The 66,076-nt window shown below is 50.3% G+C and overlaps 7 protein-coding genes across 12 annotated transcripts; 4 read left to right on the top strand and 3 right to left on the bottom strand.

Moving 5' to 3' along the window:
* The first annotated feature begins 6,522 nt into the window (after window positions 1-6,522).
* Mapk3 (mitogen-activated protein kinase 3) lies at window positions 6,523-12,820 on the top strand. Of its 2 annotated transcripts, XM_032892647.1 has the most exons (9): window positions 6,523-6,724; window positions 7,640-7,822; window positions 10,033-10,222; window positions 10,395-10,511; window positions 10,744-10,858; window positions 11,205-11,336; window positions 11,494-11,603; window positions 11,682-11,836; window positions 12,235-12,820. In XM_032892647.1, exons 1-8 carry the CDS (start codon window positions 6,552-6,554, stop codon window positions 11,802-11,804), a joined length of 1,143 nt encoding a protein of 380 aa, XP_032748538.1. In that variant the 5' UTR covers window positions 6,523-6,551; the 3' UTR covers window positions 11,805-11,836; window positions 12,235-12,820. The 2 variants fall into 2 exon arrangements, with proteins under 2 accessions (XP_032748538.1, XP_032748536.1); XM_032892645.1 differs by having other exon boundaries at window positions 11,494-11,836.
* Window positions 12,821-13,232: 412 nt separating this feature from the next.
* On the top strand, window positions 13,233-23,205 carry Gdpd3 (glycerophosphodiester phosphodiesterase domain containing 3). The gene is made up of 10 exons (XM_032895627.1): window positions 13,233-13,601; window positions 13,897-13,939; window positions 14,174-14,309; window positions 14,390-14,435; window positions 14,561-14,679; window positions 14,758-14,847; window positions 15,545-15,678; window positions 18,666-18,725; window positions 18,842-18,893; window positions 23,006-23,205. Exons 1-10 carry the CDS (start codon window positions 13,463-13,465, stop codon window positions 23,147-23,149), a joined length of 963 nt encoding a protein of 320 aa, XP_032751518.1. The 5' UTR covers window positions 13,233-13,462; the 3' UTR covers window positions 23,150-23,205.
* Window positions 23,206-24,613: 1,408 nt separating this feature from the next.
* On the top strand, window positions 24,614-27,855 carry Ypel3 (yippee like 3). 3 transcript variants are annotated; one of them, XM_032892642.1, is made up of 6 exons: window positions 24,614-24,684; window positions 25,094-25,193; window positions 25,347-25,529; window positions 25,630-25,673; window positions 25,887-25,995; window positions 27,373-27,855. In XM_032892642.1, exons 2-6 carry the CDS (start codon window positions 25,173-25,175, stop codon window positions 27,460-27,462), a joined length of 447 nt encoding a protein of 148 aa, XP_032748533.1. In that variant the 5' UTR covers window positions 24,614-24,684; window positions 25,094-25,172; the 3' UTR covers window positions 27,463-27,855. The 3 variants fall into 3 exon arrangements, 2 of the variants coding, with proteins under 2 accessions (XP_032748533.1, XP_032748534.1); XM_032892643.1 differs by lacking the exons at window positions 24,614-24,684; window positions 25,094-25,193 and adding an exon at window positions 24,721-24,784; XR_004386842.1 differs by lacking the exon at window positions 24,614-24,684 and having other exon boundaries at window positions 24,791-25,193; window positions 25,630-25,995; window positions 27,373-27,441.
* Window positions 27,856-28,578: 723 nt separating this feature from the next.
* Window positions 28,579-32,702, top strand: Tbx6 (T-box transcription factor 6). The gene is made up of 8 exons (XM_032892644.1): window positions 28,579-28,964; window positions 29,053-29,287; window positions 30,168-30,435; window positions 30,530-30,676; window positions 30,755-30,825; window positions 31,711-31,784; window positions 31,866-32,049; window positions 32,133-32,702. Exons 1-8 carry the CDS (start codon window positions 28,847-28,849, stop codon window positions 32,344-32,346), a joined length of 1,311 nt encoding a protein of 436 aa, XP_032748535.1. The 5' UTR covers window positions 28,579-28,846; the 3' UTR covers window positions 32,347-32,702.
* A 312-nt stretch (window positions 32,703-33,014) lies between these two features.
* Window positions 33,015-39,764, bottom strand: Ppp4c (protein phosphatase 4 catalytic subunit). 2 transcript variants are annotated; one of them, XM_032892640.1, is made up of 9 exons: window positions 39,652-39,764; window positions 39,291-39,452; window positions 36,156-36,207; window positions 35,569-35,619; window positions 35,301-35,402; window positions 34,607-34,780; window positions 34,390-34,516; window positions 33,516-33,705; window positions 33,015-33,433 (listed from the first exon to the last, which is right to left on the bottom strand). In XM_032892640.1, exons 2-9 carry the CDS (start codon window positions 39,386-39,388, stop codon window positions 33,304-33,306), a joined length of 924 nt encoding a protein of 307 aa, XP_032748531.1. In that variant the 5' UTR covers window positions 39,389-39,452; window positions 39,652-39,764; the 3' UTR covers window positions 33,015-33,303. The 2 variants fall into 2 exon arrangements, with proteins under 2 accessions (XP_032748531.1, XP_032748532.1); XM_032892641.1 differs by lacking the exon at window positions 39,652-39,764 and having other exon boundaries at window positions 36,156-36,266; window positions 39,291-39,390.
* A 2,717-nt stretch (window positions 39,765-42,481) lies between these two features.
* Aldoa (aldolase, fructose-bisphosphate A) lies at window positions 42,482-46,474 on the bottom strand. The gene is made up of 10 exons (XM_032892639.1): window positions 46,326-46,474; window positions 45,256-45,408; window positions 44,924-45,056; window positions 44,621-44,832; window positions 44,099-44,153; window positions 43,851-44,011; window positions 43,461-43,544; window positions 43,190-43,364; window positions 42,851-43,050; window positions 42,482-42,765 (listed from the first exon to the last, which is right to left on the bottom strand). The coding sequence occupies exons 2-10, from the start codon at window positions 45,394-45,396 to the stop codon at window positions 42,670-42,672; spliced, it is 1,257 nt and encodes a 418-aa protein (XP_032748530.1). The 5' UTR covers window positions 45,397-45,408; window positions 46,326-46,474; the 3' UTR covers window positions 42,482-42,669.
* A 1,313-nt stretch (window positions 46,475-47,787) lies between these two features.
* On the bottom strand, window positions 47,788-56,777 carry LOC116891505 (uncharaterized LOC112694756 homolog). Of its 2 annotated transcripts, none has more exons than XM_032892637.1 (4): window positions 56,468-56,777; window positions 55,720-55,863; window positions 55,311-55,466; window positions 47,788-48,308 (listed from the first exon to the last, which is right to left on the bottom strand). In XM_032892637.1, exons 1-4 carry the CDS (start codon window positions 56,471-56,473, stop codon window positions 48,195-48,197), a joined length of 420 nt encoding a protein of 139 aa, XP_032748528.1. In that variant the 5' UTR covers window positions 56,474-56,777; the 3' UTR covers window positions 47,788-48,194. The 2 variants fall into 2 exon arrangements, with proteins under 2 accessions (XP_032748528.1, XP_032748529.1); XM_032892638.1 differs by lacking the exon at window positions 56,468-56,777 and adding an exon at window positions 55,956-56,215.
* Window positions 56,778-66,076: the final 9,299 nt, after the last annotated feature.

Raw genomic sequence — 66,076 nt, 5'->3', positions numbered from 1 at the left:
AGGCTGGCCCTAGACACTCCATCCTCTTGCCTTAGCCCCCAGGAACCAGGTATATGGCTATGCACCACTGTCCTGGAGATGAATACATACTGAAACAGTAGCTGCTTGTGTCTGTAGCTCACAGGATGACATTTTGTAAGAGGTTCAGGAGCTTAAGGTTACCAATAGTTCTGTAACAAGTTTAAGGCCAACCTACATAAGACTCTGTCTCAAAAAACAAATGAAGGAACAAACAAACAAATAAATAAAACCAAAAGAGAGTTGGAGAAATGGCTCAATGGTTAAGAGCATTTGATTGCAGGTCCTAATTTCAATTCCCAGCAACTACATGGTAGCTCAAACCATCTGTAATGGGACCTGATGCCCTCTTCTGGTGTGTCTGAAGACAGTGTACTCATAATAAATACATCTAAAAACAAACAAACAGGGGTTGGGGATTTAGCTCAGTGGTAGAGCACTTGCCTAGGAAGCGCAAGGCCCTGGGTTCGGTCCCCAGCTCCGAAAAAAAAAACCAAAAAAAACAAAAAAAAAACAAAAACAAACAAACAAACAAACTTGCAGCCTCCACATACGTAATCATTACAGTGCATTAACCCTCCAACAAGCCTATAAAGACAGACTGTGATGAACTTCTCTGAAGAAAACACCATAAGCCAGGCACATAAGTAGCTCAGGTTGGAGATCTGGGAGAGGCCTTTATAGAAGTGAAGAAAGCATTGGGCCAGCCAGGCAGTGGTGGTGCAGGCCTTTAAACCCAGTACTGGGGAGGCAGAGGCAGGCGGGCCTCTGAGTTTGCAGCCAGCCTCATTTATAGTTCCAAGATGGCCAGAGCTACACAGAAACAAACCTTGTATTGAAAAGCCAAAAGGAAGATGGAGGAGGAGGGGAGGGGGAGGAGGAGAAAGAAAGAGGGTGATGGGGTGGGTTGGGGTGAGGTAGGGGAGCCAATGCCTCTACCTCCAGGGTACTGTACTTAGATGCGTATACCTACACAAAGACACATGTATACACAGTAAAAATAAAATAAGAAGGCGGGGAATGGTGGCGCAGGCCTTTAATCCCAGCACTCAGGAGGCAGAAGCAGGCAGATTGCTGTAAGTTTGAGGCCAGCCTGGTCTACAGAAAGAGTTCCAGGGCAGCCAGAGTTACACAGAGAAACTCTGTCTTGAAGTTTTCCCCAAGGGCTGGAGAGATGGCTCAGTGGTTAAGAGCACTGACTGCTCTTCCAGAGGTCCTGAGTTCGATTCCCAGCAACCACACTGTAGCTCACAACCATCTGTAATGGGGATCCGATGCCCTCTTCTGGTGTGTCTGAAGATAACAACAGTGTATTCACATACATACAATAAATAAATCTTAAAAAAAACCTGCCCCCAAAAATAAATAAAACAAGAGGACCTGAATTTGAATCCCACACTCATGTCAGGTGGCTCACAACTCCCTGGAACTTCAGCTTCAGAGGATCCAACGCCCTTGCCCTCTTCTGGCCTCTGCACACTGGGGCATTCACTCACAAAGACACACACTGCACATCCATGCATAAGATAACATAGGTGGGGTTGGGATTTAGCTCAGTGGTAGAGCTTGCCTAGGAAGCGCAAGGCCCTGGGTTCGGTCCCAGCTCTGAAAAAAAAAAAAAAAAAAGATAACATAGGTGGTGGGGAGATGGTTCAGTGACTAAGAGCACTGGCTGCCCTTGCAGAGGACCTGGGTTTTGTTCCCAGCACCACATGGTTCTGGGGGTCCAATGCTCTCTCCTGACTTTCGTGGGCACCAGGCAGGCACATGGAGCATATATATGGTTACTTTACTGTCACTGAGATAGAACTAAATGACCAAGGCAACTGATAAAAGCAAGCCTTTTTCTTTTTTCGGAGCTGGGGACCGAACTCAGGGCCTTGCGCTTGCTAGGCAAATGCTCTACCACTGAGCTAAATCCCCAACCCCAAAAGCAAGCCTTTTATAAGCCCTAATTTGGGGCTTACAGTTGCAAAGGGTTAGAGTCCATGGCTGTAATGACAGGGAGTATGGTAACAATCAGGAAGGCATGATTCTGGAACAGTATTGCAAGATTACACCTTAAGACACAACCAGGAGTTGGGGAGGAGAGAGGCAGAGGAGAGAGAGAGAGAGAGAGAGAGAGAGAGAGAGAGAGAGAGAGAGAGAGACTCAGAATGCAGTGAGTCTTTTGAAACCTACCCCCAGTGACCTTCAACAAGGACACACCTCCTCATCCTCTCAAACAGTCCTACCAACTGGGAACCAGTTATTAAAATCTATGCATCTATGGGGACCATTTCCCTTCAGAGCACCACTCTTACCCATGAGCTGCTAGAGAACACAATTCCCAAGTCCTTTCGTTCTCTATGGTCCAATGTCTGCTTTTCCTCAGCTAAACGTAAATGTCTCATTTCCTTCATTTGGCTGGTACGGGGACTGTAGGAGAGATACACATGAAGGTGACTGGTGGAGAATAGATGATCAGTCTACTGTAATTAATTCTGAGACAGGGTCATTTATGTAGTTCTGTCTTGGGACTCGCAGTGTAGACCAGGCTGTCCTGGAACTTACAGAGAACTGTTTGCCTCTACCTCTCAAGTGCTGAGATTAAAGGTGACCGCCACTACTTTAGTTAAATATTGAACTGAAAAGGAATCTAAGAAATTCCAAAATCCCAGCCCAATCCTTAAAGGAAATTCCAATCTCAGCCACTAGGGGGAGAACGCAGTCCCGCTCCCTTACCCAGAGGCCTGAGGGTGGTGGCATGTCCCGCCCACCTCTCCAGCCTTTCCCTTGTACCGGGAAACTCCGCTCAAGAAATCCCACTTAAAGAGGAACCACATGGTGCTCTCTGAGTCACTGTATTCTCCTGCAGTAGCAATATGATCTGGCAAAGGTCCCTCCAGAGCTTTCCCTGCTTCCCGAGGAGCATCCAAAGTCGGCCTGAAGCTAAGACCGTCATCAGTCTGGCTTGCCTCATTGTGGCTCTCCAGGACCTCCCGTGGTTCCTGAAAGGACAAGCTCCTGCCTCTATCCCTTTACCTATGCTGTTCCCTTTCCTCAATGTCCTTTCTCCATCTCTAGCTTCTGCAACCTCACTTATGTTTCAGTGACTAAAGGCCACCTCCACAGCCATGCGGTGGTGGCCCATGCCTTTAATCTCAGCATTTCGGAGGCAGAGGTAGGCAAGACAGATCTCCGTGAGTTGGAAGCCAGCCTGGTCTACAGGGTGAGTCCAGGACAGCCAGGGCTACATAGAGAAACCCTGCCTCTAAAAACCAAAATAAATTAAAAATAAAATAAAAGGCCACCTCCTCAAATCTCCTGAAGGTGACCTTGCCACCTCCTCCCCCAGCTTTTGAGGGTTTACTTTTGATGTATTTTCTCCTGATATGACCCAACCTGGTCTTCAACCTGCCTCAGCCTCTTAAGTGCTGTGTTTCAGGCGTTTGCCACCACAGCTGGTACGGTGAGGTTTTACTCCAGCCAGTTTGGCTGCGGCAAGTTCCAGGTCTTCGGTAAGAGCCTGTACCTTACAGCAATCTCCCATCAGCCTAGCCTAGAATGTTGCTCAAAGTGCCATATAATTAAGCCTATTGAAGCAATTACCAAAGAAGTCATCGACCTAATCGGTACCTCTTAGTGACTTGGGAGCTCAGGGGAACTGGTAGCTCAGCCTCATTGTCCTGAGCTTGGCCACAGGTCTGACTCTGAACACTCATGATTAGTTCTGTTGTCTCTTGATCCATAATTGGTACAAGTGCTTTCTCCCTTGTTTCTTCTGGGGGAGAAACAAGCCTAGGTCCTGCGTGTTTGTGAGGCTTCCGTGTCACATGGCTCTGGACATCGGAATGGGATGGCAGCATCTGAGGGTGCCTTCCATACGAGCCACCGATGGTTCCGGGACAATATGGCATCTGAGAGAGCCTCTGTGTGAAAAGACATTTTACAGTGGTGGCCCCTTCTTGACTCAAGTTAGCCAACTTAATTCTCAGACTCCCCGTATGTTAAATGATGGAGTCATTTAAAATCGAGAGGCTGGGAGAGATGGCTCAGCAGTTAAAAGCATGTAATGTTCGCCCAGAGGGTCTGAGTTGCCAGTGCCCATATTGGGTGGCTTACAGCCAACTGTATGTAACTCCAGCTTCAGGGATCCAATACCTTCCAGCAGCTATACTCGTGTGTACGTATACACAGAGAGATACAACTTTAAAACAATATTTTTTTTCCAAGACAGGGATTCTCTGCATAGCCATGGCTGTGCTGGAGCTGCTCTGTAGACCAGGCTAGCCTCAAACTGCCACCCAAGAGCTGGGATTAAAGGAATGCATCACTACTGCCCAGCAATCAATCAATCAATCAATCAATCATTTGAAAGTCACTGCAGCAGGCCTAGCATCAGAAGGTTCTTGAGCCACATTATCCAATGTCTGTCACTGCCTGTTGACTTTGTGACCATGGCCATTTCTACGTCCGTGAAGTTCACCACACTGACTATCGAGTGTTTGAAACTTGGCTACTGCAATCAGGAAATCCGGTGTCTGACTCTGTAGCTCAGTCAACCTCTGCAGCCTATGGCTCCAGCCTCCAGAGCTTTGGCATTACAGATGTCACCTGCACTTTTCTTTTTAGCAGAATCCGAGAAGGCCAAGGGTGAGTCTCCGGGGCAGAGGGGAGATGCAGGGAAGGGGCAGGCCGGAAGCTACCCCAATGTGACCTGCTCCAAAGCATCTCTGAAGCCAGCGGCTGTGAGGAACACTTCCAGGTGAAACACATCACTTGAACAGTTCCAGGCAGGGGCAGGGGCAGGGGCAAGAATCTTGGAAGTCAGATGACTTCTGGGGGATGCTTACTGAGTGTCCAAGTTAGGGATAAAACACCATGAACAAGTTGGGGAGGAAAGGGTTTATTTGGCTTACATTGTAGTCCATTACTGAAGGAAGTCAGGACAGCAACTCAAACAGGGCTAGAACCCGGAGGCAGGAGTTAAAGCAGGCCTTGGGGCTGGAGAGATGATTCAATGGTTAAGAGCACTGACTGCTCTTCCAGAAGTCCTGAGTTCAATTCCCAGCAACCACATGGTGGCTCACAACCATCTGTAATGAGATCTGATGCCCTCTTCTGGTGTGTCTGAAGACAGCTACAGTGTATTCATAAACAAAATAAATAAATCTTAAAAAAAAATTGTTTTAGCATTCTTGTGGTAACATCTTTGCTTACCTAACCATCTTACTAGCCTAGATCCAGGGTCTTGATTTTGCTGTTTGGCGCGCGCACACGTGTGTGTGTGTGTGTGTGTGTGTGTGTGTGTGTGTGTGTGTGTGTGTGTGTGTGTGTGTAAGAGAGAAAGAGAGCGAGAGAGAGCGAGAGAGAAACATTGTACATTTTAATTGATTTAGTTATCTTTGTTCACAGCTATCACCCTTTCCCTCCTTCTCATATGAAGTGGGCTGGGTTACACGTCCTCCGGGCAATAACACCGGGTCTCAGAACACACCTGAGCCCACTGCAGGCCTGCCTTCACAGGAGCAGACCTGACTTCACAGCTTTCTAGTGCTGCCTGCCATCCACCACCCTTCAGACTGCCTCCTCACTATAACACTTAGGATAAGCCCAACACCACAGGGGGGCCCAGCAAACGTGGGTACTTCCTACCAAGTCTGACAGCCCAAGTCGGATACCTAGGACCTGCACGGCAGAAGGAATCCGATATCCTCTGATCTCCACACAGGCTCTCTGACATACTCATGCCCCAACACACAAAATTAATAAATGTGGCAAATAAACGAATAAGAAATTATGGAATCTGGGCATTGTGATACAGTCTTTAATCCCAGCACAGGGGAGTTAGTATGCTGAGGCCAGCCTGGTCTACATAGTGGGTTCCAGGACAGCCAGTTCCATGTCAAGAGACCCTCTTAGAAAAAGAAAGGGGGTTGGGGATTTAGCTCAGTGGTAGAGCGTTTGCCTAGCAAGCACAAGGCCCTGGGTTCGGTCCTCAGCTCTGGAAAAAAAAAAAGAAAGAAAGGAAGGAAGGAAGAAAAAAAGGAAGGAAGAGAAAGAGAAAGAAAAAATAAAGAGAAGATGGAAATGTGGCTCAGTGATAGGATTCTTGCCTAACATCCAGAATCTGCATGATGTCTCAGACCAAAAGGTAGGAGGATGTGGCCAACCTCCACCACATAGAACCTTTGGGGCTGGCCTGGATTAATACTGTCTGCGTAAATGAAACAAAAAGTGAGAGGCAGGTCTCCAAAGTTTAGGGGTGGGTTCCCTCAGCATCACTCAGGGCCACTGGCCCCTGGGGCTGCAGACTAAAATACCCTAGTGGCCAAGGCAGGGAAAGAACAGCGTAACTAGGCGGGAAAGCCGGGCGCGCTCTCAGTAGACCACGTGACATCGCGGGCCCGCGCAGGCTCGCCGGGCAGGCGCAGGGGGCAGGGCACTGCCAGGGGCAGGGGCGGAGCCTGGCGCGCAGCCCCGCGGTGACAGGGCGGCAGGGAGGGGCGGGGCCGCGGGCGGGGCAGCGGGGGGAGGCGGGAGGAGTGGAGATGGCGGCGGCGGCGGCGGCTCCGGGGGGCGGGGGCGGGGAGCCCAGGGGAACTGCTGGGGTCGTCCCGGTGGTCCCCGGGGAGGTGGAGGTGGTGAAGGGGCAGCCATTCGACGTGGGCCCACGCTACACGCAGCTGCAGTACATCGGCGAGGGCGCGTACGGCATGGTCAGGTGAGGGGGTATCCCAGGAGGGGGCTTCAGAGCGGGGACAGCAGGTGCGTGCCTGGGACATGGGGTCCGGGGAGTGTCGCAGGGGAGGGATCGTGCAGTGACTTCTGGGGGACCAGGAGCTACTTTCTCCGGGAAGGGGGGTTGGAGGCTTGGAAGCCACCTTGTATTGTTAAGGGAGGGGCACCTGGGGGACCCTAGATACAGGTGGAGCTAAGAGGATGACTATTCTTGGTGAAGGGGGAGTGAGAGACCCATAAGCAGGTAGTGGGAGCCTTGGTTCCCCCCTGATGAGGTTGTGACAGAGTTTGAGAGAGCAGAGCAAAGCTCAGGGTGGGGCAAACCTTTGCACCCCTGCCCCTGGCCTTGCCAGAGGCCCAAAGTAGGGAGGGGTCTCTCGAATGTGCCTTATTTTGTGGGATACAGGTTTGTGAGTTCTCGCTGCCCCACTCTGTGCTCTGGGCCTTTGTTCCTATGGGAACAGCTCTGACCCAGGAACCTCACCGGGAGACAGACCTACCCCTCCTTATCTCTTCCCCTGTCCCATTACTGAATCCTCTGGGCTTCATCCACTCTCTCCATTTAACTCCCATCCCCTGGACCTGTCTTGGATTGAGAGAGTCCAGCTCGGGAAAGGGGAGGAGGGTGAGGGCAACTACAATGTAAGAGGGTCCAGGAGAAAGGAAGTCAGTGAGTGGCCACTCTCTTCCTCTGTTTGTGAAGTCACTGAAAGGCTGCCTGGCTGGTCCCCAGCTTTCCCCCTGGAGATTCCAGGCCTTCACAGCAGGAAGGAGCCAGCATTGTTTACACTTGGCCAGAACCCTCTCCTGCTCTCTCCGGTCCCTGCCAAGGCCTGGGTGGGGCCACCAGGCCTGGATTCCCCCTTTGTAAGGCCACACATCTCTCTGGCCCTCTCAGCTCAGCCTATGACCACGTGCGCAAGACCAGAGTGGCTATCAAGAAGATCAGCCCCTTCGAGCATCAAACCTACTGTCAGCGCACGCTGAGAGAAATCCAGATCTTGCTGCGATTCCGCCATGAGAATGTCATAGGCATCCGAGACATCCTCAGAGCACCCACCCTGGAAGCCATGAGGGATGTGTATCCTTTAGCCACAGCCCCAGAGAGAGGCTAAGGAGCTTGGCTTTGCTTTCTGTTGTCGTCTTTTGGGCCACCCCCAAAAAAAAAAAAAAAAAAAAAAAATTAAAAACCCAGCAAAGTAACTTTTTAGCAGAGAGTCTACAGAGCAGAAGAGCACCCTGGCAGGCCTTGGATCCTGGTCTGTTGCAGCCAAGTGGAGTGGCCTTGAACACATCCTTTTCTGCTCTGTGCCCCAGTATGGTGTGTGGGGAGGGGAGAATGCTGGGCAAACCATCTCTATGGGAGCTTTGTCTTCTGACATCTGCAGTTCTGTGACATGACCCAGTCTCTGCCCACAGCCCTTTCTTGCTCAACAGACTCACGATTCTTTCTTTAGAGACCTCACACTGGATGGAAAGCGAGGAAGAAAACCGGCATTGGCATGCCTAGCGCTTTGGTTCTAATTCAACCTTTTAGCTTCCCTGTGTGATGAGCTTTACCGCGTCCATTTCTAAGATGAGGAAACTGAGGCTCTGTTTTGCAGGGCCTTCTGTGGGGGAGGGGCGATACTTTCTCCAACTTGGAGAGGGTGGAGGCTTTCACACCACCTTGCATTGTTAAGAGGAGGAACCTGAAGACCCTGGACTCACAGGGCGGAGCCACGCCTTTGCACTCCTGGTCTAGCCAGGGGCTCAAGGAAGGACGAGGGGCCCTGAGAGTCTGCCTATAGAAGAAAGCCTAAATTCAGCTGTTCCTGTTTGTTGCTTCCTCTTCTTCCCCAGTTGGCTTTCTTGGAGCCTTCCCACTCTTCTGAGAGCCCCACCCTGATTACCTGCGGCCTTGTACCTTGACCAGGAAAGGTAGTCCAGCCCTTGTTGCCCTTGCTTGACACTGCTTGCCTAGTTCAGACATTTAGTTCATTGTCCACATGTACTTCCTGCTTGGCGCCATTGCTAGTAGACTGTAGCACCCATGGCCTCTTCCCTACCCACCCCTCCCGATCCCAGAATTTGTTCTGCAGCCTCTGCAGCTCTGACCACAGGAAATCGACTACTCCTGTCTTGTTGCATGACCTTCAGCAGGTCTCTGCACCTCCGGACTTCCACATTTGTAAAGCAGCAGGGTTGGTCCATGTGTGTGTATCTGCATATGCTTGTTCTCTCTTCTTTTTGAGAAAGGGTCTCCCTATGTAGACCAGGCTAGCCCTGAACTCATAGAGATCCTGGGTGCCACCAGCCCCAGCTCTCACATGTCTTCTGTAGAAGACAGTTCAGACTTCGTTTTTTGAGAAAGTGTCACTGTGTATCCCTGATTGGCCTCAGGCTAACTCTGTAAACCAGGCTGGCTTTAAACTTCTAGGCAAGCCTCTGACCTCTGCTTCAAGTGCTGAGATTGTAGGAGTGACTTACTCTGCCCAGCTCCTGATTACTCTTCCAAAGATAAGCCAGATGACATTTGTTTGTGTTTAGTCTTTGTTTTATCTTCAAGTATAAAAGGACTCTCAGTTCTCCACCTTCTGGTGTACGGTCAAGCGCTCTGTAGGAGCACACTGTGGTGGGGAGTGTCTCCTCACTTTCCTGGCACAAATCATCCCCACAAGGCAGGCATTTATTTTTAAGCAAACAGTCACTGCGTGCCAGATGGTATTCGTGCATTATCTCATTTAACCCACTCAGCGGCCACATGGCTCTGCCCATGGAGTAACAACACTGCTCCTTGTTTGCTGAGCGCTCTCCGTGTGCATCGTATGCTCACAGCCACCCTCTGAAGAGCAGTTACTCTCCCTGCTTATCAGGAGACCGAGGTGGTGTGGACAGGTTAAGAACATCGAGCTGTAGGGGTTGGGGATTTAGCTCAGCGGTAGAGCACTTGCCTAGCAAGCACAAGGCCCTGGGTTCGGTCCCCAGCTCCGAAAAAAAAAAAAAAAAAAAAAGAACATCGAGCTGTGGCAGCAACATGAGGAATTCAGGCATGAGTGGGTTAACTCAGAGCTCCCGTTCTTCCTACCTTCTCCCACTACTGTCCATCCAGCAGAGCCCTCATTTGCCCAGGGGAGAAACTGAGGGCCCAGAATAGATGTACCTTGCACACTGTCAGCTCCAAGTCTTGTGAAGCTCATGAGGCCAAGGGCCCCTAGCTGGAAGGGAATACACGACCAGGTCAGAGCCTGTTTTCCTTAACGAAGTGTCTCCTACTCCCCCCAACGTGGGGGTCTCTGGAGGCGTCCTCAGTTACATTGTTCAGGACCTCATGGAGACGGACCTGTACAAGCTGCTAAAGAGCCAGCAGCTGAGCAATGACCACATCTGCTACTTCCTCTACCAGATCCTCCGGGGCCTCAAGTACATTCACTCGGCCAATGTGCTGCACCGGGACCTGAAGCCCTCCAATCTGCTTATCAACACCACCTGCGACCTTAAGGTCAGAGGTTAAATGTCTGCTTCTCTTTCTTTCCCTCCTCCTGGGGCCTCTGGGTGGCCAGCAAAAGCAGCCTTGGAACATGGCAAGCAAGAACAGAATAGGCAGGGCAGGGGCACTAACTAGGCTGTGGAGGCCTTAGGCACCTAGCTCAGTAACCTGGGTTTGATTCCAGATCTGTGATTTTGGCCTTGCCCGGATTGCTGACCCTGAGCACGACCACACTGGCTTTCTGACCGAGTATGTGGCCACACGCTGGTACCGAGCCCCAGAGATCATGCTTAACTCCAAGGTAGGAGAGTTACCCACGTCTGCAAGGGAGTCCTAGAGCTATCCCTGGACCTTGGCACAATCCCTCGAGCCCTTGGGCTCTAGCAAGATGTAGAGATTAGACTTTTCCTAGTCTCTGTCCTTTGCTTTGCCTTTTGCTGGGTTAGACCTAAGTTGGTTATAGTGCTTATCCCAGATACCAGGAGTGGCCCCGATAAGGCTGGCCAGGAAGCTCAGCACATTCTCCTCTCCAGGGCTACACCAAATCCATTGACATCTGGTCTGTGGGCTGCATTCTGGCTGAGATGCTCTCCAACCGGCCTATCTTCCCCGGCAAGCACTACCTGGACCAGCTCAACCACATTCTAGGTGAAAGGGCCTGTCTGGCTGAGAGGGATGGGGGTTAGCGGATCAGAAGTGACATTTCTGGAGGTCGAGACTTGGGTACCACATGTGGAGCCTCTCCAGCATCTCACGGTATTTCTGTAAGGTGTTCTTCCCATTTGAAAGCTGGGAGAAGCAAGGCTAAGCCCTACACCTAAGGAAGACTGCAGCCAGAATCTGAGTCCAGGACTCCCTGGTTCTCAGCTCTTCGTCACTGACCCAGTGGGTAGATGGGGAGTGTGGTGGCTAGGCTTGGACTCCTGTTCTTGCTTCCTGACCTGTTCCCAGAAAGAGGACTTGACTTCTCACCAGACAACTGGTTTACCCACAGGTATACTGGGTTCCCCATCCCAAGAGGACCTAAATTGTATCATTAACATGAAGGCCCGAAACTACCTACAGTCTCTGCCCTCTAAAACCAAGGTGGCTTGGGCCAAGCTTTTTCCCAAATCTGACTCCAAAGGTGAGTGAGACAGAGGGCCAGGGGTAGGCTAAAACCCAGCGGCAAAGAAGGGTGTGTGACGCTAACGCCTGCCTCAGTAGATAGGCCCCTAGGCACTAGATGGGGCATGTCTGTGGAGCTGCCTTCCTCCTGACTGCTGCCCCCTGCCTTGCCTTAGCTCTTGACCTGCTGGACCGGATGTTAACCTTTAACCCAAACAAGCGCATCACAGTAGAGGAAGCACTGGCTCATCCTTACCTGGAACAGTACTATGATCCGACAGATGAAGTAAGCCGGCCACCAGCGGCTGGGAGGGGAATTAGTGTTCCCAGTGTCCGGCCTGTGCCTTACTGTCTTTGCCCCCAGCCAGTGGCTGAGGAGCCATTCACCTTTGACATGGAGCTGGATGATCTCCCCAAGGAGCGGCTGAAGGAGCTGATCTTCCAAGAGACAGCCCGCTTCCAGCCAGGGGCAACAGAGGCCCCCTAACAAGAACAGACACCCCTGTCCTTTTGGACCTGGTGAGTGGTTCCTGATGCCCCTGCATAGCCACATCCTGTTCAGAGGCTGGCCAGCCTGAGTGCTTCCTCATCTAATACATGTGTGGTAGCAACAAAGGGCCAGAGCCTGCTAGTCACATGTGACCACACACCCTCCAGCCCCATTCGATTCCCACTTGTCATCATCCACTGAAACCCAAAGGTGAGGGATCCTCCCCTTATGAGGAGCCACTCCAGGCCTTTCGGGCAGAGTATGCCATGATCACTTTGAGGGGAGCCTGTAATCACTGTAGCACTTGGTGGCTGCTCTTGTTAGCTGCAGATAAGGAATTCATGACCCACAAAACTTGACAGACCAGAGGCACTGGGGTCAAGGCTCACCCAAATGACAGTTCTTTTCTGTCTGTTTCTTTCTTCAGGTCCTGCTCCTACCTGCTCCTTCTCTGCAGATTGTTAGAAAATGAACTTTGCTCAACCCGGACCCCGGCAGCCCAGGCTGGACCAAGGGTGGGCCTGGCCACCCCCTCTCACTCTGCTGGGGTCTCCTGCTTCAAGCAGGCTTCTCCCACTCCAGTCCCCTGCCCCATCTCCCCTTGACCTGAGTGATGAGGTGGCCCCAGAGCTGATCTCTGCTGCTGTGTCTTTATCTATCCCTGCTAGCCCCAGCTCTGGTAGACGGTTCTGGAATGGAAGGGCTATGACTGCCCTAGGACCTGTGCTACGGAGGGGTGGAGGGCACTGAGTAGGCTAAGCTCTGCCCTACTCATCCTGTTGGAACCCCACCCCATTTTCCCTGACAGAACATTCCTAAGTCTCAAGGGCTAGTTTCCCTGAGGAGCCAGGCCTAGGCCTAACCCTCTCCCTCTCAAGCTGCCACATGTAACGCCCTTGCTGCTTCTGTGTGTGGGTGATTGGATGTGGAGGTGGGGCCCGTGGAGAGCCCGTGCCCCTCCCCACCTCCCTGTGCCTGTATCTAATATATAAATATAGAGATGTGTATATGGATGGCTCTGTCTCTGTCTGTGTATGCCGACGCGACCAACATGCTGCACCCATTACTGCCCCGCCTCCAGCCCGGCCTTCACGTGGTCCTGGTAGTCTTTGGCTCCAGCTTGCCAGGGATGAGGTTGGGTTCTAAGGAGTGCCAGTCTCCTGGGAAGGGGTCAGTCTCCCTTTAGTCACTGTCTTCCCTAACAGCTTCCTGTTTAACTGCCTGGAGTGATTTGGGGTGACTCAGGGGCACCTTACACATCCCCAAATTCCCGGGAACTGGCAAAGGTAGTAAATTAAAGTTCCTGTCCACGAATACCTATGGGAGGCAGAGAGATCCAAAAACTAGGGAGTAGGGGTTGGGCTGCTTAATCCCCCCCAACACGGTCAAGAACAGAAGGGGGTGTTGGGGTCTCTGAACGAGAGACCCAGGGCTGTCTACCTCAGTTCCTGTGCCTGGCCCCAGCTCTGGGCCATACTGCAGTCTGGCAACATTCCAGCAGCACCCAGCAGGCTCAGCAGGTCCATGGGCGTGGTGCTGCCCCGTGGTGGACCCAGCCTACACTGGCTCAGCAGGAAGGCTCGGCCCCAGGCATCAGAGCCCTTTGGGACTGGGAAGGCAGTGCTTTTGACAGAAGCCTGCTGTGGAGCGAGGCTATGATTCCCCTCCTGTACTTCGTTCTGCCCACCCTGGGCAGCTATGTGATTCTCTCCATCTTCTTCCTGCGCCGACCTCACCTGCTGCACACACCCTGTGCTCCGGGGTTCTCCATCCGCCTGGCTGCACACCGTGGAGGTGAGCTGAGTCAGGGATGTGGAAGGGATGGAATCCATTTAGGGTGGAGTGAGCCAAACCAGACAGGTGCCATGGTGGGCAGCAGCACATCGTCAAGGTGCAGGGCAGGGGTGAATGTTAAACCAAGAGCGAGGTAAGGAGAGTTTCGGCAACTGGAGGGCATGTGACGGAAGCAGAGGCCAGTTCAGCTGACTGGAAGAGAAGAAGCCTAAAGCAAGCAGATGACCATCAGGAAGAAAGGTAGGCAGGAAGGTCAAGCCAGGTCCCAGGAACCCACCCAAACTGCTTTCCACAGGGTCTGGGGAGCGGCTGGAGAACACCATGCAGGCAATAGAGAAGTGAGTCCAAGGCCCAGCAAGTCCCATGTAAGGTTGTGGGGTCCTAGGTTGTGCTCTGCGGGGCAACCAGGGTTGCTACTTACCGGCTTCGCCAGTCGGGTATCTAGAAGCCCTGGAATTGTGTAGGTGGGGGTCACATGTCCCACCGTAAATTCTGTGCCAGTATTTCCCCTCCACTACCAGCCCTGGTCTTTCCTTTGTCCCCTTTCCCCCCACCAACCTTTGCTCCCATAGTTCCATGGCCCAGAGAGCAGATCTCTTGGAATTTGACTGCCAGCTCACCCGAGATGGCGTGGTGGTAGTGTCACACGACAAAAACCTGTCCCGCCAGTCAGGCCTAAATAAGGATATAAACACCCTGGACTTTGCGGTGAGTTTTGCAGCCCCTCAGCCTGAGAGCTGCCACCCTTAGACACATGCACCCTGATGACGCTTCTCTGCTCTCCACAGCAACTGCCCCTCTACAAGGAAGAACTGGAGATTTACTTCTCGCCAGGTAGGATGTGTAGATCCTTGCACTGCCTAGCCGCCTTCTCATATACGCTCATTAAACCCCTCCCTCTAGCCCGTTTATCCTACTCTGACCCCAGTTTTTGTGGACATCCCCCCCCCCCCGCCCAGGCCATTTTGCTCACGGGACAGACCGGCACATGATTAGTTTGGAGGATGTATTCCAGAAATTTCCAAGGACTCCCATGTGCTTGGAGATCAAAGAAAAAAACGAAGAACTCATTCACAAGGTAGTACCTTGTGCCCAGCAAGTGAGGCCAGGCCCAAGAGAGGCCTGGCTTCCCTTCCTCCCTTTGTCTCTACTGTAGGTAGCCAACATGGCGAGGCGCTTTAACCGAAACGAGATTACTATTTGGACTTCAGAGAAGAACTCAATCATGAAGAGATGCAAGGCTGCTGTGAGTCCCTCTTTCTCTGTTGTGGGGTTAGAGGCCACCCCCAGCCCAAGGAAGGGCCCCAGGAACTAGCCTTCAGCATGGTCTCCAAGAGCAGGATTGGAAAAGTCAGACATAACTGTGTACTGGCATGGTGTTGCCAGGAGGCCTGCTCTGGGAAGCCTCCCATACTGGCTGTTGGTCAGGTGTTTGCTACTGTGACAGACTTCAGGCCATACCTCACGGGTCATTGTTCAGAGATTTTAACCCATATCACTTTGGCCCCAAAGCTAGAGGTCAAGAGAGCTCAACAACAGCTTAGGAGGAGCAGAGATAACGCCTGGGCTGACTTCTTCCTTCTTCCCCATTTTTTTGGGCCCGGGAGGTGGAAAGAGCAGGATATACCATTTTGGGAGAAGATGCCAGGCTGCTTCTTCCCCTACAAGCTCCTTCCGAGCCTACGGAAAAGCTACTGCCCACAGTAAGGGGGCGCCTTCTCCCATAGCTAATTTTGTGGAAACATCCTCAGGTGTACCCACAGGTGTAACCCACCAATCTCCTAGTACTACTTCTTAGGCCCATCGAGTGGACAGAGTAACCATTATACTGTTCAAGGTGTGACCGTGATGTCCAGCCCTGACCCTTTCAGCGAGGACCACCTCTCTGCTGTCTCTGGTGCAGACAGATGGGTCACCTTCTCACCTCTCCCCCTGCCTCCCAGAACCCTGAGATGCCCACGGCCTTCACGATATGGCGATCATTCTGGATACTGCTGCTCTACTACCTGGGGCTACTGCCTTTTGTCTCCATCCCTGAGAAGTTTTTCTTCTGTTTCCTGCCCACCATCATCAACAGGTACCAGTGGTGAGATGGGCTCGGCACCTCTCTGCTCAGGGCACATTGCCCAGAATTTGTGTGGCAATGACCCGAGATCCCCAGTTTCCTCATTTCCTCAGAGTCCTCCAGGTTCTTTAAATATTTTAGTGTGTGCATGTGTGTGTGTGTGCGTGTGTGTTTGTGCAGGTGTATGCCACACGTGTGCAGTTCCCTGGAGAGGCTAGAAAAGGGTGTCAGATCCCCTGGAACAAGAGTTACAGGAAGTTGTGAACCACCCAACATGAATATTTAGAACCAAATTCAGATCCTCTGGAAGAACAGTGAGTTCTTAACCACTCCACATCTCTCCAATCCCAAGACCCTTTAAAGAGGATAGTGACCTCTTTTTTATTTTGTTTTGTTTTATTGAGAGAATTTTATGTATCTTAAGCTGGCCTGAAACGAAGTAGCTGAGAAGAAAGACGTTGAATTTTTTTTTTTTTTTTTTTTCCGGAGCTGGGGACCCGAACCCAGGGCCTTGCGATTGCTAGGCAAGCGCTCTACCACTGAGCTAAATCCCCAACCCGATGTTGAATTTTTAATCCTCCTGCCTCTACCTGCTTTTATTCAGTGCTAGAGGCTGAACACTGGGTTTTATGTATGCTGGGGACACTACCAACTGAGTCACCACCTGTTTTATTTATTTATTTTTTTTTTTTTTTTTGAGCTGGGGACCAAACCCAGGGCCTTGCGCTTGCTAGGCAAGCGCTCTACCACTGAGCTAAATCCCCAACCCTTTTATTTTTTTTAATTTGTTACAGAGGGGTGTCTCTCTCTCTCTCTGTGTGTGTGTGTGTGTGTGTGTGTGTGTGTGTGTGTGTGTGTGTGTGTGTGTGTATGTGTGTATATATGCCAGAGACAAAATCCTTTCTGCCTTTAGGTAGTTCCTAGGGATTGGATTCAAGTTGCTGGGCTTTCGTGGCAAGGACTTTTGTCCCCTAAGCTACTGGTTCTCAACCTGTGGGTCAAGACCCCTTTGGAGGTGAACAACTCTTTCACAGGGGCTGCCTAAGACCACTGGAAGACACAATACTTAAAATTCATAACAGTAGGGTTGGGGATTTAGCTCAGTGGTAGAGCGCTTGCCTAGGGAAGCCCCCTGGGTTGCCCCCAGCTCCTCGAAAAAAAAAAAAAAAAAAAAAAAAAATTCATAACAGTAGCAAAATTATAATTGTGAAGTAGCAGTGACAATGATTTTATGGTCGGGGTCACCACAATGTAAGGAACTGTCTGAAAGAGTCCCAGCATTGGGATGCTTGAGAACCACTGCACTAAGCCATAGAGAAGGCCTAGTATATTTGCCTCAAACTCTCAATCCTCCTGCTTCAGCCTTCCCAATGCTGGAATCATGGGCCTGCACCACTACAGCTCCTGCTGGCATTCATGAACACAAAAGGGCTTGTGACACACACACACACACACACACACACACACACACACACACCAACTTGCAGACTAATTTCTCTATGCAGTATGCAGTTTTAGAAGAAATTCATCCAAACCTTGATGGAAACCTCTCTCTGGTCAGTGAAGTTGTAGTAGGGTTGGTCAGCCTAGTAAAGAGACCTGACATGCCTGGGTTAGGCCCTCCTACATTAGCCTTGTTAACAAAGTAACTGTAGGAGGCTATACTAGGAACTAGATATTTGCTCAGCTTGGGCCTGCCTCCTCCCTTTCTGACAACTTCTCCAGGACTGTTCCCAAAGCCCTGGCTCCACTATGTGGTTCTCAGGAAAGCGAGCCAGTCCTGCAGTTTCACAGTCCCACAGCCTCGCAGTCCCGCAGCCGCCCCCAGCCCCAGCCCCCCCCCTGATCCCACAGCCCCCCGCAGCCCCATGAGCCCCCCAGCCCGAGCCCCCGAAGCCCCGCAATCCCACAGCCCCAGCGTCGGACTCCAAAGCTGTGTGTCTGCAGTATTTTACACGGGGTGAACGTTTTTCACATATTGTGGGGTATGCAACCTTTACCTTACTTACAGTGCCTCTCCCAGAAGGTAGAGCCATAATCTCCCCCTGCCCCCGCCCCCGTTAGAACCAGAGATGCTGGGTTTCTGTGATTTGCCCGAGGTTACACAGCTGGAAATACAGAGCCTGGGCAAACTCCGGTGCCTGACCTAGGGCGCTGCTCCAAAATCATCCCTGGAGTAGATAGGATAAGTTGTGACATGTAAACAACCTAGTAAGCACTGTGTCATCGGAAGAAGCCGGCCAAATGTGGGCACCGTGGCACACACCTGCAATCCCGGCACTCGTGAGAGGATGAGGCCAGAGGGTTGCAAGTTCTGGACCAACTCCAGTATTCTTAAAAACCTACCCTTGGCAGGGGCAGTGGTAATACACGCCTTTAATCCTAGTACTCATGAGGCAGAGGCAGGGACATCTCTAAGCTTGAGAGTTCCAAGAGAGCTTGGGCTACACAAAGAAACTCTGACTTGAAAAGCCAAAAATTCGGGTTGGGGATTTAGCTCAGTGGTAGAGCGCTTGCCTAGAAAGCGCAAGGCCCTGGGTTCAGTCCCCAGCTCCGAAAAAAAGAAAAAAGAAAAAAAGAAAAAAGAAAAAAGAAAAGCCAAAAATTTTAAAAGCCTCACCCAGACTCAACCAGGAGAACCTCTGTGAAATCTAGCTCTGGAATCAGGCTGGTCCCAGGCTCCTCATGGATATGGTTTTGACCTCCAACGTGTTGGTGTCTAAGCCTCAGTTCCCTGTCCTTAAGATGGGAAGAAAGGCAAGCTCTGACACCAAGGACTCCAGGACACAGTCAGCTGTCACTAAGGGTTGTGTTATCTCACTAGGCAGAGCCTCTTCAGGCTCGGCCAAGGTGAAGGAACCATTGCCACCACAGCCCTGTGTGCAAAGCCCCGCCCCCCAACACAGAGAGAGAGAGAGACAGAGAGACAGAGACAGAGAGACAGGGACAGAGAGGGAGAGAGAATACCAAGGAGTTGACTCTGCCCCTTCTCTCCACAGGACTTACTTTCCATTTTCCTGTGGATGGATGAACAAACTGTCAGCTACAGTTACAAAATGGTGAGGTTGGCAGGGCTGCTGGGTGGATGGTCCACACAGGGACCTGCCACTGCCCTTCTCCTTTGTCCCTTCTCATCCCTGTATCATTGCCTTTGATGTCCCCATCTGTCCCCCAGGGCCATCATGAGGAAAAGTCTGATCCAATACTTGCAGGACCGAGGGGTACAGGTGAGGACTCAGCCACTATCCCAGCGAGGAGCTGGCTCAGTGCACACCTGGGAGCAGTTTCCATCTTCCTGGGACACCTCTGAGTGTCAGTTCCTTTGCCCATAAGATGCAGAGACTAAGTATCTCCAGACCTTTCTGATGTGTACACGGTACTTAATCAGAGATGGGTAAGCATTAGCCACTGATCAGGATGCTTGTGGCCTGCTGAGAAGCCAGACCCAGCCCACTCTCTTGCTCTGCCCTGACTGTGATTCATGGACGTAGGGAAGGCATTTAGGTTTGTTGTTTTTTTGTTTTGTTTTGTTTTGTTTTTTTTATGTGTAATAAAATGTTTTGCCTGAATGACATCTGGCCTGGTGCTGAAGCCAGGAGATGGTTTTAGATCCATAGTTCTGAGCTGCCATGTAGACACTGGGCTCTGCTGACAGCCCCCTTTGTGGTTGGTTTGCTGTGTATGTATACAGCCTTGACTGTCCTGGAACTCACTCTGTAGACCAGGCTGGCCTAGAACTCACATTCACCTGCCTCTGTCTCTCTAAAGGCTTGGACCACCATTGCCTGGCTGTCTTTTTTTTTTTTAATTTTCTGTTTTTGTTTGTTTTGTTTGAGGCAGTGTCTCACCATATAACTCTTGCTATGTAGATCAAGCTGTCCTCATTGAGACATGCTACCTGTCTGTCTCTTGAGTGCTGGGAATAAGGGGTTGTGCCACCATGCCTGACCATGGTTTGGCTTGGTTTTGGTTTTTTTTTTTTTTTTTTGGTTTTTTGTTTTTTTTTTGTCTTATTTTATTTGTAACGGGTTTTTTTCATACATATATGTCTGTGTACCACATGTGTGTGCCTGGTCTCCGAAGAGGTTAGGAGAGGGTGTCAGATGGTTGTGAGCCATTATGTAGGAGCTGGGGATTGAAGTAGCGTCCTCTAGAAGGACAACCAATGCTCTTAACCACTGAGCCATCTCTCCAGCCCCTGGTTTTTTATGTAGACTAGGCTGACCTCAAACTCATGGCAATCCTCCTACCCCCGCCTCCCTAATAGTGGAATTGCAAGCATGAACCACTGTGCCTGGCTGGACCTGGGTCATTTTTTAAAAATACTTTGTAATTTTATTTTACATGCATTGGTATTTTGCCTGCATGTTTATCCTGTGTGAGGGCATCAGATCCTAGAGTTATAGACAAGTGAGTTGTGAGCTGCCATAGGGGGGCCAGGATTTGAACCCAGGTCTTCTGGAAGAGCAGACAGTACTTTTAACCACTGAGCCATTGCTCCAGCGCCAGACATAAGACATTTAATTAACAAGCCTCACTGAGAGGGTTCCAGACGTTTACCTAGGAAGAGAGCTTCCTGTCAAATGTGGGGAAAGAAATGAAGCCTGTTAGCCCCACATGTGCTGTGATGTTGCAGCAAAGGAAGAACCCAGAACTGTTGGCCATGACGGTGGGAGATGGACCTTGGGGAGGGGGAGAACATCACAGGCAGGCATCTACAGGGCTAAAGCTTGGAGGAGCAAGAGGCTGGGCTCAGAGGAGCTGGGTGGATTCCCTAGGCTGAGTGCAGTGGAGGTCAGTTAGGCCCACTGGCCTCAGGTCTAATAGGATCATGACCTTTGAGCTTTGGGAAGGAAGCTTTTGAAAGTCTACAGGACACCTGATCCAGATAAATTCATCGAGTAAAGTCACTCGGTGTATAACATGGAGAGCATGTGGTGGTGGGTAGACAGAGAGTGTCTATAGGAGCCTGATACTGCCATGGACAGGAGTCTGACATGGAAGGGTTAACTCAGAGAGAGGCTTTGACTACTGCCTGTGTCTGGCATCACTGAGGCAAGGCAGGGAGGTTTTCCCTTCCCAGCCCTCTCACACCTCTGATCTCTTCACGTTTAAAGACTGGGCCCTCATTTGTTAAACTAAGACATCCAGAGATCCAGTGACTTTCCTGGTATAAAAATGCCAGGTGTGGTGGCTTGGATATGGTTGGCCCAGGGGAAGTGGCACTGTTAGGAGGTGTGGTCTTGTTGGAGTAGACCTGGCCTTGTCAGCTCTGTGGAGTTGGGCTTTGAGGGCCTGCCCATTGTATACTTGATGATAATGGACTGAACCTCTGAAACCATAAGCCAGCCCCAGTGAAATGTTTGCCTTTGTAAGAGTTGCCTTGGCCATGGTGTCTCTTCACAGACATGGAAACCCTAACAGCCACCATGTCAGCCAGGTGCAGCAGCCCATACACATGATACTTGGGAAACAGAGGCAGGAAGATGGCTGGTTTTAAACCAGCTTGGACTGAGTAACACTCCCTGCCTCAAAACAATATAGATAAAGCAAACAAGGAAGGCAGTAAAATGATTCAGTGGCTAAAGGCTTCTGCCATCAACCTGATGACCTAAGAGCTGTTCCCTGACCCACATACTGTGTATACTGTGATGTGTACCCGCCCCCTCATAAATAAATAAAATCAAATTGTTAAAAAAAAAAAAAGAAAATAGAAGCCAATGGCTGGGGTTGTGGCTCATTTGGTAGAATACTTGTCTAGCAGCCCCAAGCCCTGGGTTCAGTCACTAGCACTCCAAAAGCAAACAAAGGTAAGGGAACAGAGAGATGGCTCATCAGTTAAGAGCATTTGCTGCTCTTCTAGACGGCCCAAGCTTGGTTCCCAGCACCCATAATCACTGGCTTACAATCATCCAGGGGGTCAGATGCCATTGTCCTTCCTCTGTTGGCACTAGACCTGCATGTGGTATCACAGACATCCCTGTTTGCAAGTCACTCATACCTACCAAACAAAATTTTCCCCACCGCCCCTTCTTTAAATTTTTTGTAAATTTTGAAATAAATACAAATAAATTGTAAAAAGAACAACAACAAATGAGAAACAAACAAAAAAACAAAACCCACAAGGTCATCATCCACTAGATGGAGTTGGAGGCCAACTTGGTTACATGAGACCCTAATGGGGAGGAGAAGAGGGGAGGGGAGAGGAGAAGAGACCATAAGACATTATAGACTAATTAGTGATGGGCTCTTTAGTACTTAACGTAAAAAATATGTATGTGTGTGCATGTGTGTGTGTGCGCGTGCGTGCGTGTGCGTGTGTCTGTGCGTGCATCCGGCACTGTGCACGTAGAGGTCACAGGGTGCGTGCATTGCAGGAGTCAGTTCTCCTTCCACCGTGTGGATCGTGGGGCTCAATCTCAGGTCCTCAGGGGACGTCACCTGCTGAGTCATGCCACTGGCCCTTGAGTGTGTTTTTGGTCCATTTGTTTTGTAGTACTAGGAATCAAACCCAAGGCTTTGCACATAGGAGGCCAGGGTTAAACCACTGAACAACAACAGCCCCAGATCTTGGGTTGTTTGTAACAGGTCTCACATAGCCCAGGCTGGCCCTTGCACTCCCTGTGTAACACAAGGTCTCTTTGAATCCCTTTCCCTTCTATCTCTTGCCTCTCAGTGCTATAAAAACAAACAGGTACCACTACTTTACCTTTGTTTTTAATAGAATTTCTTGTTTGTTTTGAGACAAAGTTTCACTGTGCAACTCTGGCTGGCCTGAAACTTACTATATAGACTGGGCCTAGAACTCATAGAGATCCACCCGCCTCTGCGTCCTGAGTTCTGAGACCGTTCAGCGGCAAGTTCACATAATTATATGATCTATGTATTTTTTTTTTTTTTTTTTTTTTTTTTTTTTTTTTTTCAGAGCTGGGGACCCGAACCCAGGGCCTTGGGCTTGGTAGGCAAGCGCTCTACCACTGAGCTAAATCCCCAACCCCTATGTATTTATTTTTTTGAGGCAGACTCTTGCTATATAACCCCAGCTGGCCACTACTCTGTGTAGCCCAGATGGCCTCAAACTTTCCATCCCCTTGGCTCTGCCTCCCAAGTGCAGAGTTACAAACGTGCACAGCCACACTTGGCTCTAAGATCATATATTTAGGTTTTGATAGTAGCTGTGTTTAATAGCCAATTTTGAAACTTCTAAAAAGCTAACTATCAGCTCAAGGACACCAGTGCTGGGAGGTCTGTGCAGAAGGAGGGTTGCCACCTCCTGGATGTTAAAGGAAGCTTTGGGTTGATGTTCGGAAACTAACCTGTTCTTTTTCTCCCTGTTCAGGTGCTATTTTGGTGCCTTAATGAAGAATCAGATTTTGAAGTGGCCTTCAGCTTGGGAGCCAATGGCGTCATGACTGATTACCCCACAGCCCTGAGACACTACCTGGACAAGCAGGAACAAAGAGACTCAGCCTCCTCAGCCTGAGGCCCTGTCCTGTCTTTCTCTTAAGGAAAAATAAATAAATATTTTCTTGTCAGTAACATAGTTCACAGAGCAAGGGGATGGAGGGCCAATCCTGAAGGCTATAAGGATGGCACATTATGGGCTGGGGGTGTAACTCAGTGGTAGAATGCTTGCAAACCATGAACGCAGCTCTGGGTTAATACATACTGCAAGTGCACATAGCATCTTAGTGGGGATCAAGAAAGCCTGGCGGAAGCTGGGCCTACAGATGAACATCTTTAACCTCAGCCCTTGAAAGGCAGAGGCAGGTGGGTTTCTGTGAGTTATATTCCAGGGCTACAAAGTGAGACCCTGTTCACCGACACCCCTCCAGAAAAAAAGCCTGGGGCCTAAGTAGGCTGGCCCTCTTGTTCCACTGCATTCCAGACCCAGTAGAGTGGCACCACACCCTGTGCCAGCTTGGCCTCCACTCTGAAGCATGCTAACCCAAGTGCTCTGGCCCTGGTCTCTAGAGATCCGGAGATGAGTGGTTTTCCTGAAACCATTAAGAGACCCAGGCATACAAGGGACTTGACTTTCCTCACATTACTGATATTGGTCACCTTATGCACTGAACTGCAGCATGCAGGCATGGGTGAGTTCACAGGCTCCCCCAGGTACCTGCTGTCCACTTCCTGATCTCCAACATTGGGACCTAATTCATTTAATGAATATTCCCAGTGCAGTACTTTTCAAGCCAGCTGAGTACTGGGACTCAACAGTGAGCACAGGTCTAGGTATACCAGACATACGTTTAAACGGACATTTTCATTGGGGTCAGTCAGAACTACAGAAACCTGGAGGCCAGGCATACCAAAGAATGCCTGAAGCAGGTGATGCTCATAGAGCTTTCTAAAGCTTTGGTTCCTGGGAGTCTAAAAGCAAAAGGACACCTTTAGCTTTTCCCTGTTCCACGTGCTTGGGAAAAGTGTGAATTTCAACTTTAACTCTTACCATCTGGATAATCTCTGGAGGGGATCTCTTCTCCAAACCTCAGAACCTGGTCAAATGGAGAAACTACAGGATGGTGAGGATGGTCGGTGAATAAACGGAGGCAATTACGACTATTTCTCAGGGGTTTGCATACAGACAACACCCTCCTACTAACCCCATGCTAGGTTAGGATCCTTGTCTCTTCGAGCATCAGAGAGAGCAGAGCACCAGAGGTGCAATCAGGCCCGGGTTAGCCTCTGGGTTAGGCTGCGAGTTGCAGCCGCATTTCCGGGCGAGCTGGCTAGCGGGAGCCGGGAGCAGGGGGAAGGGCAGCTCAGCCTGCGCTGGCCGCCGTATGACGCGCCCCCTCATTTGCATGCGGTACTCCGATTGGCCACGACGGCCGCCGGGACAGGAGGCCGGCCCCCTCCCCCTCCCGCCGCAGCCGCGGCAGCAGCTGGTCTCGGTGTAAACAAGTCGAGGCGGCTGCGAACCGGGCCGGGGGGGACGGCGCCCATCAGGAGCGCCCCCCACTCCCAGGCCAGGCCACCCCGCGGACCGGGCCCTCCACGCGCCCAGGCGAGGTGAGGCCTGGATCGACGTCTCTGCGCGTCGCCCCGCGCCCCCGCCCCGCAAGCGAGGACTGCCCCTTCCCCCGCGCACGCCCCCATCCCCAGGTCCCAGGTGAGCCCCGGGGTCTCAGGTAAGGCTTGGCGATGCAGGTAAGATTTCCCTCAGCGGAGATGAGGCTCATCGCCTGCAGGTAAAAACCCCTCCTCTCCCTAGGGGACCCTCTTCCTTTGGGGAGGCCTTCAGCCTCCCAGGTGAGAGACCCTTTCCCGAAGCGAACTCCATGCACCCCACATTTGCCCTATCACTAGTCCAAATAGGATCCCAAGGACCAGTCGGTTTCTTATCTCCCCGCCACCAAGCTCCCTCAAAACTGGAAAACTGGCATCCCATCCACTCTGAAGCCCCTTCTTCCCGTTTCAGATGCCAGCTCAGCAGGGGTGAGGCCAGAAGCAGGTGGGTGACTCACCTAGAGCTCCTCCTAGCCTCAGTTTACCCGCTGATGCAACCTGAGGCCTCCTCAGTGAGTCAAAGCTGAGATGATTCTGGTCCCTGGTGAGACTGCTGGCTCTAGGGAAAGGAGAGAGCAGCCAAGTGTGACAGAGTCCCCATAGTTCTGGGCTTGTCTACATGTGTGTGGCCTTGGTCCTGACAGTCCACTTCTCCTTCCTGGCAGGCACTGGGCTCCCTCTGCTCCCCGTGGGCCGCTCCCCGCGTGGGGCCACTGCCCTTGGCCCCCGCCATGGTGCGGATTTCAAAGCCCAAGACGTTTCAGGCCTACTTGGATGATTGTCACCGGAGGTACAGCTGTGCCCACTGCCGTGCTCACCTGGCCAACCACGACGACCTCATCTCCAAGGTAAGGGGGCCACATTTTAGTCTAGAATGGTAATGGGCTGCCTGGCAACTCCCCACCAATAGCCCTAACCCCCTCCTCTCGTCTCCCCACTACCCTCCAGTCCTTCCAGGGCAGTCAGGGGCGTGCCTACCTCTTCAACTCTGTGTGAGTATCCATCTCCTTCCTTTCTTTTCCTGACCTCTGTTGTGACCTGTGACCCCTGACATCATGTCGATATTCCCAGAGTCCCCCTCGTTTCAGACAGGAAGCCATGATCAGGCTCCTCTTAGAGGCTAAGACCAGACACTGAACATGCTAGCTAGAGGAGGGGCTCTGGGCTGCTGAGACCCTCCCTGGGACTACCCTTTGTCCCCACAGGGTGAATGTGGGTTGTGGGCCAGCAGAAGAGCGGGTGCTGCTGACAGGTCTTCATGCTGTCGCTGACATCCACTGCGAGAACTGCAAGACCACTCTGGGCTGGAAATATGTGAGTTTGAGCTCTGACCCTAGGCTGGCCTTTGACCTAACCTCATCCCTTCTTCCTTGAAAGCATACGCCTTTGCCAATGGCCCAGCACAAACTGTATCCCCCCACCCCCACCCCCCAGTGACCAGTGTCCGTCCATTGCATTCTGCAGGGCTTTGAGACTGTTCCTCTTCCCTTAAAGGATTAGCACCCCTATCCTAGATGATTAGTCACAAGTAAAATCACCATTTATCAAATGCATATCTGCTGTGCACGTTGGCACAGCACGTAGCCTCTCCATCATTGCAACTAGTCTGGTGGCAGAATCTATTACAGAAGACAAGGAGGTCTGAAGATGCTAGGACATCTGCCCAAGATCACACAACTAAGACTCTGTAGCAGTGTGGAAATTAGGTCTGCAGGTCTTTGCACAGCTCTTGTAGTTTCTGATGCTGCTCAGCTTCTGATTTCACAACCTCCTCTCATCTCCTCACCTGGCATGGGAGCATCAAGCTACCTCCTGGCACAGAAGATCACTATGAGGATCAGATTACCTGTAGCAAAGTTATTCCCTATACATTTGGGGAGTGTGTAGGGAATTGGCCACTTGGTGTGTCTCTGGGAGTTGGATACCCCAGGGAGAAACAGCCCTAACCTGACTTTACCTCTGACCCTACCACAGATTTGCTGTGTGTCTCTGGACAGGTGGCTTGGCCCCTCTGAAACTTCTAAAATATAGCCTAGACCAGGTTCTAAACTCAGATATCAGCAGAGTGTGGAGCTGCGCGCCTTTAATCTCAGCACTGAGGAGGCAGAGGCAGGTGATCTCTGAGTTCTAGGCCAGCCTAGTGAGCTCCGGGACACCCAGTGCTGTGCAGACCCTGTCTCAAAATAACAACAAATTCTTTCAAATGTCTAGAAGGCCAAGCAGATACTGTGGATTTATAAATGGGCGTAGATTTAGGGTAGAGAAAGCAGGGTGGGGGCAAAACGGAGTGAGTCTGTGTACCATTTAGTTGTACGTTTTAATGTATTTTTTTTTAATGTGGTGCTTATAGTAAATCCATGCCCTCCTACATGCTAAACTTCCACAGCCCCTAAAGTTGTCTCTATTAAGCTTTCTGCTGTCTAAACAAAACTACCTATAGGTTGAAATGGCCCTTAGTTTTGTAATCCCTGGACTATGAAATCTTCTAGGTACTTCCATATGCTCCCCATTGGAGCTGCCATCAAATTTCAGAAATACCCATGGTCCAAAGTTCTCTCTTTTCCCGTACTGAGCTTCCCTGGGCCACAGTTTTTTCATACATAAAACAAGACCAATTATCTGCATTGCCAAACCCCATTGCCTCATGGTAGAAGTCTGGTCTGTGACTGGCAGCCCTCTCTCTCCTTTCAGGAGCAAGCCTTTGAGAGCAGCCAGAAATACAAGGAGGGGAAGTACATCATTGAACTCAACCACATGATCAAAGACAACGGCTGGGACTGACCTAGCTCCTGACGCATGTGGCTTCAGCCTGGCCTGGCCGCCAGGGGGAGCCACTGGTTTCGCTCCTCCTGAAGGGAGCTCTGGACCCTCAGGGCCCCCACAGGGGAAGGATCCAGCTCCTGTACATATATTTTATTGCATGCACTGTGACCTTGGGGGGAGACAAGGAGGGGGATTGTAACCCCCGGCACCTCCCTGCGATCTGGCTGGCTTGGATCTCATTTTTTTTAACCCCTTCCTGTCTTGCCTGTCCCATAGATATGGCCTGTGTGCTGCTCTCATGGCCCCGGTGCACCATCTTTCTGTGAATCCCTCCCTCTGGATCCCTCTTACCTGCAGCGTGTCTGTTCTCGTTCTGTAGCGTTTGTAAATAATAAAACAATGGAATGGAGACAGCCCCTGGTTCACATGGAATACAGAAAAGGGACCTGGAATCCAAGTTCCTTCCCTGTTGATTGGTTCCATTCAGAGCCTCAGCATGGGGAATAGAGTAGGAACAGTAGACCAAACTGGTCTAGCCCCTGATGTCTTGCCTGTGATTGTCTTGGTGTTAATGCCTAGGGGGGCAAGCTTCAGGGAAGACCACCTCTGGCTTTGCCGCCCGGGTCTGAACTACAATTCCCAGGGACCCCAACACAGCTTGTCTGTGGCTTTTTGCGTGCGACTGGCGCAGTGCCTACTGGGAAATGTAGTTGAAGTGGTCTCGGCGTGAGACTTTGCGTCTTTCCCGAGATACCATCGACTTGTAGCTCTGCACGCCCCTCAACTTTTGAGACTTGGTGGAGGCTTTCCAAGACTATAAACTAGGGAGGACTCTAGGCTTTAGTTCTCTGCTGCGGTCTCTTGAAGATGTCTAGTGTCTGGCGTATTAGCTCAGACACCATCACTGCACTTGTCCTCACGTTCACTTCACAAGGCTAGTACTCCAAGTGAAGAAAAGGGAGGGGTCACCTTCCAGAAAGTCTGGGGCTTTAGGGTCTTACCCGAGATCCCAGGTTCGGTGCCAGGATCCAGAAACCACCCCTGCCCCCTAGCCGGTCTGCCCCCACCGTGGGAACGGAGACCAGCTGGCCGGAAGCGCCAAACTGCGTCCCTGTCCTAGCCCTAGGGATCAATCAGGCCGAGGAGTTAATTATGTAATGAGGGGGTAGGGGGTCGGGACTAGTGAAGCCGCGAGGGAGAGGGGAGGGTACCTAGGTATCCGGCCTCCTCTTGGACCCCTTCGAGGCCCCAGGGGTCTCCATTCCAACCCACCTCCAGGGCCCCAAGGAGGGGAGGGGCTGTGATCTCTGGTTTGGAAAGGGCTGTGCTGTGAGCTATAAAAAGGGGGCATCTTAGACCCCGGGTTCTAGCAACGGGACACAAGGCCAGAAGAAACTACAACATGTACCATCCACGAGAGTTGTACCCCTCTCTGGGGACTGGCTACCGTCTGGGACACCCCCAGCCTGGGGCAGACTCTACCTTCCCACCTGCCCTGACAGAGGGCTACCGCTACCCTGGTGAGCGGTTGGATTGGCTCTGGGTAAGGGGCAGGAAACTGGGAATTTGTGGCCCTCCCCTGGATCCTCATTCTTCCCACATCTCCAGATTTGGATACTTCTAAACTGGATTGCTTCCTCTCTGGGATTGAGGCAGCTCCCCACACTCTGGCTGCACCCCCTCCTTTGCCCCTTCTCCCATCTGCTCTGGGCCCTGAGACAGCACCGCCACCCCCAGAGGCCCTTCACTCGCTTCCTGGGGTCAGCCTGAGCTTGGAGAACCAGGAACTGTGGAAGGAATTCAGCGCTGTGGGAACAGAGATGATCATCACCAAGGCTGGCAGGTGAGGGATGGCCAAGTCAGCTTCTAGAAAAGATAGAATTCCTGGGCACAGAGCTAGGCGTAGGGGCCTCTCTAGGGCTAGTACAACCCAGACTGCAGAATGTAACTATGGCCCGACACTGTGACCTGGAATGAATGAACAGGAGTTACACTGTTTCAAGTTTCAAGGATCAGTCTGGGGAGTTTGTGACTGGGTTAGGAGCAGTTCTATTGAGGGTCAGAGAGGTCAGTCTGGCTGGGTTGTAGGTTGGCATGTGGCCTAACTCAGAGACAGACAGCCTGTGAGAAGGGTCAAGGACCAGTCAGTGACCAGGGTAGGAAGAATCTGTCCAGAATCAGGGTCAGTATGTGGCTAAGTCCCAGCTCACCCTCAAGGAAGGTGTGAGCTCTGACACTCTAGGATAATCCTGTCCCCAGGGCCAGCACCTATTAGTCTGAAGAAAGTTAGTCTTTGAAGCCACAGGGGTCAGTGCTGAACCAAGGTGGGGAGCAAGGGGCTCCTAAGGCTTCAGGAAGAAAATAGTCACCATTGTCTCTGCAAATAGAGTTACAGGGGACAGGGGTCAGGAGCCTGGACAGGAAATGCTCTGAGACAGGATTTTACCATGTTGTAACTAGAATGGAGAGTAAAGGAGCAACTGAGGAGGAGATTAACCCACTGTGGTCTGTCAGATCCCCTAACCGGCCTGTTCCTTTTACCCATCTTAAAGTGGAATACGCCTTCCAGCTCTTAAGACTCTGTGCTTGAGAACCTAATTACACCTCTCCAGACTTACTGTGCCAAAGTTGAGGTGCCTCTTGGTAGTTCCTTTGCTGGTGCTGGGCTCACCCCTGGTAGCCGGTAGCTCCAGGCCGCTCCTCCCTCCCCTTTCCTTCTGCAGGCGTATGTTCCCTGCTTGCCGAGTATCAGTCACAGGCCTGGACCCGGAGGCCCGGTACTTGTTCCTTCTGGATGTGGTTCCAGTGGATGGGGCCCGATACCGCTGGCAGGGCCAGCACTGGGAGCCCAGTGGCAAGGCTGAGCCCCGCCTACCCGACCGTGTCTACATTCACCCTGATTCTCCTGCCACTGGTGCCCACTGGATGCGGCAGCCCGTATCCTTCCACCGTGTTAAGCTCACCAACAGCACGCTGGACCCCCATGGCCACGTGAGGCCCAGGCTGGGACTCCTTGATAGGGTTTTCGGGGTGGTACTGGGGGGGAAGATGAAGGCTGGAAGTCACCTCACTTCTTCCCTTCCAGCTGATCTTGCATTCCATGCACAAGTACCAGCCTCGAATCCACCTGGTGAGAGCCACCCAACTCTGCAGCCAACACTGGGGGGGTGTGGCCTCCTTCCGATTTCCTGAGACCACATTCATCTCAGTGACAGCCTACCAGAACCCTAGGGTGAGTGACCTTGCTTGAGGGAGGGGCAGTGCCTGTAGTTCAGGCTACAGGGCCTTTGACCTGGATGTGTGTTCTCAGATCACACAGCTGAAGATCGCAGCCAATCCCTTTGCCAAAGGTTTCCGAGAAAATGGCAGAAACTGTAAGAGGTGGGCATCATTCATTCAGTGAATGTTTACTAATTACTGTGTGCCAGGGTTACCAGGAACATGATGGTAAGTGAAAACACACATCCACTGGATTCAACAAATATTTAAGCTTGCTCAGCTCTCACACAATTGATAGATTAGCAGCAGAGCAGACAAAAACAGGAGAGACCTATAAAGTTCTGATGAACAATAAGGCATGGAAAAGGTGGGAAGACCTGGAGGGGAACAGTGGAGAAAAGGCTCCCGAGGACAATTGACAAATACCTTTAGGAAGGGGAGGGGAAGCTGGGTGTCTGGCAAAACACAAGTGCAAAGGCCCTGAGGTAGAAGTGTTCTACAGTGAGGCTGAAGAATGAAGAGGCAAGTCGAAGGGAAGGGAAGCCAGACACTGCTTACCATGGAAAAACTTGGGCTTCTGTTCTGGGCACAACCCCTGAGAGTTGACCTAGCCCTGGGAGAGCTTCTAGTCTATCCAAAAAGACAGTGACTGGTTCACTAGCTCAAATATAGAGAGAACTACGACATGCCATGAGGAAGGTGTGTGATGCCTCGAAGGTCAGGGAGGCCTTCTTGAAAGAAGTATAGGTTGTCAGGAGCAGAAATGCTGCGGGGCAGCTGTGAAATTGGGCAGATATTGGACCTTGCTGCTGGGAAGGTGTTTTCTCAGATTCTAAATACCCAAGGAGGAAAGAAAGCACTGAAGAGAAACCTCAGCTCTGCTGCTCATAAGTAGTTTCTCTGGTCTTCAGTTCCTTATCTGTAAAATGGGTATAATGTATATAGCACCTGCCCACAGGGTGCCTGAGGGTGAAATGGCTGGCACCTGGTAAGTACTATCAGTGCCATCATCATTACGTCATCATCATCACCATCATCATTCCCCAGGGAGCGGGATGCCCGTGTGAAGAGGAAACTCCGGGGCCCAGAGCCAGTGGCCACAGAGGCCTGTGGGAGTGGGGGTGAGTGCTGTCCTGGTGGCATGGGGCCAAACCTGAGACAAGGAGCCTCCCCTAGCCAACCTGTGCTTTTTGTCTCTTCAGATACACCAGGGGGTCCCTGTGACTCCACCCTGGGTGGGGACATTCGTGATTCAGATCCAGAGCCGGCTCCTACCCCCCAGGAAGCTGCTTCTGCCTCAGCTCCTCCATGTGGGGGCCCCAGTGCTGAGGCCTACCTCCTGCACCCTGCAGCTTTTCACGGAGCCCCCAGTCATCTACCAGCCAGGTAAGGTGGACAAGGGCAGAGGGCTGAGTGCTCCGGGACAGGGGTGGCCCTCTTCTATTCTTATACCTCTCTCCTGACTTTAGGACCCCCAGCTTCCCTGAGGCTCCAGACCCTGGGCGCCCAGCCCCCTACTCAGCTGCATTCCTGGAGCTACAGCCTGGACCAGGGAGCTCTGCTTATCAAACGGCCCCATCTGTAACACCCTTTGCCCCTCACTTTATTCAAGGGGCCCCCTTCCCTCTACCATACCCAGGACCTGGAGGATATCTGGACATGGGATCCAAGCAAATGTACTGAGCCATGGTGTAGTAAGCCAAGCCAAGGCCTATGCCAGCTTCCCTTGATCCTCCAGCTCCCTTCCCCCTGCCTGGTAGCATCCGCATTGAAGTGGTACCCCTCCCCCCCACCAAATGGCTGGCTTGGGCCTCTCTTCTACCCTTTAGTTCACACCTTGATTTCACTCCACCCCCTCTGGCTTCAAAGCTCAGGCAAGGCGGCTGAGTCCAGCTGGGGCCAGCTTCCCCTCAGCTCTCACCTCAGTGCAAATGGAGGGAGATCTGCCTGGCCAAATGGGGCCCCAGCCCAGTACCCCCACCTCCTGGGGGCCTCATCACTAGTGTAAGCCACGCCAATTTGTTCTCAGGATCAGAGTATTTTTGTTAATAAAACTCCAAAGACATTAGTGCTCAGGAAACTTGAGCTAATGGTGTTGGCCCTGGGTGGGGCTGGAGGAGCCACAGCTTTAAGGTCCAGGTGCTTCTTGGCCTTGTCCCCCTTCAAAATGGGTAAGTTTCCTCACAATGGTTGCTGCTTTAAGAATCAAGGCCGTCCAGGAACCCAGATTTTACCCAGCACTAAGGAAGCCTTTGGGAAAGATTAGTGAATGGAGCCAGAAGGCTCTGGGATCAGTGGACAAACAGAGAAGTCTCTATGTCCACCCCAATCAAACCTGACAGAAACCCTAAGACTATTTTTCTTCTTTTATTAGAATTTTTTTCTTTTTTTCTCAAAATGTTTTATCTAAAACAAAAAACAAAAAAAAAAAAAAAAGGAAAAAAAGAAAACAAAATGACTGGAAACTTCATGGATCAAGTGGGAGGAAGGAGAGGAAGCCAGGAGCTAAGGCTCCAACCTCTCCAGAGCAAGTCCGCACCCTGGGGGCAAGCAAAGCCAGGCAGCCCCTCATACCCAGCCTCCGACTGGGCAGAGGGCAGTCACAGTGGTCCAAGGGCCAGAGGGGCTGGGGCCAAGGAGTCACAGGAAATAGTCGGCCACTGGCTTTTTGGAGGGGATGCCACGTGTCTCTTGGGGTGCAGCCTCGAAGATGATGAAATCTTTCTGGAGGTGCTCATCCAGTTCTAAGATGGCTGCCACATTCCCACAGCTGGATTTAAGAAAAAGCACAGTTAGCAACTGGTTTGTCCAGATACCTACCCTCACCCTGGATCCTGGCCCTGCCAGCTTACCGGTAGCAGTAATTAGGCGCTGACCACACAGTAAGCACCGTCTCATTGAAGTGCCACTTGTAACCTTCCATCACCAATTGGTGGGCACGGCAGATCATATCAATGTCGTTGGCTGCATTGAACTGGGCGACCACATCACTGCCAAACAGGTAGCCTGCCCCACGGGGGCTCACTCCCCAGCCTGTTGTGTCTGAGACAAAACAAGGACAGTGTGTAGTAGTAGCCAGTCTGGTTGTCTACTATACCAAAGGAGTAAAAGCCTGGGCAGCTTTCCTCATCAAGCAGAGGCTTGTTCCAGGGGATCCTGGGAGACAGGATAGCAAATGCTGGAACAGAGAGCTCTAAGGGGAAAATGCCCACAGTACCACTATGATGAAGGTCTTTCCTGGCAGTAAGGTCATTTCTGCCACATGGGGCAGTCTGGAATAACACTGATGGGATTAGAGGGCATGCTTGGGACTGGTACTCAGAAAGCCTGGCTTTAAATCTCTGTTCTGCTCCAACTAGAGGGGAACAATACACCACACACAGGAGCCCTCAGGGGCCATCATTCTAGGGGACCAAGCTCACCTTCAACAAAGCTACTGCCAAGGTCTATGACCTTTCCCACCCTGGGAGTCAATGATTTCATCTTGAACAGACCCTCTGAGCTTTCCATGAAAACTCAGAAGCCAACCTACAGCGGCCTCAGCACACCACGATCCATGGTTTCTGCCTCTTATGGAGCACCCAGTCAGGCAGATGGAAGGCAAAAGCCAGGGACCAACCTTGCCTTCCTCTCCCCAAACTACCCTGGCCTGCCTCTTCCTTTACACACTTGCTTAGATCCAGTCTCCACAAGCTAAAGGTAAAGCCACTTGGGTACTGCCCTCACCTTCAGGGTCAGACCACAGGAGGTCACACATGGGTCCATCATGGGGTACCTCTTGCTTTCGGTCAATTGTCCGGATCTGGTCCAAGGTCTGGATAGAAGGGGAAAGACCTCCATGCACACAGAAGATCTACAAGGGAAAGTATTGTCAGATAAAGGGAGGTGGAAGCCCAGAGACCCACCACTGCCCCACCCCTGAGGAGATCCACAGCCAACCTACCTTGCCATCAATGATGGCAGACAGGCTGAGGTAGTCAAAGATCTCAGTACAGTAGCGCCATACAGTCACTGAACCATATTTCCGTAAGCACTCATCATAGAACCCATAGACTTGGGTAATCTGGCGACTCTCATGATTGCCCCGGATCAAAGTGATTCGGTCAGGATATCGAACCTAGGGGGAGCATCAAGCCAAGGCTGGTTCTAGTCTGTTTCCCACTTAATCCCTCCCAAGTGTCCACTCATCTACCAGCCTCATTCAGCCCTCACCAGGATCTGTGTGGCCCAGACTCCTGCAGTCTCTTACATAAATCGTGACATCCCTGCCTCACAGGCTCTTGGGGACTTTTTCTAGAGATGCATTAAAAGACTAATGATTCCTCTCATCTGCCGGACTCAGACTCCATCCTTAGCACCCCATCCCCACCCCACTGTGGCCCCTCACCAATGAATTCTCCCAGTTTACTCGGTTTCTGCTGCTTCCTGAACACACAGCCTGTCTACTTCCCAGAACTCACATCACCAGCCTCGTCCTCAAGGGCTCAGGAGACGGCCCCACTCATGACAGCAGTCTGACCAGCCCCGCTAAGCACACAGTCCACAGCCACAGCAAAGTTCCAAGGAGGTGACAGGAAAGGTGATGAGGGCAGCAAGTAGTGGCCAAGGCTCAGGTTCCAGGGGCCAAGGGTCCTCACCTTAAGAGCCAGCAGGAGGAGGAAGGTTTCAACACTGTAGAAACCACGGTCCACAAAGTCTCCCATGAAGAGGTAGTTGGTCTCAGGGACATCGCCACCTACCTGGGAGGAGGGATATGGCTCTGCTTGGCCCCAAACTATCTCCTCCCACTGCAAGGCCAAAGAGCTGAGCCCCTTCAGTCACCCAAAGCCCATGCAGCCTAAGGCCTCTCAATGATTATATCTTCTAGTCACCCCTAGTTTACAGCCCCAGTGTTCCCTAACTCACTCTGAACAGCTCCTTGAGGTCATAGAACTGTCCGTGGATGTCACCGCATACCTAGAAAAGACAAACGTGGGTTGTCAGAATAGACAAAGGCACAAACCCTTTGTTCCCAGAAACCATCCTTCAAAACACCTGTTACTTTCCATGCCAGCCAAGGTTCTATCACTCCATCTCAGGACCAAGTGAGGACCCTCCAGCCCCAGATGAGCCCATTCTGGTGTCATCCATCCATCACCCTCCCCTACTCCAGCGCAGAAGACGTGTTCCCTGGGAGACTCACAGCTTCAGAAGCCTGGCTTCATCTCTGTTTGCCCACGTGCCCAGAAGAGTTATAGCACACGCTCATTGAGCCACAGACTAAATTCTTCTGCCGTGGACATGAGCATCCTACAACATCTTTTCTTGTAGTCATGAGGCTAACCCAGGGTCTCATACACAATGGGAAAGCATCCCACCACTAAGCTGCAGGTTCTGCCTACCATCTAATTCCTCCTTTGAGGCTCACCTGAAGCCTGAGGAGTAGCAGAGACCTGGGGGGTGGGGGTGGGGGGTTACTAGCCTCTCATCAACTTAGGACACAGAATACTCACTGTGACTGGCGAGTCCACCCTCTGCACGTTGCTCTCTTCTACCAAGATCTCTCTGGAGACAGGAGAAGACCAGGGTCACCACAGCCAGGCCAGCCCAGCCCAATTCCTGACCTTTTTTGGAGGGAGGGAGGACATGAGGTAGTCCTTGAACCTCCATGGGACAGAAGGAAGTATGCAGTGTCCCCATGATTTTGGTCAAAAAGCACTAACCTCTACCCCTCAATGCCTCAATGCCTCAACGCCTCAACATCTGTTCATGGCTCCTTGCTGCCAACTGAACAGAGTCCAAGTTCTCAACCCCCTTCCCAAGTAAGTCCTTCCAAGCAGGCTTGGACATTTTCAGTAGAGACTCTCCCTGTGGCTCCTTCTCAAGAATACAGCACATATTCTTGAAAGGGAGGTCCCTGTCCCTCAGAACACTGAGCTCTGACCTCACTCCCTTCTCCCACACTATCCACAGTAAGGACGAGGCCTAAGGCATGATGGTCCCAGATGTACCTTCAAAGGGTTGTGCTGGTCCTTCCTTGTCAGCATTACATTTTATTTGTTTTGGAGACAGAGCCTCATTATGTATCTTTGTCTAGCCTGGATATGTAACCCAGGCTAGTCTCAAGCTCAGGAAATTTGCCTGTCTGTCTGTCTGTCTCATGTGTACTGGGATTAAAGGATGCAGCACTGTAACCAGCATCTACAACATAAGGAATGGGCTCTGGTACAGCTTTTCTTTTTGCTACTTTGTGGGTTCTTCAAACAGTATCTTCTCTGACTGAGCTCAGCACTGTCTTTTCTTTTCTTTTTTTTTTTTTTTTTTTCTCGGAGCTGGGGACCGAACCCAGGGCATTGCGCTCCCTAGGCAAGGGCTTTACCGCTGAGCTAAATTCCCAACACCAGCACTGTCTTTTCTAACCCTACTCCTATGATGATTTCCCCCAAAGACCTCCTTCAAGAATAGTGTCAAGATCAAGCTGGAAACTTGCTGAACCTGAGAATCCAATTTCCAGAGGAGCAATACCAGCCTCAAATCAATACCAGGAACACACACACCTGGAATGTCAGCACTTGGTATGTAAGGCAGAAAGATCAAGGTTATGCTTGGCTATATAGCAAGTTCAAGGCCAGCCTAAGATATGAGCATCCTGTCTAAGAAAATAAACACAACCTCAACCAGTCAGGCACGATGGCATGGTGGCAGAGACAAAAGATTCCATGCTCCAGATCAGCCTAAGAGACAGTAAGATCCTGTCTCCAAAACAAAGACCTCAAACCAAACAGGGCTAGGGATGCAGCTCAGCAAGAGAAAGTAAACTAGGACACCAGCTGTCACGGCCTCAATGGGTAGCCTACATCAAGACACTGGTATCTAGAAGTCATGGCTTCCTACTCTGTAAAAAGAAAGAATCATTTGAGAGACAGAGACAGATGGATCTCTGAGTTCAAAGCCAGCTGGGGCTACACGGGCAGACAGACAGACAGGCACACACACATAACTCTCCGAGCCTCACAGGACTAGTGGGCAAGAGTGAGGACCAGGCTACTGTCTATTAAGAGGGTGGAAGCCACACTGAAACAGTTTCCAGAGGAGCTGGAACACAAGCCTCAACTGTTGCCTACATATTTACTCCTACCCTGCTTGACTACTCCTCACGGTGTTCTGTCAGCTGGTCAAGAATATATCTTTCGGGCTGGAGAGATGGCTTAGTGGTTAAGAGCACTGACTGCTCTTCCAGAGGTCCTGAGTTCAAATCCCAGCAACCACATGGTGGCTCACAACCATCTGTAATGGGATTCAATGCCCTCTTCTGGTGTGTCTGAGGACAGTGTACTCACATACATAAAATAATAAATAAATAAATCTTTAAAAAAAAAAATATCTTTAAAGGTCTACCCTAAGAAGCACCTTGGTCACCCAGTGGTGGTAGCACATGTCTTTAATCCCAACACTTGGGAGGCAGAGGCAAGTGGGTCTCTTGAGTTCAAGGCCAGCCTGGTCTACAAAGTGAGTTCTAGGACAAGGCAAGGTTACAAAGAGAAACCCTGTCTCAGAAAAAACAAAAACGAAAAACGCCCCCCTCCCAAGCTTCAATCTTTGAATACACCGTTATTGTCCTTTCCAGCATAAAAACACCATCTCATAACTTATAGTACCCAAACACCATGCTAAGTTCACTTCCAGCTCAGATTCACTGAATGGTCACAACCATTTTACTGAACACAACTTGTTCCACTTTGTTGAGTCCTAGACATTTCAAAATCACCACCTAGAGTGTCAGCGCTCAGATTCAAACCCACAGTCACTGCACCCCCAAACTGGGATTCTGATTTACAACTTCCTCTGCTTCCCAGAAAACGCTGCCTCTCTCCATATCCTCATCAGTTTCTTGGCTTCACTTTCTGAGCCAGAGTCTCATGTGGTGGCCCTGACCTAGCTGAGGATAACCCTAAACTCCTCATTCTCTCTTTGCCTCCCAAGTGCTTAGGATTGATTACTAGTGTGTTGAGGCTGTGATCTGTATTTTTTTTTTAATCTTACTTTTTTAAAAAGGCCTCAACTCAGTAAACCAAGCTAGTCTAAGACTCATTATGTGCTATTCTAGCTTATTTATTGTTTTCCTTGGGATCTTAACTGAACACAAAATTGGCTCGACTTCATCTTCCAGAATCATAACTAAAAGGATCTGTAGTCAGAGAACTGGCTTCAGATTTCATTCCTTCCTTGCTGGTACTTTTGAACAATTGAACAATTGGAGTCCTTGTTTGTTAAACTGGACACGAAACTACTTTCTCTTTTAAGGATTGATGAGATTGAGAGACTTTCGCAAATCACGTTTTGTTTTCTTGCCTTGAACGAGCTCCTCATTCTTCAAGACATGTCCCAAAACTCAGCTCTTCCAAGAAACTTTCTCTTTCGCCCCAGCAGAGCAAGCCGTTTTCCCTGAGTTTCCTAGAACTTCCTGCCACTCGCTCTTACTCCACTAGAAACACACATACAGCCGACCCCATGGTTCCTGGTGGGAAGTGGCTCTTGGGACATCTCTCCGGGAACGCTTCCGGGATATGACAAACCCTAAGTTCTCAGCTGAGTTCGCCCAGACGAAACCCCTGGGCCACGGGTTGGCCTCCCTCCTGCGGGCTCACCTGGCTTTAGCGCACAGGGCCTTGACTTCGCTCTCTTTGATAAGTTCGCAGCGCCGCAGCTGCTCGATCTGCCGGTCCAGGTCGCTGATTTCCGCCATGGCCCACCCCCCGGCGCGGGTCAGAGTCGGGGCTGCCGCCCCCTCCGGACCGCACAGGGGTCTCCTGGGAAAAGCGAAGGCGAGCCCGCCAATCAGAGGGTCCGTGCGGGAGGGGGGACTCGATTCTGGGACCGCCCCCCCCTCCCCTCACGGCGGTCCAGGACCCTCCGCGTCCCGCTGCCCTGGCCGCACCCCGCCAACTCCCGTCGAACCCCGCGGGCCCGCGCTAAGGACGGTGGCCTAGAGGGGCCTCGGACAATTACCGCCGCTGAGACTCCAGCTGAGTCTCTCCGACTCCCCACTTCCCTCCGCTTTGGGCCTCCGCCACCGCCGCTTCTACTTCCGGCCTCGCTGCGGAAGCAAAGGGAAACCTGTTCTCGCGCGCGCCGGAAGTGACATATACAAGTCACGCCTCTTTCGAGGCATCGGGAAGGAGAAACGAGGGAGCCGGAAGTGGGCGGGCAAAGTGAGCTGAAGGCTAGTATAGCAGTACTTCAGTTATATACACGAGGTCATGTGAGCTCCGGTAGGCTTCTCGCCTCACGTTACAGTTTTCCCTTGGCTGCTTTCTATCTTGCTTCTATTACAGATCTAACGGATAAAACTGCCTTGTTCATCATTGCTTCTCCGGTGTTTAGAGTAAGGCCAAGCATTGCAGATAGGCGTAAATAGTTGTTCAATGAATGGGCCTATTCTAGTCCACATTTCTTGCCACAGTCCCAGAGAAACCTTGCCATGGAGGAACTCCGAACCTGAGCCAGACATGGTAGCATACCTATATGTAATCCCAGAATTTAGGAGGCTAAGGCTGGATCGTGGATTCTAGGCTGTCAAAGCTACAGAGCAAACGAGCAAACAGAAAAAAAAACAAAACAAAACAAAACAAAACAAAAACTCAGCAAGATTATATGTCTGATAAAAGAACTTGCCACCAAGCCCGACTGACCTGATTTGGATCCCCAGGACCCATATGGTGATGAGAGAAAACACAGAGGTTTAAATTTAATTGGGGGAAAGTGCCCACTCTCTGGACACCAAGCTTGTTTGACTCCCTTAATTCCAAAATAGTTGACATTTTTTTCTTGGCAGGGTTTCACTGTAGCTCAGAATAGCCCAGATTTCACAGCGAATCTCAGCCCAGATGTTAAGCAACCACACCCAGCATTACTTCCTATTCCCTGAACATATTCCTTGAAGGTGGCAATGAATGGGTTCAAAGGCTAGCTTGCTCACGTCAACCAAGGTTCAAACATGAATCCAGGAAAAGTGGTTTTCAAGTCTGGCTTTCACGTTTCATTTACTGTTGCTGAAACTCAAAACATAAGACCCTGATGCTCTCCAAATTCACAGTACATGTACTCCTCTTCCTTCTCTTTGCCTTTTGCTGTAGGCAGAGTAGGTTATTAATCTCTCTTCTGCTCACCATATTCCTCAATATTCTATTGTCCCTCTCAATTTTGAACAGTTTTATGTGCTTTAAGATCGTCTTTTAAGGGGTGGGAGAGATGGCTCAGTGGTTAACACTGGTTGCTCTTCTAGCCGACCACCCAGGTTCAATTCCCATCACCCACATGGCAGCTCACAATTTTAACTACTGGTCAGGAGATACAACACCCTCACATATTCATAGTTAAAATAACAATGTACATAAAATAAATTTTTGAAAAGATTGTCTCATAGAAGCTAGAGAGTAATTAGAACATGTTCATGCCAGTACTTGGGAAGCAGAGGAAGGTGGATCTCGAGAGTTCAAGGCCAGTGTGGCCTACAGAATTCTAGACAGCAAGGCTAACTAGGGACTTAATTTTTCCTTGCAGTGCTGGGAGGGAACCAGAGCCTTATATAGTGCTCAGCCACTGAGCTGTCTCCAGCCTGTGCTTAACTTTATTGGCAATACATGGAAATATTCCGAGAGTGGAGACTAGCTATGATACTCATAGTAGTTAATTCTATGCAGAAAATCACTCAAAACTGAAGTGTATAATAGATGTTTGGGAAGGAGAAGACCAAACGAGTCCGTGTTTATACCTGTATCTCCAGCACTAGAGTCCGTGTTTATGCCTCTATCTCCAGCACTAGAGGGTGTGGTGGAGCTGAAGTCCATTTAGGTACTTGCTGTTCTTCCGAAGAACCCACAGGGTAGCTCCCAATGAGGCAAGGACTATGCACCGAGTCCCCAGCCCTCATTTCTTAGGGTTTCTTATCTTAAGCGAGCATTTAATACCCTCCCCTTTTGTCCTCCAAAGGCATCAGATACACTGTATACAAACATACATTTAGGCAGAAAAATTTTAAAGGCACAATTACACTCAACATAAGGTGGCAGGAATACAAACAGCCCAGTTTGGTGTAGTGTCCTATTCTAGAGTCAAGGAACATCGGCAGCCCTGAAGCTCCATTCTCAACCCAGAACCCAGAGTTCTGCACTTGAGCTGTGAGCACACATATGTCCATGCAGAAGATTCTAGATTTCCTAAAAGGCTCCATATTCCCAAGAAAGCATGAAAGTTAATTGTATTTCCTGTTACCATGGGGAAACAGTTGTGTAATGTTAAAGCAATATTAAATGTTATTTCCACAAAGAAAGCTTCACCCTTGGCAAGGTAAGAAACCTTAGGGTTAGGAATTCGAGGGCTGGGAACTATAACTCAGCGGCAGAGTCCTTGCCTAGTATTCATGAAGCCCTTGGTTGGATCCTAGCATGGCTTAAATTGGGCATGGTATCCTATGCCCCTAATTCCAGCACTCAGGAAGTAGAGACAGAGTATTAGGTGTTCAAAGTTACCTTCAATTAGAAGTGGTCAGGGGGTTGGGGATTTAGCTTAGTGGTAGAGCGCTTGCCTAGGAAGTGCAGGGCCCTGGGTTCGGTCACCAGCCCCGAAAAAAAAAAAAAGAAAAAAAAAAAAAAAAAAAAAGTGGTCAGAAGAACATCTCAAAATACCCTACCCTTCTCAAAGCTCTGGTCAAAAAAAAAAAAAATATCCTGACCAATAAAATATTACTCCATCCTTTTACTGACCAGGAAGAGGAACCCAAAGTGAGGCTCTTTCCTCAGGCCCTCCCTTATACCCTACAAGACATGAACAACAGACGCCCCCTTAAATAGCTGTTTATTGGCAGTGGGCTGGAAGGGATGGCAGATTTAGCATTCACAGACAACACTGCACACACGAGGGCAGCAAGAGTGATGGGAAAGAGCCTGAAGGCCCCTCTTCAATAGCAAGTGGGTAGGCAGGGGCCTGGAGTGTTGATGGAGCAGCCTTAGATCAGATCAGCTCGGGTTAGTAGGCATGGTTAGAGATGAAGAGAGATTCACTGGCTGCGGCTCCAGACTGGCCACTTGGAGTGTACTTTCCTTGACAAGCGAGGCTGTTGGCCTGAAAAGGAAGAAGAGTCAGAGGAATTCTCTCGAGTGACCCCCACCTGCCCAGGCACCTGTTCACACTTCCATGCCCGCCTTACCAGGGCTCGCTTGATGTACTCCTCCTGGGCTGCCTTCAGGTTCTCCTTCTTCCCACCCCAGGCCTTTAGAGCAGAGGCCTGCAGGGCTCGGCCATAGGAGAAAGTCAAGGCCCATGGCTTCAGCAGGGGACACTTGTTGATAGCATTGAGGTTGATGGATGCCTCTTCCTCACTCTGCCCTCCCGACAGGAAAGTGACCCCTGGAGAGCAAGGGCAGAAGGAAAGGGCGTTTTCATTAGAGATGCAGAGCAGGGAGGAGCCTAGAGAAGTTATCGTGGACAAAGTCAAAGGTGATGGCACATCCACTTCACCGGGCCAAGATGAGGGGGTGGGCCTCACCAGGGACAGCAGGGGGCACTGTGCGACGAAGTGCTGTGACAGTTGCCATGGCAATCTCCTCATTGGAAAATTTCTGGGTGCAAGCATGGCCAGGGGTGACCATGTTGGGCTTCAGCAGTGTGCCTTCCAGATAGACATGGTGGTCACTCAGAGCCTTGTAGACAGCTGCCAGTACCTGGAACACAGCAGGATAAGGTGGAAAACAGGGATTACCTCAGTGGGGCCCAGTCTACCACATTACCCTGACCAAGTAAGTAAACAGGCAACCTACCTTCTCAGTTACATACTGGCAGCGCTTCAAGTCATGGTCCCCATCAGGGAGAATTTCAGGCTCCACAATGGGTACAATGCCATTCTGTGGGAGGGATAGGGTAGTGAGGCCTCATGACCAGGAACCTCACCTACAGCACTACACACCATCAGCCATGAACTTATCTTGATGATGATAGGGAATCAGGCTTCAAAGGCCTCAGCAGATTACAGGGGACAAGCAAGTCTATTAGATTTGCCTGTACACCTCTGCTTTGCAGTGTGGCCTCCACTTAAGAGCCTGACACATAGTGAGTATTGAGAACAGCTGCTCTGGGGGAGGTAGATCCTGGCAGATGGACAGAAAGCTAGCCCACACTAGCTACTGTGTTAGGAGGTGGCCCAGTCCCACCTGCTGGCAGATGCTGGCGTAACGGGCCAGAACATTGGCATTTTCCATGATGGCGAGGGACGAGGGAGTATGTTCCCCAATCTTTAGCACACAGCGCCACTTGGCAAAGTCGGCTCCATCCTTCTTATACTGGGCACAGCGCTCAGACAGCCCGTCCAGCCCTGAAGAGAGAAATATTATGATCAGACAGGCTCGCTCTAGAACCCTGGTAGGCTGGTGGAGCAGGGAAGGAGGCAGATCATGATCACCTTGAGTAGTGGTCTCGCCATTGGTTCCAGCCAGGGGCACTACACCCTTATCTACCTGCCAGGGAGGAGAATAGCAGTCAGCTCTATGGCCATTTTTACCTCACCCAGCCCCAACTTCATCCCTCACTACAGCCTCTCATGGCCTGCAACTATTTTTACGAGGAAAGATATGTGTATTATGTGAGAGGAATGTTAACTGGACTAGAGGGACCTGGTGCTACCCCTCACTGAGAAAACCATTTTACTTCTTGACTTTTTAAGTTTTTCATCCATAGATGTGGAATCACATTCTTAGAATCACAGGGGGACCATTAAGTTGGTAACAGAGCACTTGCCTAACATGCACAAGGATCTGAATTCTACCCCAAACACTGACCAAAAACTTACACAGAGTAAATGCATACCTAAGTCAACCACGCCTAAGTCTGTCTCTAGGCCTGCTAACCCAATAGTCACCCCTCCCAACCTGTTAATCCCTCTCCAGATCCAGCTCTCACCTCATACCCGAGAGCCCCACCTTACCTTAATGCCTACAACACCACCCTTGGACTTGATAACTTGGGGGAAGGGACGGCCATCATCTGCCTTCTGGTACAGTGTCTCATGGAAAAGGATCACCCCTCCAATGCAGGGATTCACACGGTCATCGGCAGTCAGCAGCAGTTGGCGGTAGAAGCGCCTGTTCTCCTCGGTGTTCTCGGTGCCAATGGACTGCAGGCGCTTGGCAATGCTTCCTGAAGGGAGGGTCATGTGGGAAGATAAGGGGATCAGCCTGTTACCCCCAGCCTTGGGCCCTCCTCCCCCTTTCTTCTGCCTGTACCGCACCAGTGGACTCGTCTGCAGCCAGGATGCCCTTGCCCGGAGCTACAATTCGGTGAGCGATGTCAGCCAGCTCCTTCTTCTGCTCCGGGGTCAGTGCTGGGTATGGGTGGGGCATGGTGCCGGTGGCAGCGCTTTCCTGGTGAGGGAGACAGACAGGGACAAGTGTTCAGTTGGGCCATCCTATGCTCTCCCCGGTAACAAAGCTCCTTCCCGGGAGGCCAGGGCAATAGCCCCCACCTCCCCTGCCCCACTCCCTGAGGGTCCTGGGATACTTCCTGTCCCAGAGCTCTCCCCTACACCCGACTTCCCTATACTAGACCTGCCTCTTCCTGTACCTTTCCTAACTCTGTCTGTTGCTGGGTGTTGCCCAGCTCAGAGTGGGGTTGCTCACTGGCACCTGGGGGAAAGGAAAAAGCCAGAGCCAGGGACAGGCGGGTCATGTTGAAGCTGGACCCATCTGGCCTGCGCGTTGCCATGGGTCACCTTGCCTAGAAACAAAATTGAACCGGGAATATTTTAGAATTTAAGGATTGAGAATAGGGCAGAAAGCCCAATACCCTCATCTGAGAGAGCCCAAGAAAGAAATGATCTGTGCTTAAAGCCACATAGCAACCCAAAGGCAAGAGCTAAGAGAGAACCCAGATTTCCCGACTGAGGTGGGGCGCCCCTTCTAAGCCACCCGGGGCCGGCCCAGGCTTCAAGGACACCCCAAGGTCAGGCTTCTCTCTTCTCGATGGTTGGGGGGAAAGAGCTCGAGGAAAAGAAATTAGGAAAAACACAGGCCATTAGAAACACAGAAAAGGGGCTATGGAGCCCAGGTAGAAGGAAACCTTTGCCTCCAGACTGTTAGAAGGGGAGGGGAAGGATGTAAGAGGCACGTGCTGTTCATACCGCTACAGCGGTTCCAGGCTCAGAATCAAGGTCACAGATAAGAAAAGATACTCAAGTGTTAACGGGCCACAGGGTGAGGCAGCTGAGGAGTTTAGCCTTTTCCCCAGGATCTCCCCCGGAAGGAAACCAAATTCGTCCACCCCATCGCGGAAACCCTGTGAATGTGTTAAGAGCCGACTCTCCCCTCCCCAGCCCCCATCGCTTCTTGAGATCTCTACAACAGGCAATGGGACCCTGATGCTTTGCATAGCGGGAAGTTTTTGCAAAAATAAAGAGGGGTCTGTTTTTCCACCTCATCTTGCTTCCTCCTCCGGCATGACTCAGCGCGCTGGGCTGCTGCGTGGCGCAGCGAACCGCCGAGGCGCAGGCCGGAGAATCCGGGCTGGGGGCAAGTGTGGGGGTAGAGAAGGGAGAAGTGAGGGACCGTGGGGAAGACAGCTCCGCACTGCCCGCCACCGGCCCAAGATCCTAACCCCATAGACCCTTCCCCGAGCACGTGTGAAAGGGCGCTCACCTGGCACAGGACGGGGTGGGTCTGTCGGGTACGGCGGTGGGTAGGCGAAAGGACTAAGGAGGGAACGCGGCTAGGGTCACCAGAACCTCGTTCTGCGGCGCGTTCCAAGAGAACGCAGCCTATTCAGCTGGGGTGGGGGGGACGGGAGGCGGGGCCCCGGACATTTAAAGGCGCCGCCCCGCCCTCTGCAGGTTTTTCCCTTGCAGGGACGTGAGCCGTCCAATTGCAAGCGGGCACTGTGCGCGGCACCGCCCCAAGATGCTACGATAGGAGGCGGCGCTGGGGAGGAGACAAGCGGCTAGAACTAGATCCCTCCTCCGCCCCACTAGGACGTGACTCGAGCCACATCCCTTAGGTCACCAGGCCCTAGCCCCCCTCCCCCAGTCCCTGTCTGGCGCGCGCGCGAGCATCGTGACTCAGCCGGAATGTGGATTGGCGAGGAGTTTGGGGGGGCCGGCGGGAGGGGTTCAGAGTGAAATGATGGCTGGCCTCTCCTCCTAGACCCCTAGCTTCCGGCCTGTGCAGTTGCAGCCTGACGTCACTACAAAGAACGCAGAAGTTCCGAGCTTGCCTGCCTCGGCGCTTGGCTAAAGGGCAGGGCGCGTTCGATCCCTTCCTAGCCAGAGCACGCATAGGGAACGGGAGAGGGCGGCGCAGCTGGCAAGGTACGCAGGCAAATCCTCCCCGGACTAGTGTGCGGACCACATCGCAACCGAGTGGCGTAGTCTGGCCTGGCCTGGCCTTGCCTAGCAGATTGGCGGGAGTCACCACCCGCGAGCTAAACACACCCTGTTTGAGGAAATGACCGACAGCCAGACCGGTCTTTCCCGAACCTGATTTCCTTCTCCAAAAAAAAAAAAAAAAAAAAAAAAAAAAAGAAAATCTGTCTCGGAGCTCTATCACCCTGTTACTTTTAGAGCATCCAGTTCCCCAGGCCCGAATCCGCAACCCCCATTCCCATCCTCCAATCCAGCTAGCGGCCCACCTGTGGTGCAGTGAAAGAAGCCGCAGAGCCTGGTCAGCAGCGAGTGAGCCCCGCGGCCCAGGGCTGGGTTATAAGGCAGCTCCTACTCTCCACCCCTCCCCTACGCACCCCCACACCAGTGTCCCCGGACTTCTCCATAACCTCTGCCCTTTCCCCACCACGAATCCCGCGGCAAGGACCTATATTTAGTGAAACCTGAGGCCCCTGACATTCATCCCTGCCTGGGGGGGGGGGGGTAAGAAGAGGAAGCTTAGGTTTGCTTGGAGAGGAGGAGGTGCCAATGTTCACTCACCGGTCTTTAGAAGAAACTCTTCCTTAGAAATACAGTGACCTTCGTCAAGAAATCAATCTCGGGTCTGGGATCTGTAAGGCAAAACAAGAAGGGAAAACATCTAGATGCTGCCTCCCACTGACTCCGCTGGGTCCCTCCTCCCTTGACTCATGTCTGCCGGTGGTTGTACTTTTTTTTTTTTTAAAGGAGAGCAGATGCAGACAGGATACTCACCTCTTAAAATAACCAGGAGTCTATAGGAAAGGTGTGGCTGGCCATCCCTTTATCCTGACAGTCCAGGTTGGCAGAGCCCTCCCACACTGTTGCCTGGGTGAGCAATGTCCTGCATCCTCACCCCCAATAGTTTATCCCGGGAGGGAGGAGAGGAGAGGCTGGGGCACTGGCCAGAACACCAGACCCTTTTCAGCTGTCCAAGGGCTCTCAGGATCCTGCCTTTCAGGGAACCAAGCCCTCCACTCAAGGTTCCCAGGTAGTTAGGCTGGGCCTGCCATCCATAGCTCCAGTGCCCTAGTAGTGGTGTCCTAAGGGTCATTATAGAGGAGCTCCTGGAGGCTGTCCACCCTCCAGAGATCAACACCCCGAGTTCCATCTTTCATCTGAGCTTGATCTCAAAACAGAGGCAGTTGAGGCTCTGGCAGTCTGGGAGCTGGCAGGCACAGGCACAGTCACACAATGGGCAGCATCGAGGGCATCGAGGGGCCCAACCCTAAGGAAAAAGAGAGGGGGGGGGATAAGCAGAGGGGCTGAGAAGGACCCACCAGCTCAGGGACAGAGAAACAAAGCACTGGAAATGAAGCAGTCCTCTGTGTTGAACACCAGCAGTGGTGTAGTACTCTATCACTGTGTTCCGAGATGCAAGCTCTAGGTCTCAGGGGAGACCTACAGGTGAGCACAGTGGACCAGTCAAAAACTGGCTTTAAGTCTGGCTAGAATTTGGATGTCAGTGTCTGGCTCAAAGGGAAGAAAAAGAATGATTTATATATATGGTATACCCTACTCTCAGAGCCCCTTGCAACTTGGAGTAAGTTAGGACCGGAAACATGTCAACATGTTTTGATCCTCATGAAGATAATTTCTGGGTTTTAGATTTCTTTGCTGGCATGAAACCAATCTATAAGATCTCTTTAGCCTTCCTTGTGAGACAGGCTCTCTCTCTACAGCTCAGGATAGTCTGGAACCATGAAACCCAGGCTGGTCTTAAAATCATGCCAATCCTCTTGCTTCAACCTACCAAGAACTGGGGTTTCTCTTGTCCTGTTTTGAGACAGGGTTTCACTGTGTGGCCTAGTTGTCATGGAGTTCACTCACTTCTACTGCTGAAGCAGGCAGATTTCTGTCAGTTTGGACCAGACTGATTGACATAGTGACTTCCAGGATAGCCAGGGCTACACAGAGCAGTGGTTCTCAACCTTCCCAATGCTACCACCTTTAATATAGTTCCTCATGTTGTGGTGACCCCCAACCAAAAAAAAAAAATGTTATTGCTACTTCATACCTGTAATTTTGCTACTGTTACGATTTGTAAATATCTGTTTTGTTTTTTTTTTTTTTTTTTTTTTGGAGCTGGGGACCGAACCCAGGGCCTTGCGCTTCCTAGGCAAGCGCTCTACCACTGAGCTAAATCCCCAACCCCTAAATATCTGTTTTTTGATAATCTTAGGTCAGCCCTGTAAAAATTGATACCCACTCCCCCCATGACCCTCAAAGGGTCATGACCAACAGGTTGAGAACCACTGACATAAAGGGACCCCATCTAAGCCAGGTGTCCTGACTTGAATTTATTTTAGTGCCAGCACCCCAAGCCCAAGCAACAGAAGACCTTGTCCTTAAAGAACAAAACAAACAAGCAAAAAACCTACAGATAGCTGAAGGGATGGCTCAGCAGTTAAGAGGAATGGCTGCTCTTCCAGAGGACCTGAATTCAGTTCCCAGCACTTATATCATGGCTCACAACCATCCTGACCCCAGATCCCAGGTTCCTGGGGATATGACACTTTCTTCTGACTTCCTCAGGCCCACACATGTCGTACAACCATGCAAAACATTCATATAGATAAAATAAATCTTTAAGGAGGGAGGAGGTTTCCCTCAGTGATGAGCTTGGGATGTCATGAAGACAAGGCAAGCACTCTGCTACTAAGCTACCCTGAACTGGGGTCACACTCGTGGGATGGGGGTGGAGGCTCATCACAAAATAACGAAATAGAAACTCATAGTGATTTGCCCAGAAGAATATGGCCAGCCAGAGGAACTGGTTTGGACTAGAGTTGCTTTCCCCAGGCCTTGGATTCTCCTGTGCCTGCTCTCCTAAGGCCAGGAATGTCAGCTCCATTCTAAGGCTTCAAAGGCAAGGACAGTTGATCTCATGTGTGAGGACTCATGCTTAGCAGATGCCTGAGACACAGATAAGTGCTGAACGGATGAATTAACGAGCTAAGCATATCACTTTACTCTCTTTAGGCAAAGGCAGAAGACAGCCTCTTCTGTCTTGTGGACATAATGTCCTGAGATATAGGGACATTCACCCCTATAACCCCCGGCTCCTCTAGCCTGAGACAGAAATGATCTGCAACTACCCCAGGCATGGATGGGAGGTAGGCCAAGACCCTGGAGTGGACACACCCAGGATGGCTCGGTGTCAGAGACTGGCTTCCTTGAGGCCACGAGAAAAGCTAGTGACAGCCACAGTTGCACAGTTCAATCAGAGACTAGGGCCAAGCCAGGAATAGGGAAATGACCTTTCCAACAGCTGAGATTTCGGGGTACGGTGTCAGATAGCCAGTGAGATCAGCTGTCAGCAAGGGGAGGAGACCAGTCAGGGAACGGGGTCTAACCTGGGCTGAGTTACTGCCAACAGGGGGAAGGCTGTAGGTGTAATGGTAGAAGGGAGGAAGAAATGTTTTTCTTGTGTGTGATAAAGAGTGGTTTGGGGGCATCTCTGGAGATCAAGTCTGGTCTGTGGGTTTCTAGAAGACCACACCATCATTCTGTGTACAGAGTCACTAGCCAGAACACTTTACAGCCCTTACCTCAGAAAGGAGGGCATTAAAAGCATTTCTTGGCTCCGTTCACAGAAGGGTTTAGTCCAGCCATTAATAACTGGCTAATGGATTTCTTGACTCTCACAAGCAAGGTTTCTGGAAGAACTCCACTGTTTAAGTACATTAAACAAGGACTCTGTAGCCGTTTAACCTTGTGTTTCTATAGGCTCTTGGGTGGGGTTTATCTTTGGCCTTGGGAGGACCAGACATTTTTACTGGCTAGTTAGTGCTTAAGCCCTAGAGTCAGAAATCCCTGTGTGTGAATTCTGCCTAAATCACGTTCTGAGCTTCGGTTTCCTCATCTCTGAAACAGACATAGGACTTACTTTCCAGTGTGTCTGTGGACTCCTTAGTCAGTGCTCAGTGATGGGAGCCACAGATCACCACAGTTCTGGTTTCCCGCTGCAGTCTGTTTTTCTCAACTCAGTATGTAGCCCTGACTGGCCTGGAGCTCACTATGTAAACCATGCTGCCCTTGAACTCACAGAGATCTATGTGCTTCTCCCTCCCAAGTGTTGGAATCAAAGGCATGAGCTACTATGCCCAGCTTTAGCAATAGTTCTTAATTCTAGTTACATCAGTATTACAAAGTACAAACTACAGTCTTAGCCCAGGCCGCCTGGCGAGAAGCCTTGGAGGCAGTGACATGCAAGGCTTCCTTCTGATCACCTAGCTGGATATCACCCCCTTTCCCAACTCCTATAATTGTCTACTTATTTATCTCTGTCCTTCACAATATAAATCCTAAGAGCAGAAGGAGAATGTCTAGGGTCAGCACACAGCCTCACACACTGGCTCCCTGTATACTTACTATACTCAGGAGGTAGGGAAGAAAGGAACCAATCCCATCCTCCTAACAATGCAGTTCGGCAAGCAGGTCTCTCCCGCAGAAAGGAAGAAAACCCTGGTTTGTGGACCAGTTGGCACATCTACCTGACCCCAGGCAAGTGAGTCACTCCAGCCTCTGTGGGCCTCAGTGGCTACACTAGCCAGACAGACAAGCTCTGTGACCTTTCTGTTGTCATTGTTACTATAAGGAACCCGGAGAACAGAGGCCCTTCAATGTACTTTAAGGAAAGACAGATCAAGGTCAGGACAAACTTGCCTATCCTTGGTCACTCTACATCTCTTCCTGGATCCAGTAGAAACTAGACAGGATCAGATGCACACGATTCTGAAGGCCTGGGCAATGGATGAGAGCCCGAATCTTGTTTCTCACAATCAACCTCCATCATCCTTTTCCCTAACAAGTTGGATCCCTGTCTTGTTACTCCATGTAGCCACATAGGAAAGGAGACAGGGGCTCAGCACCATAAATCATTCTGTAACTCCTTAAGATATAAGTTCTTACAACCAAAGGTCTCCTTTTTCCCTCACTTCAACCTGAAAGCCCACCTCCTGGCCAGTCTAGAGAACCAGAGGCAGATTACATGACAGAAGGCAGCTCCTTGTCCTCTCACTAGGAAGCTACAGCTGGCCTAGAACTTGCACTTGCCTCTGCCAAGAGGCTAGGATTAAAGCTATACAACACCAACCTGGCCCTACTTACATAAAAACTTTACAACACAGATTTAAATTTCTTTTAAATGTACCTTGCCTGTAAGGGTGTTCTGGCAGCCTGGACGCCAGAGCACTATTTGCATGACTGTAGAAGCCAGAAAAGGGCTTCAGATCCCCCTGGCCTGGAGTTACCAACAGTTCTGATTTAGACAATGGGTGCTGCTGGGGTTGGGGATTTAGCTCAGTGGTAGAGCGCTTGAGCGCTTGGGGCTCTGAGCGCTTGGGGCTCGGTTGCCAGCTCCGGAAAAAAAAGAAAAGAAAAGAAAAAAAAAAGAAAAGAAAATGGGTGCTGGGAATTAACCCGGTCCTCAGGAGGAGCAGCCAATGCCTTAACTACTGGGCCATCCCTCCAGTCCTCTGCTTTTTTTTTTTTTTCTTTTTTTTCCCCCCGGAGCTGAGGACCGAACCCAGGACCTTGCACTTGCTAGGCAAGCGCTCTACCACTGAGCTAAATCCCCAACCCCCTGCTTATTTTTGAGACAGGGAATCTAACCTAGACTAGCCCTGGACTTTCTATGTAGCCTCACTTTGAACCTATGATTTCTTTTTTAATTTTTAATGGCATGTGTATGAGTTTTTGCACTGTCTGTATGTTCATTATCCACATGTATGCCTACTGCCTGCAGACCAGAAGGCAGCCCCTATACGGCGTATTTATGTGGTGCTGGGAATCAACCCACTGCGTCCTGCATGCCAGGTAAACATTCTGCCAACTAAGCTACATTTCCAGCCCTTGTAGTTTATTTTGAAACTCAAAACATCCGTCAGGGATTTGTACCAAGTACAACCAATCTAAGTTATGAATTTGCTTCCTCTGTTCAGTCTGTTAACCCTCCCTGTTAAGGAAGGTCACCGCTCCAAGGACAGGAACTCTGCTGTCTAAATCTATGCACCCAAAATAATCACTGTCTAAGAAGGTAGTCAATCACATCAAACATTTTTAAACCCACAAATGTACAAATTGTTGTCTTCTGTGGCTCAGCTCCCTCCCCACCTCCACCCCTCGATTGATTCTGCTGCAGCTTAAACTGGGGAGCAATTTGTTAGCCAAGGCTTCACTGTGTGACACTGGCATTACACAGCAAAGCCACAACTATCCCTGACTAGAGGGGCAAAATAATACAATCTCCATGTCCAGACATGGATGTTGGCCAGTGTGCAATATGGTGAAGAAGCAGACTATGTGGTGGGGCCACCTTGGCCAGGGAGCTGGTAATGTGTGTAGAAACAGCAGAGCGTGAGTGTAACACACAGGACAACTTTACAGAGCTGATCTAAAACAACGGCACCTTCCTCACCTCTCTCTGCTCCTCCTCCTTTTCCTGGCTTCTTCTGATGATAGCCAAGTACTTTGCCCTGCTATATGATTATTTCAGAAACAATACTTTTTGTAATAAAAATGTAGGTTGCTATTGCAAAACCCACCTGTAATCCCAGTACCAAGGAGGCAGAGGCTGGAGGATCTCTGTGAGTTTGAGGCCAGTCTCATTTGCACAGAAAGTTCGAGGCCAGCCAGGGATACATAGTGAAACCCTGTCTCAAAAAAGCAAATAAAATCAAAATAAAACAACCAAACCAGCAAAACTCCATCTTGCTTAATAATTAGTATAACTTCATTTTTAAAAAATGAAATTACACTTTCTGCCATCGTGGTGCCTGTGGATGCCGGCTGGGAACAGGACCTCGAAACAGCAAATGTGTCAGGAAGGCTGTGGTCCAAGACCAGTTTTTCTAGCTAGAAGCAAGCTCACCAGAACCAATGAGAGCACATGGCTCTTCTTAAGGCTGAAGGTGGTTATGGCTGAGATGAAATTTAATTCTACTTGGGCAAGAGATGTGCTTGTGTGTATAAAGCAAAAACAACACAGTTGACTCCTGGGAGCAAAGTGACCAAAGCCAAAGCAATCTGGGGAAAGGTAATTCAGACCCCATGGGAGCAGCGGCAGGGGCCACGACAGCCAAAGTCCAACACCACTTTCTTGCAAGGCCATTGGACAGATTCCTCTTACAAACTCATTATTTGTTTCTTTGTTTCCTCAGATCCGGGTTTCTCTGGGTAATCCTGGGTTTCTCTGGGTAATCCCAGCTATCCTAGAAGTACCCTGTAGAGCAGGCTGGCCTAAAACTCCCGAGATCTGCCTGCCTCTGCTTCTCAAGTGCTAGGATCAAAGGCATGCACCACCACCACCACCACCACCACCACCACCACCACCACCACCACCACCACCACCACCACCACCTGACTTTCCTCTTACAGGCTTAAACTAGCCAAACAGGATAATAAAATAATAATAAAAGAAACAAAACTGAAAAATTAAAAAAATACTAAAAGTGAAAAAAATGAAAATCAAGCCAGGTATGTTTTGGTGCACACTGTATAATCTTAGCACTTGGGAGACAGAAGCAAGATCTGGAGTTCAAGGCCAGTCTGATATACAAGACCCTGTTGCAAAACAAAACTCTAAAAGTTAAGTAATGTTAGATTTAAACAAATCCTCAGCTCTCAGAGCTACTTCTAAAAGCAGGACGGTGAATGAACGCAATAGGGCTGTTCCCCCAAACTGAACACTCTAATGGCTGGAGGGTGTTTTGTTGGGATCAGAGCCAGGTCCTGCCCCACAGCCAGGCACTTTACTCACAGCCCTGTTTTAACTACCTCGTTCAGAAGTCCTGACTGGGAGGCTGGGTGCGGTGGCATGCACTTTTATTACCAGTACTCCAGAAATGGAGGATCTTTGTGAGTTCAAGGACGTAGCAAGCTCTAAGACAACCAGAGCTACGTAATGTCTCGAAGGGAAAAAGAAAAAAAAGAAAAGAAAAAAAAAGCCCTAATTATGTACCGCATTATGTACTAGGCTTGTGGGCTTGTCACGCAAATCATCTTTCCCGAGTCGTCACCCTATGTTTACTTTTCTTTCAAGTACCATTCATCACCAGAAACCATCTGATAGGTTGTGTTGCTTTTAGCTGTCGGCCTATGACTCAGTACCTGGAACAGTGCCTGGCCTAGGGTTACTGCTCAGTAATAACTGTGCTGAACAAGGAAAATGACGGCCCAGATCACACCTGGGTCTGAGGGAGCAATCTGGGTTAAGAATGGAACTCACAGCTTCACTGGGATGAGGGCAGCAGGCGTCCAGGTAGTGGCCCGGACTGGGCAGAGGGAAGTCACAAGCTTCTGCACAGCTCCAGCAACAGTCTTGTGTCTCTGAGGCACCTTGTTTCCTGCAAGGGGAGCTGCAGTCTGTGCAGCAGCCCTGGGCCTAGGAGATGACAAGACTCAGGATCTGGGCTAGACAGCAGGGAAGGGACAACTCTCCACTTTAATTTCTGGAGAGGAGCAAGACAAGGGTTAACTGGAGTCACCGAGGAGGACTCCCCTGCTCCCAACGAAAGGGCAGATGCTCTGACTAAATTGCAAGGTGTCCCAAGATAAAGGCTTGCAGGTGAGGGGGACACTAATGACCAGGTTCCTCCTCCCCTTCCCTCCCCTTTCTTCCACCCCAGGCTCCTCACCAGCAGACAGTGCCTAGTCAGCAGCACCAGGCCCAGCAGCACCAAATAGATGCCCACAGCGATGAAGACGATAGCAGGGGTGGGAAGCAGCAAGGTAGGGCTGCTGATGGAAGCTGGGGCTGGATTCCACGGGCCAGGGGAGGTCTGGAGAAGCACAGAGGAAGCTGTGAAAAGGTGGGATGCCAGGAGGGACCTAGAACTAGGTGAGTAGGCAATAGGGCAACACCCTGACACACCATCGCCACCCTTATTCACTATCAAGTATCCGCTGTCACTTTAGAGTCACCTGGGAAATATTGCTCTTTGGAGAATACTTCTCTACACAGATTTTTTTATCTGACTCCAGCCTAACAACCTTCCCATCCTTCAGCCCTCAGCCTTGGTCCCTCTTTCCAACTTGCTTCTTTCCACACCAGCTGCTCAGGCATCTCCACCCACGGCTCCCCAGACAACTGTTAATTTCATGGACAAAGGCTCTTCACCTCGGCCCCTGGCTACACTCTAACCCCACCTCTTATCCGGCCATCACAATGAAGTCCCAGAGGCCCCCTCCTCTGTCTCCCTGACTGCTAGTAAAAACTATCTTGCTAGGAATCCCAGAAACGTGCCACCTCAAGAGGGAAGTTCATGCCGGGTGGGCATTGTCTCACAGCTCTTGTCCTGAGTCAGAAGATTTTTTTTTATTGGGTACAAAGCCCCCTCCCCAATCCTAGCTCAGAGGCGGACGAGCACAGAGCACTGGACTCACGTCCATGGGGCTGGGCAACGCCAGTCTGTCCCGGAGCTGCAGAAGAGAGAAGATTCTGGGCTCAAAGATCGAGTACCCTTAGGCCGGGGTGCCCAATCTCTTTCTCTCGTTCTGTGTGGGAAACCTGAGGCCCACGGATGGCGGCTGGACGGGCGGGGGTCTGGGGAGCCAGCGCCTTCCCCTCCGGCCGGGCCACGCCCTCCACAGTCCCCAGGTTCCTTCTCCCTCGGGCCACGCGGCCACAGCACCTACAAACACCGGGCGGAGGGCAGTTTACAGATTCCGCGCCGCCTAGGGTCCGAACCGCCAAGGCGCCAGCACCGCCCAGAAGGTTGGCGCTGCTTCTTGCCGTTGCCTTGGCGACTGCAGCGTCGCGACTACGGCGGCCTCAAAGATCCAAACACTCCATTCCCGTCTCAATTCCCGCCTCACTCTACTGGCCCTGCCTTCTTCGACCATTTACCCTAGGTCATCGCCATCTCCCAGCTTTTCCTCCGGAACTAGATAGAAATAGCATATTTCTCACCACCGCTGGCCCAGGACAGATACTCATCGAATGCCAGATGTCGGAGGAGGCAGGTTGGGTCCACTCCCTCCTCTGCAGAGGACCAACTGCCTGCCTCAGACATACTGTTTTTAAACTTAACTTTCCAGAGAGGAACCAGAGAAAAATTAACTGGAGAGGAGGAAAACTCCCCTGCTCCCACGAAAAGGACAGATGCTCTAAATAGCAGTGGTGTCTCAAGTTAAAAGCTTGCAAGTGAGAGGACATGCTATGCACCAAGTTCCTCTTCCCCAAAGCCTATTCTTTCTTCCCTCGTTAATTGTATGAAAATGTCAATATTTTTGTAACCAGCCTCATTCCAACAGCTTTACTCTCCTCTACCACCCCCCCCCCTTGCATTATTTTCAAAGTGATTTCTGTTTGGGCTTGGTTTCCTGAGTTCAGTCATCTCAGGAGTGAGTTCCACCTTGCAGGCAGAATCAAAATTTAGTTCAGGTTCCCAGGTCCTGGAACCCAACTCCTCGCCTGCTTCTTCAGGTGTTTCGTGTTTGTCTGTTAGGCAATAGAGGATGTAAAGAAGGAACATGCTGTTATCCTGGTATCTAAACGAAGGCACACAAGTTATGAAGGTTATGACTTCATTGACTGTGCGGCTTGCCTTTGTTCCCTATCATTCCAAAATTCTGGATCAGAGTCCAGGAGGGGACCTGGCTACAAAAGCTGACTCAAGGACCCTAAAACCTGGTGACCCAGATAAGGCCCAGTCACCAACGATAACTTCCTTCCGTCTCTAAAGTGAGTTTCCTCAGCTTCCATTCTGAACCCAACAATTTCCTATCAACCGCATTATACCTCCCCCTCCTCCCCCTCCCCCTCCCCCTCCTCCTCTTCTTCTTTTGTTTGCTAAGACATTCTGTAACCTTGTTCTGTAACCCAGGCTGGCCTGAAACTCACACTCTAGTGGTTCGGCCTGGAACTCACCGTGAGTACTGGGATCACAGGCATGAGCAGCCAGGTCATGTTCACACCTGATCACACTCCTTTTCTATTTTGAACTACCCAACCCTGCTGACTACAGGATAAAACAACCTCAACAGACGGCTCAAGGCCATCCACTCTGAGCATCCTCTGGCTTCCCTCCAGAGCTCCAAGAATAAAGCAAATTTCTTTCCCTCCTACTGACGTTCTATGGGCGGCCAGGACGTACTCGCAAACATAAACGGATACAATTTTGTGCCTGATCAGTTCTTTCAGCGCCCCACATAAGACCTACTGAAGGGAGGCTGACTGCTCGCAGACTCTCGGCTCTACAGCCTCGGAGATGCTGAGCCCTTTACCTAGAACATCCTTCCCTTTCTCTCTTAAAGAGCTCCTTCCTCGCCCCTCAGGCCTGTGCTCAGCTTTGCCCTGTCAGACTCTGGCTGTGTACTTCAGACAGAAGTTGCTGAGTTGGGCTGTGCACTCCGCAGCCTCACCACAAGGTATGGACTGGGCTGCTTCTGAATTGTTCTCACAGCCCAAGCGCCAGCGGGTGGGGCCGCCCAGAAAACAATGCTCACTGATTCGATGAACCACTCAGACTCAAATCCGACTCTGCCTGCAAATGAAGTGCTATCTGGCACACTGTTCCCTTGGCTTCTTCCTATTGCTCAGCTTCCCTAAGTCACTCCTAACCTTTCTGGTTGTACGTGTGTGCTTGTGAAAACACGAGTGCAATGGAGACCTGGGACACGGTGTCACCATCACCCGCCTCCTGGGACACAGTGTCACCATCACCTGCCTCCTGGGACACAGTGTCACCATCACCTGCCTCCTGGGACACAGTGTCACTATCACCAGTCTCCTGGGACACAGTGTCACCATCACCCGTCTCCTGGGACACAGTGTCACCATCACCTGCCTCCTGGGACACAGTGTCACCATTACTCGCCTCCTTTCCCCCAGATGTACTTACTACAGCCAAGTCCCCTGAGTTCCTTTTTTGTTTGTTTGTTTATTGTTGTTTTCTCCCCCGGCCCCCAGAAACAGAGTCTCACTATGTTTCTCTAGCTGTCTTAGAATTTACTCTGTATACCAGGCTGGTCTCGAGATCTACCTGTCTCTGCCTCCCAAGTACTGAGACTAAAGTCACAGGTTGTCACCAACAGGCAAGAAAACTAGAGAAATTTTCAGGGTCTGTGTCTGAAGTGTCCAAAGCATTCCATCCTGCAAGGAAGTTCTTTAAACAGGAAGATAAACAACTTACAATAGCTTCAGGAAGTACCTGAATCTGACCAGATTCACTAGGCCCCTCCTTCCCAGGGTAAGCAATAAAAGCTGAGAGTCCCTGTCAGACCAAACAAGCTGTAAAAACAAACAAACAAACAAGCAAACAAACTCTCGAGACCCATAGTTTTAGACCAACCGAGTCATTTGGAAGGGACACTCTCCAACCGCTGAGCTGCGTGCAGTCTGTGCAATGTGCTCCAGGTTCCCGGCTTTTGTGAGCTGTCACCTATCCTGGGGTGGGCTTTGGTGATGCAGGTGTCTTTGTATCATTTATGCTCCTATAAGTAACCCCGCACCCATATTTCTGTAACCCCAATGAAACTGATTGGTTCACCAAGCTGGGCTTTGGTGGTACTTTGGTCTATCCTGGGCTCCCTCTCTGAGTAGACATGCATGTGTTTTCCAGGAAAAAAGTTGTGCCACACAACAGCCCCCGGGTCCTGAATCCCCTTTTAGCCTTCAATCAATTGACAGGGTCCCAGCCATTCCTTATGCCACCTCCAGCCTTCTCAGGGATGACTGAGCATGGAGAACGAGCGCTCAGCTTCTCCCTGGTGTAGCCTTCTTCATCTGAAGCGGTATCAGATTGCCTCCTTGAGATTCTTTTTTTTTTTTTTTTTTTGAGTCTCAAGGACCAGGATGAGGCCAGTTTCCATCTCTACTATAGGAAAGACTTCTAATGATACAAGCTTCAACCCAGCCTGTCTTCAGCCCCTTCCAACAGAGAGATGCGAGCCTTGGCAAGGGCCCCAGGCACACCCATGGTCTGCAGTGGCCAGATGCACTGCTGATGGTAGTCTGTTCCTGCCATTGGTTCCTCCAGTGTGTAGGAGGGCAGACACCGGGGAAGCCAATAAAGTGATGATATATGTACCTGGCTTCACCAAGGCCCCACTTCTACCTACATTAGACCATTGGTAGGAGGTAGGGAGACACTGACTTTACCATTGCTAATAGCTGCCACGAGTCCTTCTGCCTGAAGTTCAAAGCTGGGGATGTCAGAGGAGTGTTGAAGTGACCCAGAAAAGTGAAAAAAGGATGACACCATGTTCTGTTCCCCGTCATCATGACCTGGGTAAGAGATGGGATATATAGAGAGACCAGCAGGTGAAAGAAGCTTCGGCAGGCTTGGATGTGACCCTGAGAAGAGAGCCAAGCAAGTATCACTCTGATCTAATAATTTCAACCCTTCCATTGGCTATTAGATAGCACTGTCTTCTAGATACTAAGAAAAGGCTCCTGGGCTGGTGAGATGGCTCAGTAGGAATACAATGGATATCTGATGAACTGAATTCAACCCCAGAAATCTATGTGAAGATGGGAGGAAAGAACGGACTCCTCTGATCTCTACACCCGTGTGCTGTAGCACGGGTTCATTTACACACACACACAACACAGGCACACATGCACACACATACATACTGCACACATATACACCACCCACACATATACACTACACAACCACACAGAGAGAGAGAGAGAGAGAGAGAGAGAGAGAGAGAGAGAGAGAGGAGAGAGAGATTGATTTCTAATATGAAAATGAATGTCTAGGACCTTCATTCCCTAGGGGGAATGAAGACGCCACACTTACACTGGGCCAAGTTAGCTGGCTTTCATACCTGTGTTCCCAGCACATGGGGGGAAAAAACAGGAGGTCCCTTAGTTTGGGAATAGTCTGGGCTACACAGTAAAAGCCTGTCTCACATACTGGGGGCAGGGTAACTTAATGATAGAGTATTTTCAAAGCATTCACAAGTCCCTCTGGCTTTAATCCCAAGTCCCATAGAGAACAAGCAATCAGACACTGTTGGTGACTACCCAGTGAGCTCTCACACAGGAGCTGTGCTTTACGCCTACCTTTTTGAATCGGTCCCAGAAGCCCTCTGTAGAGTTGCTGCTGGAGTCTCTATTTGCACATAAGCATTCCAAAACTCAGGGGAGTTGAGACACACAGGTACTCCTGGCACGAGAGTAGAGAGTAGCAAAGCCAGGATTCAGACCCAGGCCATATGACAGAGGCTCAGAAAGGTTCTGAAACTTAGCCAAGATCACATAGACAAACTGTGAAAGAGCACATTAGCAAACCCACAGTTGTCAGTCTCCATCTCACTGACTGAGCACCTCAGCCCTCTCTGGTGCGAGGAGAAAGGGAAGGACCTTTCATGCTTGGAACTGTACTAAGTCAGGACAGGTAAAAACAAACAAACAAAAAACCCTAAATAATGAATACTCTGGCCCCAGGCCATAGTGTCAGGTGGGAAACAGACACCACGGGCTGCCCAGTGGTTACTTATTCACAGCCTCGGTGACACCACAGCGGCATACTCTCCGATCTGCCATCTGCCTAGGTCCTGAAGATGGGCCTGGGAGCCTTGGACAAGGAAACCCAAAGCAAAAGGAAATGGGAAACCCCAGGCCCAGAGGAACCTGCTGGCAAGGTCTACAAGGATAGTAGAGTCTTGTAGGGGTAAAAGAATTCCCCGGGGGGTTAGGGTGGGGGGGGAAAACGGGGTTCTGCAGTCACTTGAGGGAAGTCTCCGCCCACATTGTGTCTTCACAGGCTTTGCTGAGTGGACAAAAGCCTCCTGGTTACATCCCTAGTCTGGTAGCTACTCCTTCCTGGTAGCTACTCCTTCCTGATAGCTACTCCTTACTGGTAGCTACTCCTCCTTCCTGGTAGCTACTCCTTCCTGGTAGCTACTCCTTCCTGATAGCTACTCCTTCCTGATAGCTACTCCTTCCTGGTAGCTACTCCTCCTTCCTGGTAGCTACTCCTTCCTGATAGCTACTCCTTCCCAGTAGCTACTCCTTCCTGGTAGCTACTCCTTCCTTTACAAGCATGCGTGTCCAAAGATTTCTGGGACACTTGGATTCTGCAGTGGGTGGAGGGTACCCCATATTGAGTTTATTTTAAGAGGCGTACCAGTTCAACAAGAACACACACATATACACACTCCAACACACACACACACACACACACACACACACAAACTCATAGACACACACACACTCGAAGAGACACATAGTCATACTTACTCAAAGATAAACTCACGCACATACTCAGAACACACACACTTGAAGAGACATACATTCACAGTTCAAACACACTATTTTCCTTCTAGTTTTCTTTCTATACTTATACCTTTGCTTTTTCTGCCCCCTTTAAAAAAAAAAGCGTTATTGTTACTGTGTAAGTGTGTGGTTTGTGTGTGTGAGTGCAGGTGCCTGTGTGTGTGCCACAGTGCAAATGTGGAAGGCAGAGGAGTATTCTGTGGAACTGATTCTTTTCTTTCACCTTTGTGAGAGATCCGGGGGTCAGCTCAGCAGCTTGGAAAGCAAGCACACTCTACCCAAGAGCGTCTCCCCATCCCCTCTTTTGTTCTTTTTGAGACAGGGTCTTGCTTGTACCCGTTCTGGCTTTGAATTAGCACCGATCCTGCTCACTCAGCCTGTCAGATGCTTGGGTTACAGGTATGCGCTGTCACTGTCACCGGTGCAGCCAGGGCCCCCCCTCCCCCCCGTCAGTGTTTCTCTATGTTGCCCTACTGTCCTGGAACACACTCTGTAGACCAGGCTGGCCTCGAACTTGGAGATCCACCTGAGTGTTGGGACTAAAGGTGTGCACTACCATGCCTGGCCAGATTTACCATGTTTTTCACAAGTGATGCTTGCATTCCATTTAAAAATATGTTTCCTTATTATTTTTATGACATAGGTGCTTTGTTTGCATGTATGTGTACTGCTTGATGCGTGGATCCCATGGAGACCAGAAAGGGAATGGGATCTCTTAGAATTGGAGTTATAGATAGTTGTGAGCCGCCATGTGGATGTTAAGAATTGAACCCTGGGTCTTCTGGAAGAGCAGCCAGTGCTCTAACCACTGGGCTTCTCTCCAGCCCTGTCATTTTCAACAGTATTATGGTTTTCCTTTTGGAGGTTACAAGATTGTACTCTGGAATTCACACTACAGGGCTCAAATTCCAGCTGTGAAAGAAGACTATTGGCACACATAAAAGATCTGGAATTTACTGGATAGCAAGTTCAAGGCCAGTCTGGGACACTTGAAACTTTGTCTCAAAAGAATAAAAGTATATAAGAAATACTCAAGTTAATAATAATAATAAAAAAAAAAAAGAAAGAAATAAAACACTTTGGCACAGAAAAAAAAAAAAAAAAAAAAAAAAAAGAATAAAAGGAGGGTTCAGTACCCAGCACCAACATGGCGGCTCACAGCCACTTATAAGGCAGTTGCCAAGGATCTGGTGCGCTGTTCCAGCTTCTATGGGTTCTTGCATGCACACATGCACTTGGTGCATATAAAGTTATGCAGACACACACACACACACACACACACACACACACACCAATATTTTTTTAAAAAACACCAACAAAGAAGGGATGGGTGGGGAGTTGGGGATTTAGCTCAGTGGTAGAGCGCTTGCCTAGGAAGCGCCAAGGCCCTGGGTTCGGTCCCCAGCTCCAAAAAAAAAACCAAAAAAAAAAAAAAAAAAAAAGGGATGGTTGGGGGTGGTAGTACGCACTTTTAACACTAGCACTTAGGAAGATAAAGTAGGCAGACCCCTGTGAGTTCCAGGCTGAAATTATTTTAATACAAAACAAAAACAAACACCACCCCACCACATCATAAACCAATCCCAGTAGTTCCAGGAACAACTTATTACAAGTAGTAACACACAACCTGGGTCTTGTCACACACCTCTGTGTGGAGGATGGGGGAACATTTCTCTCAGGGATTATAAGGACCGTAGATATATATTTAGGCATTTAGATTACATCTGGCATCCAGGAAAGGTTGAGAAAGGAAAGAATAAATCAAGCAAGCAAGTAAACAGAAAACAGCATCTTGGATCCTCAGTGCTGGGATTAAAGTCGTGTGCTGTCAAGCCTGGCTCACACTACTATTTATTTATTTGTTATTTATTATTTGTTATTTGTTGTTTACTGTCATTTATCTGTAGGGGGACAGAGTCTCACTCTGTAGCCCAGATGGACCTGGATCTCACTATGTCTCAAACAGTGTCCTGAAACTCACGACAAACCTCTTGCCTCAACTTCCCCTGAGCTAGGGCAATATGTCGGCCAGCTCGAACCGATTCTGTCTGATTGGCTATTAGATCATGGATGGCTCAGAATCTGAGTGTCATGGCAGCGTCCAGTGCATTTTTAATGGAAGGCATTGACCCTGTGAAAATACATTGTTTCGGGGTTGGGGATTTAGCTCAGTGGTAGAGCGCTTGCCTAGCAAGTGCAAGGCCCTGGGTTCGTCCCCAGCTCCAAAAAAAAAAAAAAAAAAAAAAAAAAAAGAAAATACATTGTTTCTTATCGGCCTGTGCTCATTGTGGGCAACGATGTAAACCACAGATACCTTCACACCTGCTATGACCTTTGACTGCATTCACCCCTCCCCTCCCTTCTTCTCCTCCCCCCCCTCTGGCTATTTTTTAGAATTTATTCTTCAACATTATGAAGCAGCGTGCTCAGGCCGCAGTGGCATCAGAGGACACCATGGCCAAGTTGCTCCTTTTCTTCTGAGGACCCAATGAGGTCATTAGGCGCTCACAGCAAGAACATTTTATCCACTTGAGCCACTTCACAGGCTTTGTGTTTCTGAGACAAGTTCTTACCATGTAGCCCAGGCTAGCCCTCTCAATCCTGTCTTTGTCTTCTGGCTGCTCCAGATTACATTGGTGAACCACATGAAAAACTTGGTTCCATTGAAAGACCTATTTAAACATTTTTTTTTAAGCACTCGCACATAAACACAAAAAGAACTACAGTATTTGTAGGTGTTATTAAAATTTTCCTTATCAGCAGTGACTCTGGAAAAGTAATCACAGGTTCCTTAGGGATGTAGTTATGAAAAAGAAAGTCGATTGCAATAAGCCCAGATTTTCCTAAGTGGGTCGTTACCCACTGGTAGGTTGCAAAATCACCCGAACTACATTTGGCGGGGATGCAAGAAAAATCCCAGGACACCGCACAGGAGGGACAGTCAGTACTGTGAGAAAGTTAACTGGGCTGGGGGTAACTCAGTGGTGGAGCACGTGGATACCACGTCAGAAACGTATTTTTGCGGCTCCCTGAAATTGTAATGAGCTACTGTATTCCCATCTCTTATGTCTCAGACGAGCCTGTGTAGCTGCGGACTTGGCCGATGACAGGAAGACCCTGGCAATGAAAGCATCTAGAAGGTTCCAGTGACAATCTGGTCTGACCCTTCCCAGCTCCTGGCCACACACTTCAGGGTAAGCTACGTGCTTAGAAGAAAACAGCTGCCTTAGGGCCTGGAGACAGCCTGTCACGGGTTCAATCCCCAGGACTAAGCCATAGCAAAAACAAGCAAACAAGCAAAACCATTTTCAGTTCCTTTGGGGTTCTGTTTTCTATGTTTGCATAACATAAGGACCAACAAACGTAGCTCACCTTTAACCTCACGCATGAGAGGCGGCAGTGGAACATTTCGAGTTCCAGGCCAGCCAGAACTACACAGTGGGACCCAGTCTCAGAAAATCAAAATCACAAAGAAAACGTTTAGACATGCATAATCCTGCACTCGGGTGCACAAGCGTGTGCATCTGGAACGTCAGAAGGTTCTCTGGGATCGCCTACTTCGTACCTTTCCCGAAACTGCATGCTCTTGTAGGTTTTACTCCCAATTACTTGCTTGGATTTGTGGCGATGAAGCCATGCTGCAGGCTGGTCACTGGCCCAACCCCCCCCACCCCCCATGCCCAGCCTCAGTGGTTTGGTTTAGTTTGAGGTTTTCGAGGCAGGGATTTTTTTTTTTTAAAGATTTATTTTATTTATTATATATA

Source organism: Rattus rattus, chromosome 2 (assembly GCF_011064425.1).
Source record: "Rattus rattus isolate New Zealand chromosome 2, Rrattus_CSIRO_v1, whole genome shotgun sequence".
Classification (NCBI taxonomy): Eukaryota; Metazoa; Chordata; class Mammalia; order Rodentia; family Muridae; genus Rattus; species Rattus rattus.
The sequence above is the reverse complement of the archived record's forward strand: the minus strand, read 5'-3'. Positions and strand labels throughout refer to the sequence as shown.

What these genes read in the sequence shown, in the direction of transcription:
- Mapk3 (XM_032892645.1), top strand. Translation starts at nt 6,552, where the DNA reads ATGGCGGCGGCGGCGGCGGCTCCGGGGGGCGGGGGCGGGGAGCCCAGG. An exon ending in CTGGAAGCCATGAGGGATGT is followed by an intron (nt 7,823 to 10,032) that starts GTATCCTTTAGC and finishes AGGCGTCCTCAG; the next exon opens with TTACATTGTTCAGGACCTCA. An exon ending in CCAGCTCAACCACATTCTAG is followed by an intron (nt 10,859 to 11,204) that starts GTGAAAGGGCCT and finishes GTTTACCCACAG; the next exon opens with GTATACTGGGTTCCCCATCC.
- Gdpd3 (XM_032895627.1), top strand. Translation starts at nt 13,463, where the DNA reads ATGATTCCCCTCCTGTACTTCGTTCTGCCCACCCTGGGCAGCTATGTG. An exon ending in TGAAGAGATGCAAGGCTGCT is followed by an intron (nt 14,848 to 15,544) that starts GTGAGTCCCTCT and finishes CCTGCCTCCCAG; the next exon opens with AACCCTGAGATGCCCACGGC. An exon ending in CTGCCCACCATCATCAACAG is followed by an intron (nt 15,679 to 18,665) that starts GTACCAGTGGTG and finishes TTCTCTCCACAG; the next exon opens with GACTTACTTTCCATTTTCCT.
- Ypel3 (XM_032892642.1), top strand. Translation starts at nt 25,173, where the DNA reads ATGCAACCTGAGGCCTCCTCA. An exon ending in GCCTACCTCTTCAACTCTGT is followed by an intron (nt 25,674 to 25,886) that starts GTGAGTATCCAT and finishes TTGTCCCCACAG; the next exon opens with GGTGAATGTGGGTTGTGGGC. An exon ending in CCACTCTGGGCTGGAAATAT is followed by an intron (nt 25,996 to 27,372) that starts GTGAGTTTGAGC and finishes CTCTCCTTTCAG; the next exon opens with GAGCAAGCCTTTGAGAGCAG.
- Tbx6 (XM_032892644.1), top strand. Translation starts at nt 28,847, where the DNA reads ATGTACCATCCACGAGAGTTGTACCCCTCTCTGGGGACTGGCTACCGT. An exon ending in AATGGCAGAAACTGTAAGAG is followed by an intron (nt 30,826 to 31,710) that starts GTGGGCATCATT and finishes ATCATTCCCCAG; the next exon opens with GGAGCGGGATGCCCGTGTGA. An exon ending in CCCAGTCATCTACCAGCCAG is followed by an intron (nt 32,050 to 32,132) that starts GTAAGGTGGACA and finishes TCCTGACTTTAG; the next exon opens with GACCCCCAGCTTCCCTGAGG.
- Ppp4c (XM_032892640.1), bottom strand. Translation starts at nt 39,388, where the DNA reads ATGGCGGAAATCAGCGACCTGGACCGGCAGATCGAGCAGCTGCGGCGC. An exon ending in GGGTGGACTCGCCAGTCACA is followed by an intron (nt 35,620 to 36,155) that starts GTGAGTATTCTG and finishes TGTCTTTTCTAG; the next exon opens with GTATGCGGTGACATCCACGG. An exon ending in GCGCCTAATTACTGCTACCG is followed by an intron (nt 33,434 to 33,515) that starts GTAAGCTGGCAG and finishes TCTTAAATCCAG; the next exon opens with CTGTGGGAATGTGGCAGCCA.
- Aldoa (XM_032892639.1), bottom strand. Translation starts at nt 45,396, where the DNA reads ATGGCAACGCGCAGGCCAGATGGGTCCAGCTTCAACATGACCCGCCTG. An exon ending in AACAGACAGAGTTAGGAAAG is followed by an intron (nt 45,057 to 45,255) that starts GTACAGGAAGAG and finishes CTCCCTCACCAG; the next exon opens with GAAAGCGCTGCCACCGGCAC. An exon ending in ACGCCAGCATCTGCCAGCAG is followed by an intron (nt 43,545 to 43,850) that starts GTGGGACTGGGC and finishes TCCCTCCCACAG; the next exon opens with AATGGCATTGTACCCATTGT.
- LOC116891505 (XM_032892637.1), bottom strand. An exon ending in TGACTAGGCACTGTCTGCTG is followed by an intron (nt 55,467 to 55,719) that starts GTGAGGAGCCTG and finishes GTCATCTCCTAG; the next exon opens with GCCCAGGGCTGCTGCACAGA. An exon ending in GCCCTCATCCCAGTGAAGCT is followed by an intron (nt 48,309 to 55,310) that starts GTGAGTTCCATT and finishes CTTTTTCCTTAG; the next exon opens with GGTTGGGCCCCTCGATGCCC.